Source organism: Pongo pygmaeus, chromosome 8 (assembly GCF_028885625.2).
Source record: "Pongo pygmaeus isolate AG05252 chromosome 8, NHGRI_mPonPyg2-v2.0_pri, whole genome shotgun sequence".
In the NCBI taxonomy this organism is placed as follows: Eukaryota; Metazoa; Chordata; class Mammalia; order Primates; family Hominidae; genus Pongo; species Pongo pygmaeus.
In genome coordinates, this window is record NC_072381.2 from 49,211,912 (window position 1) to 49,282,049 (window position 70,138).

Here is a 70,138-nt window from a genome sequence, read left to right on the forward strand (position 1 = left end):
ACACAGCCACACTCATTCACTTACGTATTGCCTATGGCTGCTTTTGCTTGAGCAGTTGCAAGAGAGATAGTGTGGCCTGCAAATAGGAAAATATTCATCATCTGGCCCTTTACAGAAAATGTTTGCCAATCCCTAAGGTCGACTCATTAGACGAATGGAGTAGCAAAAATTTCTCAAAAATTGCCACAGGTTGCACAGGTAGATGAAATCCCAGGAAAAAGAGGCACCATTACATGCTAAGGAACCTCGGAATGCCCTGGCATCAGGCCATGCTCTGCTACAGAGTCTGTCCTGATAAAACATGAGTATGAGCTGTGGGTCAAACTCTCCACGCTTACTGGTTATGATGGTTAATTCTAAGTGTCCACTTGGTTAGCCTATTGTATGCCTGATCAAACACCAGTCTCGACGTTGCTGTGAAGGTATTTTTTCAGATGACACATACATATAAATCAGCAGACTTTGAGTAATGAAGGCTTCCCTTTGTAATGTGGGTGGGCTTCATCCAATCAACTAAAGGCTTTAAAAGCAAAGATTGAAGTGCCCTGAAAAAGAAGCGATTGTGCCTCAAGACTGCAACATGGAAACCCTGATTCAGTTTCCACCTTGCTGGCCTGCAGATTTCAGACTCAACACTGTAACATCAACTTACCTGAATCTCTAGCCTGCTGGGGTCAGCCTGGCAGATTTTGAACTTGGCAGCCCACAATTACATGAGCCAAATATTCCTTATAATCTAGCTAGCTAGCTATATAGTGAACTACCTAGCTAGCTATACCCATGTCTTTCTTGACCTCAATAGGAGATATATATAAATATATATACTGTTTCTCTGGAATAACCCTGATTAATACAACAATCATTCTAATTCTGTCTCAGCTGTAAGGTCGACAGCTTATTCATTATTTTAAGAGCATTCGTTTTCAAGGTAAAAAGCCAGAGATGGTCCCCAAATGAGACAAAACTTAAGACAATTTGCAATTACATGGCTCTATCCTTTCTTAAACACTAGTCCTTAGTTCACAGTTAGGAAGACTGGGAAGGCAGCTTGGGCATGGGCAGCCCCCATCAAACAGGAGGCTTAACAGAGGTGGCTTTGATGGCAGGCTGGGAGGTGAGGTCAACTCAACTGAAGCATCTTTAAACACAGGGTTAACAGGTCAAGTCTAGCTAGCTGTGGGCCAGCTTGGCCCTTCCCCCTTGGGGAATGTTTTACATTCCTTGGAAGCTGCATACTTAAAAGAGATAGAGAGGACAGAGCTTCCCTCCAGGACATGGGAGCAGCCACACTGTCTGGCTGGTGGGTTTTCTCAGAATGCCCTGAAGATGGTGTGTTTTAAAATGTGCAGTCCAGGAGCTGGACAGATCGCCCTTGTTTGTGCATATGTGCTGTGCCCTCTCAAGGTTCCTTTCCTTTTCCATCTGGGAGGTCTCCACTTCCTTTGGCTGTTTCACATCCTGGCTTGAGGGAAGGTCCTGATCACTTACTAGTTCACAGCTTTGCATCTCAGTCCTATCTCACTATTCATAGGAATTCTGGAGCCCAAGCTGCAACACCAGGCTCTTTGTGGAGGAAAATCCATTTTTAAGACATTCTCCTTTGAGAAGCGCCGTCCTTCTGTAAACCCTCCTACACTGAACTGTTTTGTGCCTACTTTCCTTTTACAGTGTTGCTGTTTGTTAAATGATCAAAATATTGAACAACATAAAGCTGCTTTCTGATGTTGTTAAAATTAGAGTTATATTGAAAATGCAGTTTGTTCAGGAGTCTTGCATCACTGTAATTATTTTTGTCTTATTTTTAAGATGTTATCAACTCACAGCAGTTACAACGTCCATTAACAATAATCAGCTTACCAGCAGCCCCACACTATCTGTGCCCCACAGGAGAATAGCCCCAAGGCAAAGGTAGAAGGGTGGTAAAGTGTGGATGGGTGGGGAGGTGACACAGTCCTGGAGAGGCAGGGGCAGCCTAGGAAAGTGGAGAGATGTCCTTTTCCAGCCTTCCAGTTTGTTCTGTTGCATAAATCTATAGATAGATAGATAGATAGATAGACAGATAGATAGATAGATAGATAGACAGATAATTTCCAGTAGCAGGAAGATAGGGAGGTGAGGATAAAGGGAAAAAGCTATCAACAAACCAGGCCTAGTTATGTTCTTTGCATGTGGGCTTTCAGACCATCCTTGTCCTCACAGATGTGTTCGGAGTAGGCATGTGTTAGATAGCTCACCCTTTTCTCAGAGACCAAGTAAAGAAAGTGCTTGAGCCAAGCACTTATTTTTTCCTCAAAAGCAAGTTTCAGCAGCAATTTTTAACTATACCATCTTTTAAAGCAAGCTCCCCCCATCCTAGGAAACCCTGTGCTCAGGCACTTATTAGTTCTGCAGGGTGGCATGCAAAGGCTTTTCTAAAGCATAATAATAACGGAAAAATAATACATAAAACCTGTGCATTTGTGTGTGTGTGTTTAACAAGAAGGCACTTATGCAGCATATATCATTAAACTTTATGTGCATTTGGAGAATAAATTATCATTTCTAGCCTGCTTCTGGTATGGGTTGAAGAGTAAAATATATTAACCTAAAGTTATTATTTATATGCTAACAAATGGAGTTAATGAAAACTATTTCACGTAGAAAGGAAAGATAAGTGGTATGCAGATTTTTGGAGAATTCACCTGAAAATTGATGGTAAATACAAAGTCTTCTGTATGTTAAGATCATGCAATGGGATGACCTCATTGCTCAAGGATTTCACCAAAGCAAACAGAGCAAGAAACGTTCTGTACGTGGTCTCTTCCTGCCAAGCACGCACAACCATCATCTGTTTTCCAAAGAATACACATTTGGAATCACAGAGACTTTTTGAAAAATTGTTTGAAAAGGTCATTTGTGGTGGGGCATCATGGCTCACACCTGAATTCCCAGCACTTTGGAAGGCCGAAGCAGGAGCATCATTTGAGTCCAGGAGTTAGAGACCAGCTGGGCAACATAGAGAGACCCTGTCTCTACAAAAAATTTAGAAATTAGCTGGGTGTGGTGACACATGGCTATAGCTCCAGCTACTCAAGAGGCTGAGGTGGGAGGATCGCTGGAGCATAGGAGGTCGAGGTTGCAGTGAGCTGTGATTGTCACTGCACTCCACCCTAGGGGACAGAGCAAGCAAGACCTGCCAAAAAAGGAGAGAGAGAGAGAGAGAGAAAGGGGAAAGAAAGAAAGAAAGAAAGAAAGAAAGAAAGAAAGAAAGAAAGAAAGAAAGAAAGAAAGAAAGAAAGAAAGAAAGAAAGGAGGGAGGGAGGGAGGGAGGGAGGGAGGGAGGGAGGGAGGGAGGAAGAAGGGAGGAAGGAAGGAGATGGAAGGAAGGAAGGCAAGCAAGCAGGGAGGGAGGGAAAGAAGGAAGGAAGGAAGGAAGGATGGAGGGAAGGAAGGAGAGAGAAAGAAAGGAAGGAAGGAAGGAAAGAAGGGGGAGGGAGGGAGAGAGAGAGGAGAAAGAAAGAAAGAAAGAAAGAAAAGTAAAAATCATTTGTTTTTAATTTAATGTTGGATACAATGAAGAAGGAAAAAAATCACATAAAGCCATCCATAAAAGGCCTTAAGGAATCAATCAGATTGATCAGAAATTAATTCAAAATCTCATTTACTGTCTTAAGAGAATGGCTTGAAAATGGTTCTCATTATTAATATCATTTACATCAAGATATATAAACCTATTTTTCAGGATTCCAAAATCTAAATTACATCTCAACAACATGCGATTGTACCCAGGCATTTCCCCCTGGGAGCACCAAAGGGAAGAAGGTAATTTTTCGGTCTTTTGGAAGCTGTGCCCTGATGCCAAGATGCCTCAAGCCAAAACCACACAGAGCAGCCTGCCTGACAGACGGGCCCAGTAGGCTTTATCAAGCTTTTAGGCTCTTATGAGCTTCCCTACTTGCGAATCAAACATAAATTTATCCTTTGTGGCTCTTTCATAAAAACATTGGCTCATGAGTGTTTCCATTTGTCTTTTTATGGATCTTACAAGTCAGTCCAAACTGTTTGCAGAATAACAGCATTTCCTAAGTCTTTCTGAGGTAGGAAGGCCAAAAAGAATGCAACTGCCCAAGATGAACAGGATGCCCTGCTCACTTAATGCACTCCCAAAGGCCTCCTTTACTGGGGTGGCACCCTGGAGCAAGGAGTCTTGCAGGAACTTCTGTGTGGCCTGGGCTCCCCTGAGACCCAGTGTGTTCCATTAGAGGTAGATGTTGTTTTTCCCTCACTCCCGGTGGTACAGACACCACCACATTGGGCCACCAGGCACAAACCTGGACTCTACCACTATCTGCACATGTCATTTGGAGGGGGAACTCGGCCTCCCTGAGTCTGTTTTCTTACCTGAATCTGGCAAAAAGAAAAAAGAAATCAATCATACATCAGATATTGATTAAACATTGTGACAATCCAGACAGAATCAGTTTTTAAGGAAACATAGCGTCTCTTCCTCTAGGAGCTCATGATAAAGACTGGAATATACAGCATGCCAGAGTGGTATGCATGGGTCAGGGACGGGCATTTTACAGAGGGCCCAGGGAAGGCCTTAAAAAGGAGGTGATTTGTGATTAAAGACCTGAAGCAGGGGAAGGAGGGAGCGCTGTGGACATCTGGGGAAAGAGCCCTCCAAGGGAAGGAATGACCCTGACAGGAAAAGGCTGCGTGTGTGGGAGAAACAGTGTGATCAGAGCAGGGAGGAGGACAGGCAGTAGGAGGAGATGAGGTCAGAGAGACAATCAGGGGACAAGATCATCTAGGGAAGGGGTTGGCACACTATAGCCCAGCCAACCATTTTTTAAAATAGTTTTATGAGAACCACAACCATGTCCTTTGGTTTTCATATTGTCTATGGCTACTTTCAAACTACCCCAGTAGTGGTGAGTAGTTGTGACATAGACCATTTAGCCCGCAAAGCCTAAAATATTTACTATCCAGCCCTGTACAGAAAAGGTTTACCAACCTCTGCCTTGAAGAAATAGGGGCTAATTTTTCTCCATGGTAGGGAGTCTGGAGTAGGCAGTGCAGGGATGGTGCAGAAGTTCCATGATGTTAAGAAGGATCCAGACACCTTTGATCTTTATGCTCTGCCAGCCTCAGCATGCAGACATGTTGCTTTATGATCTCAACATGGCTGCCAATGCTCCAGATGTTACACATCATGTCCTCATTTGAGACAGGCAGGCAGGAGAGACATCTGCTCTTTCTACCAGAAAAGCAAAAGTTATCTTCACCATCCCTCAGATCTCTCCTCCCCCAGGACACCTTCCCCCGTCTCTGCGTCCAGAAGTAGGTCGTATGGCCACTTCTAGCTTCACTGAAAAAAAGCTATGAAAAGGACTGTCAAGACTTAGACAGCTGTTTTGTTTTTTTTAACTGTAACCCACAGTAAAAAGCACACATAACTGAAACATAAACAATGCAAACAAAAAGTTCCACAAAACACAACTTATATTTACTATTTGTGCTGTACACTGATATTTTCCCTTGCATTTTTGAAGTACTAGTCACATCATCGACTAAATTAATTTCATGACCCACTATTGGGTTGTAAGTAGAGTATGAAAAATACAAGTGGGCAAAAGCCATAACTAGGGGCTGACATGTTGCTACTACAGACAAGTTGGTATTTCTCTCTCCTTTCCCTCCCTCCTTCCCTCCCTCCCTCCCTCCTTCTCTCTTTCCTCTCTTCCCCCTTCCCTCTTTCCTCCCTCCCTCCTTCCTTCCCTCCTTTCCTTCCTTCCTTCCCTCCTTTCCTTCCTTCCTTCTGTCCTTCCTTCCTCCCTCCCTCCTTCTTTCCCTTTCTTCCTTCCTTCCTTCTTGTCCTTTTCTTTCTTTCCTATCTCTCTTTCTTTCTTCCAAAGAAGGAAATGGACATTGGCTGACAACCAACAGTATCCGCAGCCTCCACCATAAGTGAGCTGGAGACCACACCCAGTTCTACTGAACCCTGAAAGAAAAGGTGACCCCTCCTTCTGGGGGAACTGAGGACGCTGACAATGGACACTTGTGTCTGATGTAAAATGCAAGCACTCACAGCCATAAAAGAGAATAAAATCGTGTCCTTTGCAGCAGCATGGATGCGGCTGGATGCCATTATCCTAAGCGAACTAATGCAGAAATAGAAAATCAAACACCACATGTTCTCACTTACAAGCAAGAGCTAAATATCGGGTTCACCTAGACATAAAGATAAAAACAATAGACACTGGGGACTTCAAAAGTGGGAGGGAGACTAGCGGGGCAAGGGGTGAAAAACTTCCAATTGGGTACTATGCTCACCATCTGGGTGACAGGATCAATCCCAAACCTCAGTACCACACAATGTACAATTGTAACAAACCTGCACATGTATCCCCTAAATCTAAAATAAAAATGGAAATTTTAAAAAATGCAAGCAGTAACACTAACTGCCCAGGAATGCTGGGGGAATTGCCTGGGATTCCCAATGTAAAGCACTAGCATAGTGTCTGAGCCCGCAATGGGTGCACAGGACACATGGGGTTGCTGTCCCAAACCCAGTCCTCACTCAGAGCCAGTCATGGCCCTGTGAACAGCATAATTAGGTCAGAGAGAATGATTCACACTCGAGTTCCGGACAGCCCAGGGAAACTGTTATGTCACCCTGGTGCTGTGTTTACTTCTCCTATCAGGAGTGATTAAATTCTTAGGATCTCATGCTCAGAGGCTGACAGTTATATTGAATTTTACCCACTTTTAAAAAACTCTTGGAAGCACCCAATTATTTGTCTCAGCTTTGATGAGGGCTGTGGTCACCAACCACAGAGACCCTCAGAGCTGTCAACGGATGGGCCATTCTCCAAAAATTCAAGCAAACGCAGAAATGGGAGGGCCCCTGGACTGGGTATCTTCAGTCCTGTCACTTTTTGCAGGTGGGGGTTGCAACATAAGTCATACAGCAGCCATACAAGCATTAGCACAGCCCCTCTAAGTCAAAGTTCAGGGACCCATGAGACTCAAATCCCAGGCTGATTTTGGTGCATGTGGCCACCTGCACTTTCTAGAAGATCCATATCAGATTCTAAAATGGCCATGAGACCCTAAAAATATTAGGAAACGCACACTGAATGAAACTAAAATTATTTATGTTTCGGGTGGAGAGAACAGGTCCAGAGGTCAGAGCTGGGAATCGTGAGATAAAGCAGAAATTGCAAATGTTTTCCATCAACCTCATCCCCCGCCTTGCCACCCCCACACCCCAGAAACACTGAACTGTTCCCAGTTCCCCAAATGGCTTGTGGTTTTCTGTCCTCTCTGCCTCCGTGCTGGCAAATATTCGTCCAGGAGGCAGTGACTGGGAGAGAAAGACTAACTTCTTATTCACCAGATCGGATTTCTTAAACGATAAGGAGTTCTAAGAGGCCATGCCAAGCAAACAGCCAGACTGTACAAAGGTGCCCCTTGAGCAATAAATAGCAAATGCTCTGGGCTTTACAGATAAGCCTCCCCAGACTCCAAGCCCCACCAGGCATGCAGACAAGTGCCTGCAGTGATTGCAGCGCCTGCGCAGCGGCCTTCATTGGAAGTCCAGGAGTCCGCGCTACCCCGCAAAGTCCCTGGCCGCCGCCCGCACACCGAACCTCTCGGGGCTGAGTCGGGCTGCTTTCTCCGCGCGTCCCGGGGAGCTCTCGGGAACTCAGGAGCGCGCGGCGAGCTGAACAATGGCCTGGGGACACCTGGCAGGTCGCAGGCCCCAAGCCATCCCCACCGCCCCTCGGGCACCGCCCGGCGCTCGGACCCTACCGGCGTTCCCAGAGCGGGGCAGACGGGGCGGTGCCATTGGTCGGTGCGGAGTGAGGGGCGTGCTCGGGGCGGGACGGAGAGACCGGGGCGGCACCATTGGCCGTGCCGGGCGAGAGGCGGGGAGAGGGGCGGGGCGGATGGCGAGGGGCGGGGCGAGGGGCGGGCCTGGCCCCGAGCAGCTGAAGCCTGGGTTCAGCAGGCGCTGCGGGCGCAGCTCCGGTGCAAGCGAGGACACGACACATGCAGTGGCTTCTGGACTGCGCGATGGCTGGACGGTGAGTGATGAACGAGCAGGAGAGTGCTTGGACGTCCATGGAGCATCCCCTCCGACCCAGGACTGCTACCAGGCAGGGACGCTGAAGCCTGGGCACTTGTGCCCTTCGGCCGCAGCGCGCAGGGTCCCTCCCCCTGCCAGCCTTGCGCATTGCGGTCCTCGGGCTCATTGCTGAGAGTGGGCACTGCGCCTGGCACCTCTGTTAAGCACTTTAGGGGCTACAACCTGAGCACGACAGGTGAGCGCGGCCACTGGCTACACCTTTTTTGTTCACCTTGTCCTTAACCAGTTCCCTAGAAGCACTGATCCTAGAGTTGGGGAGAGAGCCTAGAGGCCTCTGGCACAACTCTGATTTCACTGATGGAAATCGAACGCCAAGATAATAGCAGCAAGGGGGTCTGTCTCACAATCGCTGTCTGTAGAGGGTTTGCCTTGCTCTGGGCCAAATGCTTTAACACGATATGCCTCTTACTCCTCACAGCAAGTAAGAGTCCTACTCTCGTTATCCCGTTTTCAGATGAGAAAACTGAGGCTTAAAGAGTTATAAAATTGTCCACCTTTACCGGATGAGTTGGTGATGGAGCCAGGATTTGAACCCAAGGGCTTGCTGTGCCCCCGAGTCTCTTGCTCTTCACCCCTAGTCTCCGAAGGTCAGCCTGCCTACTGCCCTGCTCTTCTGGGCTCCTGACTCTGGTCCCGTCCTGCACTTCCCACTTCCAAAAGATGCCTCAGTGTTTTCATTAACCTGGCACGGCGGAGGGAGGGAGGCCTCCTCTCACACCAGAATCAGTGCCCAAGCCAGGGCCAGCACTTTCTTAAAACACAGTAAGGACAGCTTCAGGAGCCCCATTTCACATAGGAATTAAATAAGGTCGCACAGCAAATAAGGGCTGGGCTTCTGGAATTTGAACCCAAGCAGGTTAGACTCCAAAGTTATGCTGTGCACTCACAGAGGAGCCCCTCACTGGCTTTGCTGTAGTTTAACTGCCCACAGTACTAAGGTGTCAATCAGGATTTGTTGCCAGAAACCATTTTTTTTTTAAAGTTAGAAGTGAATTGGTGAAGTAACAGGTAAATGTAAACCGTCCTGCCTTCTGTTCCTCTGTGTGGTTCCTTAGCTACTGCTGCCAGGACAGCAGGTTAGGGGAGAAGACAGGAAGGGAGAGGGTCAGAGGAGAAAGAGGAAGCGAGAGAAGAGGAGAGATGAAATTCATTAAACTTAGGTTAAAAAAATGCTGGCCGGAAATTGTCATGGGCTGTTTCAGCACTTTGTCAGTGTATGTGAAGGCTGTTGTCATTAGTTCTAGCCATAATTCTCTCAGTGTGTAGTGCTGGTGATTTGACAATAAAAAGTTTGATGCTACAGATTAAAGTGTCTATCTGAAACTCAGGAGATGAGGCTGTATTTCCACCATGAAGCTCCAGTGGGTAGCCTGGAGGTCGAGAACAGAATCAAGGTCCAGGGTCGCCTTGGGTCAGGACCAAGTGGACCACAACAGATAACAAAAAACATGAACGAAACTTGGGTGTGTGTCAGAGTTCAGATTCTGGAAGTGCAAAGCCTCAAAGGGGAGACCCTAACTAGGGGATCTGCCAGAAAGCCCTCTGCCCTGGGCCCCTGGGGTCTGGGGCCTGGTTTCAGGTGTCAGCTCAGACTCTCTCCTCATTCATGGCCACTCCTGCAGGGAGGCCTCACATTCCCATCTCTGGGGCTCCACTGTCTCTCCAGAGCCCCCGACTCCCAGTGTCAATAAGAATAGTAATGGGAGCCTCTTTTCATTATGAGTGAGCCCCATACAAGGTCCATCTTACAGGTCTCCTCATTCGTCTTCACAGAAGGCATCGAGGATTGTAGTTATTTAATTGATGAGGAGCCCAAGGTTCAGAGAGGGAACTGGACTTGCTTAAGGTAACACAGCCAGGCAGTCACAGAGCAGAGCTTTGAACCCAGAGCCTTGCAAAGGCTAGGTGGTTATTCTCTCATAGAGTATGTTTGGGGAAATTGTTTTAAAATAAAGAAAATCAAATAAGAAGTGGCTGCACTTCCTAAAGCTTCAACAGTTTTCTTATTTTTGTTAAAGAGAAACTTGTAGTTCCCGGGGTCTCCTTTTCTGGCTGTCCCACCTTCTTCCCTAGGATATACTGTTGAGGAAGAGGCCTGGAACCCCCTCCCTTTGTCCTGCCTGACCTTGGGAAGCAGAGGTGGGGTGTCATTGAGCCCCATAGCTGCAGTGCTGGGAAGAGCCCTGAAGACTCTCTATCAGCTGCCACAACAGCTCTGGCTAAACTGAGGCCCAAGAGACGGCGCAACATGCTAGGATCACAGGCCAAGTTAATGCCACAGCAAAACTCACATGCAAGGCTCTATGACGTTCCTCTGCCTCCTCTTTCTTGCTGTGACAGGTTTCAGCAGAGATTCTAAACCTAGGATCTGGGGATCTGGGATTACATGGACAAGAGCTGTCTCATCCCCCTGCAGTGATATGCAAATTGTGTGTGTGTTTGCACATGGATGCAGATTGCAACAACATGCACATACATGCATTTTCTGGGGAGAGTGCACTAAGCTTTCAAGAGACTCCAAGGGATTCTATGACCCAAAAGATTCTGAGACCCTTTTTTCTCACAGGGCCCTTATGTCCCCAGCAGTGACATGTGGCACACAGGCCTGGGGCAGTGGACAGCACAGGAGAGGGCAGCCGTAGAGAGCCTCCAGAGCAGCCCTGCAGCAGCAGGCACCCAGAGGGGTCTGCCCCTCTGCGTTGCACTCCCAGCCCCAGGCAATCAGGATATTGGACAGTGCCCATTTTGAGCACATGTTTGGCCCAAAAACCATAGCTAAGAAGATCTTCGTTTCTGTGGATCTTCTCTTCCATAGGCTGGAGGTGAGCCTGGTTGGTGGGGAAGTTGAGGAGTGGTTCAGGGGGTTCCAGGAGCAGAGAATGTATGTTTAAGGTGCAAGGGGGGAGCAGGAGGACTGGAAATGGTTTTCTTGTCCCAAATTGCTTTGCCTTGAAACAAGGGCAGAAGCCAGAAGTCTTGCCCACTGGGAAGGCTGGTCTGCGATCTACATGGGTGCTCAGGGCCAGGCTCTCAGAGGAAGGGGAGCTGTATCAGGGAAGCCTGGATGCTGGACTGGACTCAAAGAGACCTGTCAGTGAGAGGCCAGAACCGCAGTGGGGAGTAAAGGTGAGCTGGGCCTGTGTGGTCAGTCCAGGGCAAGGCGGGAGTGGAGGTGGAGGGGAGCTCTGTGCCCACCTCTCCTGGACTCCCCTGGTCTCCATCACCCCCACCTGGACAGTGCAGAGTCTTCTGGGGCAGGGAGGAGTGAGTTGAGCCAGAGGGATGATGGTGGGAGTGGAGAGGAGGGGTCTGGTGATTGGAACTGGGCAGTAGGAGGGGACAGCAGTGTGGAAGGAGGTGGGAGCAGCAGCTGCTGAGTCGCTGCCTGCCATCTACAACCAGACAGCCGGCTCTCACCACAAAAATGCTTGGCTGAGGGTACCCCCTCAGAGGCACCTGGTGTCGGCAGACACTGCAACTTCTTCCCTGGCCAGGCTCCTGCCATTTGCTGGCTAACAGGTGCTGGGAGGGGCCTTTTAAAGGTTCATTGTCCTCTGTGCCCTGCTGCCGTTGTGGCTGGCAATTCAAATGTGGTAGCCACAGACTGCAGCCAGGAACTTAGTCCCCCCAGGAATGCTGGCAGCGTGGCCTGCACCTGCTCTGTGGCCTGCACTTGCTGTCCTCCTCCAGCGGGAGCAGCTCAGGCCCCCAGCTGTGCCCCACATACTTGTCCTCCTTTCTTTTGCTTCCCAGGTCACTTTCTTTATGACCTATTTGATTTAAATCATGCTGAAATAAGAAAATAAAAATCACAATTTCAGGAAATGTGAAAACAGAGGTAACCAAGCTCTCAGACTTCACAGACATGCTTAGAACATTTTAATTTGGATGCCTGTACGTTTTCCCTTTTGCCAAGTGAGGACACCACATCTGTGTTGGCCATGTTTTATGTAAGAAGGGACACTGTCAGAAGGAAAAGCAGGCAGCACAGTCTTAAAAGTCTTTCAAGTGTACTCAATTTCATGTCACGAAAGCCTCACTTCACTCGGCATCTTCTGTTCCTTTTGCCACTGGCCTGTAGGAATTGGACCCTGGGGGTGACTGGAAGAATCACAGTCACTTCTTCTGTAATAACTTTCCCCACAAACACAAAAAAGGAAAGACGACCCATGCCTAGCAGCTCTAAAGCCCTCGGTGGCCTTTGTCCCTCAGTAGTGACAGCAGGCTGTCTCTCTCTGCACGGCTGGCAGAGCAGCTGCTGAAGTGGAAAGGGAGAACAACTCACTGCTTGTTCACTGGGACAGGTAGCCGTGGCTGGCATGCCGCCCAGGGAGCCTCCTCTGGGGTACAGACAGCCCTGGCTGCAGCTGATCACTCTGGTTGGGGACAGAGTGTCCTCCAGCCTGGGAAACAGGCGTGGAGGCCTGAGCTGTGTCCTGGGACCTGGGGGAGGGAAACAGGCCCAGACAAAGAAAGCTGTACTTTCCCAGCAGAATGGCACGGCTGGGGGGAGGGGAGGGCCTGCTGGCCGACTTGGCCTGTCCAACTGCATCTGTCACTCTGTGGTTTTGAGCCTGAGCCTGGGTGGCAGGCCAGCCCCAGCCCATCCTCTCCTGACTCCTGCTGCCACCCATGCAGCCTCGCTTTAATCCATTTGTGTATTGGGCTTCTACGTAGGATCTAATTTCAAGATAAGGTTGTGCTGTTTATAAAAGACTGAAAAATACTCCGGCAGAGATTCTCAAAGGCCCCACCCAGTGCACTTGGAGATTCAATGCAAAAGGCTGTTCCAGGAAAATGCTCCAAATAGAGAGATGGCTCCCTTTCCTCTCCTGTTGGGTGTGCGTGTTCCCCCTTGCAGCTTGCTCCTGCCACAGCTGTCTTTTGGACACCCCTTAGGTACTCATGCAGCTTCCTGTAGATGTGATGTCAAAACGAATGAAATTCATCAAAATGAATGAAAGTCTGGTAAAGGGGATAGGGCGCAAGCACAGTGTTGAGATCTGCAGTGGAATTCTGTGAGTGATCCTGGAGCTCAGGGAAAACAGGTCTTCTTGCGGTGTTGGGTCTGAGAACCAGAGAGACCAAGTGACTTTTGTGGGAGCCATAGGCTCTTGGCCCCTTAAAGTTTCACTAAAAATCACAGACATGAGGCAGATTGATTAATAGGAGAAAAGGCATACACATGTACTTAAGGTGCATGCATGGGAGCCTTCAGAATGATGGTCCAGCTTCCCAGTGAGTAACAGAGACTTATACACCATTTTGAGGTTACAGAAAGAATGGGGCTTAGATTCTGGTGAAACAGGCTATGGAAGGAGGAGAGGCTTGGCTAGTGAAAGCGACCTCGTTATGTAGATGAAGCCTCCCTCAAAGAGACTTTTAAAGGTGTGGATTCTCAGTCTCTCTTGGATGTGGGGAAAGACCTGGAAAGGGGAGGGGCCCTGGCTGCATTAATGGAGATTCTCTACAGATGCAAGTTTTCCCACTGAAGACACTCTGCCAGCCACTTCTTTCAGGATGAGCAAGTGGCAGCCATTTAAGAATACGTCAAAGAAATATATGTTGGGGATAAAATATTTTCCTCTCCTTCCCTTACTTAGGGCCATGAAGCTAATGAGTGCTGGAGGACACAGAAATGTGTGCCTCTCTCAAAGGAGAGACTCTCTTTGTGGGGAGCCAAGGTTCCCACCCTGTAAGGCTCAAGACCCAGCCCAGCAAGCTGGAAGAGCCTCCCTTTGCTGCAGTGGGCCCTGAGCCACCTCCCTCAGCCTTGCTCGCTGACCCCCCCACCCTCCCCTGGGATGGCGTGCCCCGTTCTCTGCCCCAGCTGTTTACCCTACAAGCCCACCTTGCCCTTTATCCCTTCACTTTGCCATCTGCAGCCTAGGACTCTCCTTTACTTTCCTCCTGGTCTCTCTCCTCTGAGCAGCCGCCCCCAGCTGGTGCCATTCAGTCACGGCCGGAGACACTCAACATGTTGGTTGTGTCCTATAAATAAGCAGGCGTGCAGGGGAAAAGCACTCCTGAAGGCCAGTGAGGGAGAACCATGCTTTTCAAGTAGTATTACCCAGAGCCCTAGGAGATAAGGCTCTCTGCCACCACCACCTCACTGTCAACCACGGCAATCCCCTTTAATCTGTTTTGCATACATTTTCTATTTGAACAAAGAGTTCCACAGTTAAGAAAATTTCAAACCCATTGGAGGTCAATATTCTTGTTGTACAGATGGGAAAATTAAGGCCCAGAGAGGAGAAGGCATGCAACGAAGCACCCCAGAGCTCTTTAGGAAGCATTTTCTATGAATAAGTAACCACTGCCTGACTTATGGGAAATTCCACTTCTAAGTGTTCCTACTACATATGGCAAAATGAACTTCTTCCCCACACGCTATAGGAGACTGGAAGTAAATGTAAATCATGCCATGTCGTGAATCAGAAGTCACAAACTGGAGCCTCACTGTCCAGTGGACTAGGAGAGGTCCCCAAACCCTGGTGAGACTTCAACCCCAGCTGATGTCCAGGCTCTTGACTCCTTGAATTCCTTCCCATACGAGTCAGAAAATAGTGAGAGTACACAGTCAAGAAGGGAGAGTGTGCAAGGGGGTTGGGAGCTGCTACCTTTATGGGTTTCTTTAACCAAGGGGTGCAATATCCAAGAAGATTCCTGGAAAAAGGTGGAACTTTCTTGAAACTGTGGTGCCACCCATTTTTACATCAAATATGGGTGTTCTGGAACTGTCACGGTGCCTGTGGGTGTGTGATTTAGCATCCCAGAGAGTTGCCTGGTTAATGAGCGTATAGTGAGGTCCTAGAAGCAACCTAGGTCGAATCCAGCACCGTGTTGGTTTCAGCTGGTCTTAGCCAGCTTGGCCCACACTCTGATTTTTTTAAAGTCTTATGACCCCTAGCTTCTTATGACCCCTATTTTAACAGTTTCCTTTTGCTGGTCATGTGAAACGGCTGCCTGGAATTTTCTATTCTCCTGCGAACATCTGTATTATTCCTGTCTCACCACTAGGTGTATCTGTCTTGCAAAGGTGTTTAGTTTATTTATAAACATATTTAAATATAAAATATTACATTAAATATATGTTGTTTTGATTAGATTATGTATTGCATGAGACTTGGTCTGGGTTATGCTGCAGTAACAAATCCCTGATACACCAGTGGCTTGTCACGGCAGAGGTTTATTTCTCCCTCTCAGTCCATATCCAGTGTGGGTTGGCAGACAGTTCTGGTCCACAGTCACTCAGGGACCCAGGCTGACCATCGAGTAGCTGCACGCGGCTTGAAACACATGGCTTTCTGGGTCACCACGGTGGAGGCAGGAGAACTGGAGGGTTGTGCACTGGCTCTTAAAGCTGCTGGCCTAGAAGGGACCCACAACACTTTTGTTCACAGCTCAGTGGTCAGAATGAGGCCCACAGCCCCAGCTAGCTGCAGAGGGCCGGGGTGATGAGTGACCACACGGGCATTCCAGGGACAGTGCATGCCTCTGCCAGCCAGCCACCTTTCAGTAATGAAATATAGCCCCGAAAAATCCAGATTCCTGGCGTCTTATGAAACGCCAAAAGAGTTGCCCCATCGGAGAAGGAATGTGCCCCCCATTCCCCATGGACCCCATGACGAGTGTCCCTCAGCAGAGTCACCTCCGTGGCCGTTGGAGACTTTTATATTATTTATTCCTGCTGTATGTGCACAGCTTTGGAAGAGTAGACTTGGAGGGAATCTAGAAGCTTCTTGTATTTATTCAGCAATTTAACGTGTATGGACTTCCTGCAATGTGCCAGGCTTATGCTTGGGGCTGGAAACTAGTGGTAAAGCACCCCCCGCCCCCACCCCCATCGTGCTCCTGTTCTCTTGGGAGGGAAGTCTAAACAAGAGCTGAGTTCTGCAGGGCCCAGTGGGGAAATGGGAAGAGACGATGGGGCAGAGAGGGGCTGCCCCAACATGGACTGGGGCTTTTCTGGCAAGGGTTTCCAGGAGGAGCTAACATCAGAGGACAGGAGTAGTTCTGGGTTCTGAACAGAGAACAGCACTACAAAAGGGAAAAAAAGCATAGGGCCCCTTAGGGGAGCCGTGAACTGCTCAGTGAGCCCAGGGCTTAGGGCAGGAAGTTGGGGTGGAAGCTGGATACAGAGGAAGGCAAGAGAAAAAAACACCGCCTGTAATTTTGGGGTAAATCCAGCCCTTCCTGTAATGAGTTTGCTGAAAGCAATACTTCGTTATGCTGAAGACCCACAGAAGCAGTGTGGGCTAAGAAACCCAGTTCCATGGCTCACCCTGGGCTGCACTAGGCTTCTGCCTTGCAAGTATATAAGGAACTACCCAGAAAGGGGTGCAGATCACTTTTTTCATGGGCAAGCGGAGGTGCCAAGGAACTGAAACTTTATGTTGAAATCCCTGTTGCCTGGCCAAGAAAAATGCAGCAGTAAGTCCCCGGCTCCAGGCCTTGCTGCTGGGGGCCTGACATCTCTCCAGGCCCTGAGGTGCCTAACTCTGGAGCAAGGCAGAGGGGAGGTATGGATAGGATGATCCTGAGGTCATCAGGAAGCCCACTCCCTCAAATCCTTCCCCTTCTCCAGGCCAACTCTTATTTCCCTGCCTCTTGCATCACAGGCTCATGCAGGGCTGATGCTAGCACAGAGGGCAGGTTTGTCACATTTGTGGGTGTCAAGCAAGGAGGGAGAGAGCAAACTGGACCGGTCCGAGTGAGTGCCTGAGGAGATGGGCATTCTGCAGGGATGGGCTCTGAGGACATTAATAAATACGACAGCAGGTGGAGCTGAGTTTGAGCCCCCCGCCCCCCGTGGCATTTGCACACACTCAGGTCGGGAAGACATGATGGGTTTGTGTGAACAGATGTGGGGGAGTTGTGAATGAGCAGAGCTCTGTCCTGGGAAGGATGTGGTGTGGCCCCAGGCTGTGCCCCCTCCCAGTGTGTCCTAACACGCCCAGCCCTGAGCTGCAACTTGGGAGATGGAAGGTGGAGGCAAGGTCAGCACTGGAGTGTGTGTGTGTGTGGGTGTGTGTGCATGAGATTGTGTGTGTTTGCATGTATGTGTGTGTGTTTGTGTGTGCATGTGTGTGCATGTGAGCGTGTATGTGTTAAGTGTGAGTGTGTGTGTTTCTGTGTGCACGAGTGTGAGTGTATGTGTGTGTGCATGTGATTGCGTATGCATGTGTTTTTGTGTATGTGTGTACGAGTGTATGTGTGAGAGAGAGAGAGAATGTGTGTGTGTGTGTGTGTGTGTGTGTGTGTGTGTGTGTGTGTGTGTGTGTGTGTGTGTGTGTGAAGCTTTACCTCCCTGCCCAGCATGTAGGAGGCCTTGATAAGAGTCCTTGGCCACATTGACACGCGGGAGAGAGAGGAACAGGAAGCTGTGCAGATGCCAACAGGATCAAGAAAGCTCTGGTGGATTTACCGTCCATGAAAGAAACCTGGGGAGGGCAGGAGCGGCTCCTCAAACCAATCAAGGCTGTGCGTGGAAAGAGGGAACAGTATGTGTGTGGAACAGTGTGTGTGAACAGCGTGTGTGTGGATCCACTAATGATCCTGTGGGCTTGAGATTACCTTATTGCATAGACGAGGAAAGGAAAGTTTGGGGGTTTAAGTCACTGCCCATGATCGATATAGAGAAGGTGCTAAGAGACCAGAATCAGGGGTCTGAATGCTTGTGCTGGAACAGTGGCTTTGCTGCTTACTTGCTGGTAATCTTGGGCAAAGTGCTTAAGCTCTTGTCCCTGTCTTCTCATCTGTAAAATGGGAATATGGTGATACTCACCTCACAATATTGTTGTAGGGACTGGAGGAGATAACTCAGAGAAGATGCCAACCATCTACAGCACATAAGGAACACAGTGCTGACTAACCCACTGCCAAGACAGCCAGTGATGGGCCACTGCCTGGCTGAGTGGGAAGGCAGGAGAGAGGCCTGGGGTAGCTCTGGAGGATTGCAGGAGCAACCGAGGCAGAAGCCATTAGTCAGGCTGTCCCTGCCAAGGGAAGGGAGCATGTGGTCTAAAATGCTTAGGAGATGGATCTGGATTCCTGGGGATTATGGAGAGTCTTCTGGGGTGGGCGGCTGAAAGGACCAGTGTCACTGGCTCAGCATGACCTTGCCCAACCAAGGGCAGCTTGACTGACATGTGGCCATGTGGGTCTGGGCCAGACCCTTTCAGCCGCAGCCACCTTGTGCCAAGGCGGTGTGATGCCAAGGCCGATGGTGTCTGTGCCAGGGCTGCGGGTGTTGGGTGCTGCACTGGCCAGCACTCCTCTGGCTCACCTGTCTGTCCACCCTTCCTTGTCTTCCCAGCAAGTAACTCCTAGGTCTGCAGACAAGAGGAAGAGAAGATGAAGGAAGACTGTCTGCCGAGTTCTCACGTGCCCATCAGTGACAGCAAGTCCATTCAGAAGTAAGCCTTGGTGTGCAGGTTGGGTGGGGGAGTCTTCACATTTGCCATCCCCCTCGTCCTGGGCAGCCTTTAGGTGGAGGGGTTCTGAGCACTTGTTCAGAGATCTGATGGGGTGCCCTGGGGGACAGAGATGGGGTGATTCTTTTTGAGCCTGTCCAATAGGGGATCCCTCAGCCACACATGACCATGGCTGGGAGGCATGGGCAATAGAAAAGAGGCTCCAGATGGCAGGCACTTTATACGAAATAAGTGTGTACAGGGCCTCATTATAACTTTTACATTGATTGCATGTTGACAAATAGTAATTTAGATATATTGAGTTCAATAAAATGTGTTATTAATGCTAATTTCACCTGTTTCATTTTCCCCTCTGTATTAGGCCATTCTTGTGTTGCTATAAAGAAATACCTGAAGCTGGGTAATTTACAAAGAAAAGAGGTTTAGTTGGCTCATGGTTCTGGAGGCTTTACAGGAAGTGTGGTGCTGGCATCTGCTCGGCTTCCAGGGAGGCCTCAAGGAGCCTCCAGTCATGTTGGAAGGCGAACGGGGAGCAGGCACTTCACGTGGCGAAAGCAGGAGCAAGAGAGAGGGAGTGGAGGGCGGTGCCACACACTTATAAACGACCAGACCTCGTGTGAACTCAGAGCAAGAGCTCACTCATCACCACGGGGATGGCCCAAGCCACTCATGAGGGATCTTCTCCCATGATCCAAACACCTCCCAGCTGGCCCCACCTCCAACACTGGGAATTACAATTCCACATGAGATTTGGGTGGGGACACACATCCAAACCGTATCACCTCCTAACATGTACTAGAAGACTGAAATTATCAGTGTGGCTCACATCCCATGTCTGTTGGCCCTGCTGCCCCCCAGAGCCCAGCTTGGGTTCAGGCAGCTGTCCAGGCCTCCCCTTCCTCCAACATTAGCCAGGGCTGTGGCTTTCCCTTCGGAAAGGGAGACAGCATTGAGGGAAAGTGGCTTACTGCAGACTTCAGGGCCTTACTCACAGGACCATCACCTTCCACTGCGCCTTCGGAAAGTCAGGGTGGGGAAGAAGCAGGCACCCCTCAGGGTGGCCTGCAGCAGCCACAGCAGGCCTTGTAGGAGGTGATATGGGGAAAAGCAAGAGGCTGTACAATGCTGAAAGCAAGTCCAGGGCATTTACTGTGAGGAAGCAACACAGGTGGAGGTCAGGGAGGCTGCCAGGGCCTTACCTGTGATAGTGAAAGTCTTGGCACCCTGGACATCCTGGACCAGACGCAGGCCTGTCCCGTGAGTCTCGCCTCCTCCTCAGCCCCACCCCTATGTCCCCCACCAGGGCCATGTGCAAAACCATCCGGGTGCATTGCGATGGCACAGTCTGGTCTCCTCCGGTTATGCCTGGCCAACGAGAAGGGTGCTGTCAGACTCCTGTTACAAATGAGGAAACAGAGGCCAGGGAAGCCAAAGGCCAGAAGCTGAGGCCCTGCCACACCCCAGGAGTACACGTGTGTCTTTCCCTTTCTAGGTCAGAGCTCTTAGGCCTGCTGAAAACCTACAACTGCTACCATGAGGGCAAGAGCTTCCAGCTGAGACACCGCGAGGTGAGCCTGTTGCTCTTGTTCATGGGGTCACCATGTACCCTGGGAGGCCCTGCCTGATACCTGTTGTTTCAGGGTAATGATGAAGACCATCCCCTTCACTCTCAGCAGTGACCTAGTTTGGACAATAAATTATATGGTCACTCTCATCACTCACCTCTGACCCTGAGCCAGGGACCAGGTTACCAGCAGCCAGGTCATCTCCCTTGCAGAGGGTCAGCACATCCCTTCCAGAGTTCCCAGTGGCAGAAATCACCTCGGGAGTCTTCCCCCTTCCCCCTTCCCCCGAGACCTTTGTCCATGTGAACTGCTGCTGAGAACAGGTCCTTCGTCCGCCCACCACACCACTCAGCGGACGAGAGGAGTCACTCCCTCTCTGTTCCCTGCTGGTCCCGCCACATATCTGCAGGGTCTCACCTGTGGCCCCTGGTCCCCAGTGCTCTCATTTGTAAAGTGGGGTGTGGGGCTACACAGGGGCTTATAGGCTCAGATGCTCACGCAGGCAGTGCAGGTGTGGGGAGTGGGTCTCCACTCAAGGAGTCAGCCGCCCATCAGATCAAACCATCCCTACTGTGCAGGACCGTGGGCCTGGTGCAGCCAGACCCTTTCTGATTTTTCAGAAGACGATAGATTATCTGGAATTTCATGAGGAATTTCCCAAATCTTGAAACATCATGTGGGCTAAATACATGTCTGATGCCAAACACAGCCCTTGGGCACTGGCTGGACTCTGCAGGGCCTAGGCTTGGGGGACCACCCACTGGGCAGGGCAAGTGGAGCCCTAGTCTTGCGGTCATTCACATCCTCTGATGTTTCATGTGGGAATCTTGGTTGGGCTTTGTGGCCCTGTCTTGGTCTAATTCAACATATTTGTACTGCCTAATGGCAAGTCTTATCGTGGTAAGGCTGTTTTTTGGGGGGTTCTGCAGTTGAGACTGGGTTGGCTCCCGGACTTTCTCCCACCCATCAGCGTCTGACCAGGGCCGATGGATTCCCAGTGCTCCTCTGTTGTTGAACACAGGAATGGGCAGGGCAGCCCCAGGAAACCCAAGACCTCACTAGTCCTGGCTCACTAGTCCTAGTCCTCCCTCTTTAGTAACTCAGACACCCTTCTACAGCTCCCAGGCCAGAGCTAGCCCAGGCATCCAGGCAGCTCTGGGCAGCCAGGGGTTGCCAGACAGTGGCAGATCAGAGGGCTGGCCAGAACCTGCTGCCAGACGGCCTCAGCCAGCCCCTGAGGTGTCCCCTTGGCCGGCCAGGCCAGATGTCACACCCTTCAGGAGCTTCTGGCTCCTGGTCCAAGCCGTGCTGGGCTGCCTGTGACCACTAGGCACGGTACAAACCTCACACTCTGCCTCCTTGACCTGTCCAGGCCGCGAGGCCCCACAGCTTGCTCTCCTGCCATCCCACCTCCTCACGCTCGCTTCTGTGACACCTGTCTCACCCTGCCTGCCCCCATCCTGCACTCCCCAGGCCAGGCACCCTGTGGGTCCCTGTGCAGAGTTGGTGGGTGACTTAAGCAGCAGGTGTAGACCTGGAGAGAGTTGGGGTGAGTCCTCACTCCTGAGCTCCAGTGTGCTGGGCAGAGGGAGGCACTAGGGAGAGAGTGATGGTGCCACAGGGATTTCCACCTATGCTGTTAACACAGCCGCTTCATATCTTCTGGTGGAGGCCTGGGGTGTGGTCACTGCTGTTCTTCAGCTCTGGCTGTTCAGGGATTGATCTAAATCCCAGGTGGCTCTCCACAGGTGGTCCAAGCACCAGCTGCCCTGGAAACTGGTTAGATATGCAAATTCCTACCACACCCCTCTCCCAGCCTGCTGAACCGAAAACACTTAGTCCTCCTGTCCAAGTTTTAACGAGCCCTCCAGGGCATTCTGGTGGAAGGTCAAGTTTGAAAACCACTAGTAAGAGCTTAGTTTTGGCACTCGGGATTCCCCAAGATAATCCCCTCTGTAGGAACAGTTGTCGGGGGCAGGGGCGCGGGAGCGGGAAGCCCCAAGAGCCTCCACCCTGCGTTTGTGGTTTGTGTGTGTTGGTGTGTGCTGCGGGACAGCCCACATAGAGAAGTAGGGGACTCTCAGGCTGGGAAGAGGTGTTCTTGACAGCTCTTAATGATAGAAAGTTAACCCACCAGGGGGATTTTCCTGTCCCTAACGGTGAAGAAAGTGTAAGGGTTTGACCTGGTCTCCATGGAGCCAGAAAGTACCTTTCAGGAAACTTCTGTAGCCTTAACAGCCCAGAGGGTACCGGCCTGAAGAAGTGTGTGTTTTTGCTGGGTCACAATTACCACATAAGACGAGGCTTTAGGCTGTGATGCTGATAGGCACAACTGGTCCCTGGGGCACCAAGCCCTCCAGGTCTCACTGCCACCCTGTGATGCACCCACCACGACCTCCTGGGCCACGGGGCACTTGCTGCAGGGGCAGGGCCATCCCAGGCCAGTCTCTCCTCAGGCACCACAGGCCCCAAGGGCTGGGCAGACAAGAGGAACAGACACTTCCCCGGGGAACCTCCAATGCACCAGGCACTTTGCCTCTCCTTTGTTAATATAAGGTGATATAGGAATGATTATTTTCCAGGCAAAGAGATGGAGGCTCCCAGAGTTTAAGTCTCTACTCCAAGGTCACACTGCAGTAAATGAAAGGTGCTGGCCATGGCCCCAAGCTCACAGCCACTTACAAAACAGCAACACCATTTCCAGCATTAGGCTTTGGAGGTCTCCACCCAGTATCAGTGAACAGGTCTCAGGCACACAGGGAGCTGTTTGTTGCCCTTGAGCTCCAAGTTAAGGGGCTCTCAGGCTGGCGAAGGGCTCACCACCTGGGGCGCACTCCCAGAACCGCCTGAAAGAGACCCCCCCGTGTTGTCACTGCCCCTCACCCGCAGCACCGGCAGCCTTAGCAGTACGGTTTGGGGTGCCTTCTCCTCCACTGTCTCATCCCACTTCTCAGAAGGTGGGCAGGGCCACGCCCTGGGGCCAGCGTCACGCCCTGGGGCCAGCGTCTCCTTGTGAGCCTTCTCCCCGCTTCCGAGGGGCTAGAGGAGGGACGCCTTCTCTGGAGGCTGAGGCGCCGACTTCCTGTATCATGAACCTCGCGTTTGAGATAATTTTGCTTGTATTACAACAAAAAGCCTGAGCAATGGGGAACAGTCTGTGGCTTTTGAAGATGGCAAAGGGCTTTAGCCAGGCTGGCTGGTATCTCAAAAGAAAAAAGGACCGCCGGGAAATGTCCTTCTGTAAACCCATGGCTCTGGACAAGCAAGTAAGCCCCAGGCGGCAGGACCCTTTCTGGGGACTGTGTGCCGGCCCCGCCTGCCTGGGGCGCGGCGCCGAGGCTCCGGGGCGCCCCCTGGTGACCGCGGGCGCGTTCCACATCCAGTCTCGCTCCTCGGCCCTGGGACCCCTCAGCAATGCGAGAAACGGAAGGGGCTTCACCTGGTCCGGGGGCTCTGTCTCTCCCAGGGGTGCGGAAAACCAGCATCCCGCCTTGAGATAGTTGCACCGTCCCCTCTCCGAAGGCCTGGCAGACCACTGGCCCCTGGAGTGACTGGCCAGCCCCACGAACATCTGTTTTCTGGGAGCTGCAAAGCGCTTCCCAGCCTGCCCGCTCTGTGCAGGGCCTTGTGTCCCACTCGCTCCCCTCTTCGCCTCCCATCCCCACCTTCCACCCCCCGCCCCCACTCCCCTCTCCACCTCCCACCCCCACCTCCACTTCCCTTTCCATTCCCTTCTCCAGTCCCCTCTCCACCCCCAGCCCCACTCCCCTCTCCATTCCCACCCCCACCTCCACTCCCCTCTCTACTCCCCTTTCCACTCTCCCCACCCCCACCCCAGTGGCAAGTAGGAAGGAGAATGTAACTGCTCTACAAGGGCCCCACCAGGAGGCTTAGCTTGAAGGGAAAGGAATTCCCCTGGGCCTCTCTGCAGGAGCTTGGGACACTGCCAGAAGCCCCGACCACAAACCTGTATTCGACTGGGAGGGAGCGCCTTCCAAAGGTGCCATTTACCTCTTTCACACAGCTGGGTATTAGTGAGGAAGCCCGGGGATGGTCTCCTCAAACTGCCAGACCTCCCTAGATGCAGCGAGGTGGCTTCTGAGCATAGGGGAGTCTGCTGACCTCATCCTAGTTGCCGGACTCTCCCTCTGACCCAGTTTCATGATGCTTTGCAGAAGGGGCTGTAGTGAGGCTGGGCCCAGCAAGCCTGGACCTCGCCCCCTCTGCCTTGGTGAGTGGGCCCTCTGGATCTCTCCTGCGGATGATGGTTGGCTAAAGGCTGCCCCACACGTTTGCCCAAAGTCAGGGACCTGCAGGTTTGAGACCAACACAGAGACACAGTGGGCTGTGACAGATACAAACATTTGTCTACAGTGCCCATAAATGCAGCTCCAAGTTCATATGCGCAGATTCCCAGCCCTTGCAGGGTGTGAAGAACATTGTTGATGTCCCCATTTTATAGATAAGGAAACTGGGTAACTGCTTGTCTGAAACTTTTTCCTTTTAATACGGTTTACATTCTATCTCTCCAGAAAACACACTTAACAGAAGACAGATAAACATTTAACAAATCCAGAGCAATTAAAAATAGCCACAAAAAAGAGAATACCTAGATTGACAGCTCACAGAGCAAGGAGGTGGCAGAGACCTGCCCAGGTGAGCTTGGCTGTTGCCCCCAGCTCAATCTTCCTCCTCTCCTCTTTCTGTCCCTTCACCTCTGATCAGTCCCAGCCTCATTCCCATTCCCTGATGCCTCACTTTCTTGCTGCCAGATGCCTCTAGGAACTAGGGTCCTTCAGACTCCAGATGCCCTGGCCTGGGCCTTAGGACATCTGGACTTCCCCGGTGGAGGACAGCTGGACAGTGCCCTGCTTCTCACCCACAGCTGGGACCCTAACCATGCCATGAGGCCCCTGTGTGGAGGCGGTGTGGGGGTGGGGATGGTAGGACGAGTGGTACAGATTCTATCTCGGCCCTCTTCATGGGGGAACTCTCCCAATGCCACCGCAGGATGTATGAGTTGTAGCCTGCCCCAGTGGTGCCAGGTGACAGTCCCCCTGGAATACATCAGTGCATTTGCTAAGATTCCATGTGTTCTCTTGGGCCTCACGGAACATGGCTTTGAGGGTGGGAGCCAAGAGGCGGACTTGGGAGTGCCCGAGGCCTAGTTCTTAAACACCTGGGGGGCTGACACCCCACTACCCTCACACCCCTACCACCAGTTTCCCCACCAGCGATGACGGTAGCTACTCAGCCAATGGGTTCCTACATGGGGTTATGCGTCAGAATGGCCTGGGAGGCAGGTGCCAGTAATTATCCCCATATTACCCATGAGAAACTGAGGAACACAGATGTTAAGTTGCTCAAGGTGATCAGCCAGCAAGGATCAGAGCAAACAGGATCAGTAACATCTCATGTGAGAAAGGCTGTTATCATATTCAGAGGGGGTCGGTCTCACTGTGAACTGCCCAAGCAGGGGCCTCTGCAGAAGAGCATTTCCCTTCCAGAGACCTGCCAGGGGCAGTGACCACCATGGAGGAGACGGGAGGAGATGCAGACCCAGCGTGCTCTTTACAGAAGCCTTTACTGGGGAGGGGTCAGAGTTCATGGATCACTGGGAGGTGCGAGTAGAGAGTTCTGAGGACACTGCCGGGGCGGGGGCGGTGCGGGAAGGCCATGGCTTGGGCAGGCTGCCCAAAAGTCCAGCTTCTTAGGTCAGAGCTTTGCTGCCCATCCCGCGGTGGTCTTGCCAGGGAGTGCCCAGGCATCCTGGCTTCACAGAGCCTCCCTCTGGGGGCCCCCCTGGGCTTGCTGCTGTCCATCTGTCTGTGTGGATCCCAGAGGCCAACAGAGGGGCCAGTCCTCCTTGGCAGGTCCCTCTGGCTTGGCTGCTTTTCCTGGGACTCCCCAAAAAGCCAGTCCAGGGGGTCCACAGCATCAGCCGTGGGTAGTGTGGGCTGCTGGCCACTGAAACATGCGGTGATGTCTCGCAGGGACACAGCAGGGCGGCCCTTCCGGCAGGCCTGGGCTGGCCTGTGGGGTGGCCTGGGTTGGCCCTGGGCCGTGGCCTTGTCCAGCACAGAGGTGGGCTGTGCCAGTCGAGATATGGACCTCACGTAGTCATCCAGGCTAGGAGAGGGCGGGGGCTCCTGCCCAGGACCCCCAAGCAGCATCTCCTCTGTGGTCTCCCGAATTGTGGGCAGATGGGTCACGGAGAGCAGAAGCCGGGACCTCATCACTCTGGCGAGAGGAGGTGGCAACCTGTTGGGAAACAGAGGCCAGGTGCTGAGGGGCCTGCCATGCGTCCCACCACCCCTCAGTGTCCCCACACTCCTCTGGGGCTGCCTGTAGGAATCCGGTGCCCTGAGAGCAGTTCGAAGTCTGCAGAGCCCAGACGAGAGCTCAGACTCCTGGGCTCTTTCTTCCTGTTTAGGTTAAAAACCCCAAAGGCTTAAGATTTTATCATTATCATTTCAGAATGTGCACAGATAAGAGAACCCAACCTAACAAACACTGGTCAGAGGAAGTCTGGGTTTAAAACCAGGATCGGCCACGCACTGACCTTGGGACCTTTGGCAAGGCCACCTCTCCAGGCTTCCACTTACCCATCCATAAAACAGGGTTATAAACACCCCTGGCAGGGATGTTGTAGGAAATGCATGAAATAACCCCTGAATCCCTTTGTAAATGCAAAGCCCTCTACAGGCAGCCCTGGTCTCTAACCCATAGGGAGGCTGTGCAAGTTCAGGCTGAGAATTGCCCTTTAAGATAAACAAAGCCCTTGTGTTTTGTCTCAAACCCAAGGGCAGCTGCTCCCTCTTACCTGGAGCTGAGGAGGTCTGGGGGTGGCAGGAGAATGGATGAGCAGGGACAGGCCAGTCCAAAGGAAGCCCCTGGGAAGCTTGGGGGCCGAAGGGTGGAGGGTCCAGCAGGGGGTCCAGCGTGGGGTCGCTGGGAGGAGGACAGTGCACTGAGTCTCACAGTCCACCATAGCAGGCTCTTCCCTGGGCAGTGTGAAGAACCTTGGCAGGCAAGCTGCTTTTATACCTTCCCAGCAGCTATCAATCACTGTCACGAGGGCCAAAAATAGCCTGCTCAGGAAGGCTCTCTTAGGAAAACAGCTTGGTGGGTGGGGCCTGGCCCAGCTGCCAGCTTGGAGGTGTTTTTCTGCCTGTAGGAGGCTGGGGAATGTTTACGCTGTAGGGCAGGAAAGGGGTGGGTTCACTGCTGGTCAAGTAGGGGCACTGGAAGAGGGAGGGGTTCCACTGGGAGAGGGAGGGGTTCCACTGGGCCCTCACAGGTAGCCCCAGGGCCACCCCTGCCCCAAAGCTTGTTTCCCACTCTGTATTACACCACGCCATCATGACTTCGGTGAAGTAGGGCCAGGTCCTTGGCAACTTTGATGAAAAATCAGTAGCACAGGACCCCAGTCTGGAGGCAGCTGAGGCTGGGTCCCTAGGCCTGCTCCTAGGAGAGACACACCCTGCTCCCAAGGGACCAGGGAGCAGGCGGTCTGCGGGATCTGACCCTGGTCTTGTTACACTCCAGATGGGGTGCTTTCTGAGGATTTGTTTGTTTACTTGTTCACCAGATGTGAGGTGCTAGTGTATGCTGTGACTGCGCTAAGCACAGCAAATGTAGCAGCGACAAAGGTGTGGCCCCCTGGAGCTCATATTCTAGTAAGGGAGGAGATCAAGCCAGAGATGAGTGGGTGCTGTGATTCAGGCAACAGCAAGAGCTGCCTAAAGGAAAGCAGCACAGTGGCATGCTGTGGTGGGCTGCCGCCGCAGGTGCAGTGGTCAGGGATGTCTTCCCTAAGAGCAGATATCGGAGCAGAAACCTGAAAAAAATGGGAAAATGCACATTCCAGGTGGCGGGGGCAGCACGTGCAAAGCCCCTGTGGTGAGGGCGCGCTGGATGGACGTGCTCAGGGCACAGCAAGGGGCCTGCACACTGGCCCATGTAGGAGGGGGTCAGTGGACCTTGGGGTGGATGCTGTGTTTCCCTCTAGGAGGGAGGGAAAGACACTGCAGGGTTTGAACAAGGGCACTGCAGTCTGGTTTCTGCTTCAAAGGATCACTGCAGCTGCTGGGCCTGGGCTGGGGCTGGGGCTGGGGAGCTGCTGCCAAGGAGCACCTGGGCAGCATTAGAAAGCCACTGCATCTGTCCAGGAGTGACCATGCCAGCAAAGGAGGCTGCCAAGGATGAGAGAGGCAGCCCCTGGGAAGCTCCTGCACTCCCCAGACAGGCCACAGATCCTCTGCCCCAGCCACAGCCCCACCTGGAACACGCCTGCCTGTGCTGCAGGTGGGGGAGAAAGAGGAGTCTCGAGAGTTAGCCCAAGCCTGAGCTCTGAGTAATGGGCAGACCCCAGACTCCCTAGGCAAGCAAGAGGGACCGGCAGTCCCAAGGTCTTGAATTCTAGGTGGGAACTCCATGTGCACAAAGGCATCAGGGCAGGGAGTGCCTGAGACAGTGACCAGGATTTCAGTGGCACATGGCACTTCTCACCTTGCCCAAGCTCTTATATCTTTTGTAGACCCTTTGTCTAGTTTACTGGCTCTTCTTTGAATTTATTAGCAATGAGCAGATTAGTCAAGAGACTAAAAGGAGGAGGGAGGCGGCGAATTCGCTGCTGGCTGACAGGGCTTTCCCTCCATTCAGATGCAGCCAAGCTGGGGGAGGGTGAACAGCGGTGGGCGGCTATGTTGGGGGCACACACGTCACCTGTGTAGGGATGTCTGGCCTGAGTCATGGCGAGCCAACCTGTCCCCAGTACAGCCAAGCCCCCGACCTTGTCCAGGCAGGTCCTGAGGTCAGGGCCACCTGCTCAGCTTTCCTCCCTGTGCCCCTTCACTCGTCTTCCAGGATGCAGTACACAAGCACCTCCTCCAGGAAGCTCCATTGCATCTTCTTCTGCGTCCAAGCCTGAGCCCCTCGTGGCCGGGGCTGTGTCTGCTCCATCTCCCTCTGCCTGGGGTCCAGGGTGGGGCTGGAGGGCAGTGAGTCTCCATGAGTGAGCCATCCCCACAAGCTCTCTCCACTGAGAGGCACCCGAGACCAAGAGGCAAGAACAGAAGCCCCCATAGACCTTTGAACTCCATAGATCCATGCTGGCCTCTCCTTCATAGGAAGCTCAGTGACACATCTGTGCTTGTAGAGTGCCAGTGAGTATCAAAAACAGCTCTGGTTTCTGCTTGTTTGTTTTCCTTTTTAGCAGATAGTTCAAGGTCATATCTGGAAGCTGTGTGCATATTTGATAACCTTTGGATACACTATTTTCTCTGTGGATGGCAGGATGTTTGAACCTAGAAACCCCATTTCTAACTTACCATGAAATCCACATTATGCAGGGTCTTCCTGAGTGCTGCCAGGGATACAAAGAAGTTTCCATGGCGTCCCTGTTCTCACAGGGCTTTTAGTGCCAACGAGGGGAGAGAAATGGGATTTGTGAATCTAAAATATGGGTCAGAAATACTGCATGATTCCCTTATATAAGGAATCTAAGATAGGCTCATAGAGGCAGAGAGTGAAAATGGTGGTTGCAGGGACTGGGGCAGGGGAGGAGGAAGTGGGGAGTTGCTGTGCAGCTGATATAATGTTTCAGCTATGCAAGATGAGTAAGTCCTGGATATTGGCTGGACAACATTGTGCCTACAGTGAACAATACAGTATTGTGCACTTAACAGTTTGTTTAGAGGGTAGTTCTTATGTTAAATATCCTTACCACAATAAAACATAAATAAATAATAAAATTAAATGTTAGTTGAGATGGCAATGAGAGAATGATATTCAAAGTTAATTGTGGAAAGACTAGTGTCAGAGCACATTAGGAGTGTGTAGCTTCGAGACTGCGGCTCTGGGTAGAGGGCAGCCGAGGTTGCTGGCAAGTATTCTGGCAAATGACTCAGCTTGGCCAGGCTTACACACAGAGTGACTGGGATTGGCACAGAGGCCTGGGGTGGTCTCGCAGAGACAGAGGCCTGGAATATGTCAGAGGCACTGAATCAAGGGCCCAAGGGGTGCCAACCAGCACTAGCAAGGTGCCTGCAGAGGACTCTGTTGATTAGGGCCCCAGGTTGGCAGCAGGAGAGGAGCCGTGTAACCTGCAGACCTAGGGAAACCGATGCAGGTTGGGGACATGGGATGAAGGCTGTTGTAGAAATTCTGGTATGGGATATAGGGCTAGTGATGTCTAAGCAGTGGTGAGAAAAGCAAGACCCTTTGTCAGCCCTGGCAAGTGGACACTGCTGCTGTTGGAAGGCACCAGGAGAAGGGTGAGGCTGAGACACAGCTAGGACAGAGAGTGCCCACTTCTGCTCTGGTGGGCGTGGGACTCTGCCGGGCCTGATGGCCACAGGACCTGGTGGCGCAGGACCCCCTCCCAGGTGCAGTGTGGGCAGAGAGGTCCCCTGCTTGGCACGAGCAGACAGGCTGTGTATCCCTGGAACCACTTCCTCACCACGGTGTGGACGTGCCTGCCGGCCAGCAGCTGGGTTCCTGTGAGACACCTGACTCAGCCACTGCATTCTGCGCTGTGCCCCTGGCCAGGCATGAGCTGAGCACATCTCAGGCTTCCTCCCACAGGGCCTGGTCACGCGCCCCAGGGCACGTAGTGGCTGATGGTCCTTCCTGAGGGGATGGGGCCACTCAGGAGGAGGGACGTGCAAGGCCTGAGTGTTCAGAGCAACCCATCCCTAGGGGGCACGGGGAAGGTGGGCAGCTGCTCTGGGGGAAGGGCTGATGTGTGGACCCCCACAGGAAGAAGGGACTCTGATCATCGAGGGGCTCCTCAACATTGCCTGGGGGCTGAGGCGGCCCATCCGGCTGCAGATGCAGGATGACCGGGAGCAGGTGCACCTCCCCTCCACCTCATGGATGCCCGGACGGCCCAGCTGCCCTCCGTGAGTACCCGGTGGCTTCTGTGACACCTGCTCAGCCTGAGCTCCCTGTCTGGGGTGCAGGTTGGGGATATCCCGAGCCTCATGGTGGGAGCCCTGTTCCCTTATGGGACACTGGCACAGGAGGGTGACCCAGCCTCATCCCCATGCCCCGTGACTGCCTCAGTCCACAGCCTCGCCCAAGGTGGCCTCTCCCTCCTTCCTGCAGAACGTTCCAGGCTCCCATGACCTCCCTTTCTGTTTCTCAAACCTTCCTGCAAGCCACCTTGCTGGCAAGAAGGGACAACTACAGGCAGGGGGGCTCCCAACACCTATGCAAGCCGAACATGTCTCGCCATCTCTTGTTCTATCTTTAAAATTCACACGAATTTAGCCTCTTACTACTCTGTTTTCATTTTAATGTCAAAATTTTTAAAATAAATTTATCAGAATTTCACATTACATTTGTTTAATATCAGAATAATGTTTCCATCAGGAGGAAATGGTCTCCTGCCTGCCTTACCGTTCAATGCACATTTATCTCCTCCTCAGCCCACTCCCAAAAGACGCAGTTAGTGGCTGGGCCTTGCCTGCTTCTGCAGTAGTAACTCCTGTAGAGGGCACACATTCAGAGCTTTGCCCCCTTCAGATTTCACATAAAACTCACGCTGTGACAGCACCCGCCACCCTGAGAGCCCCGGCACATCTCTAGGTGTCCCTAGTCACTCAGTGAATTCTGAGCCACACAGAATTAGAGCATAAAGTCAGACTCCTTAGGAAGGCTGCAAGTGTGACTCATATGTTGCCCCTCTTCGAGGTAAAGCACTCACAGACAGCAGTCGTGGCTGTGCCTATGTATTCTCCAGGATCCCATCTGTCTTCTCCTCCCCAGGTCCCCTCCGCTGCAGGGCTGTGTCCCATCATACCCACTCCTTCTCCAGCCCAGCACTAGCTACCCTGGCCTGGGGCTCATCCTGCCAAGAGGCCTGGAGGCTGGGCCCTTCTAGGTGGCCCCTGCCTGACACCCCACTAGGCCTTCAGGAAGCCCAGCGAGCCTGTTTGGCACACAGCTGCTGGCCTGGCTAAGCCTGGTGTCTAGGAATGTGCAGGCCCTAACTACAAGCATGCGTCGGTGTGTCTGTGTGATGCGGCCCAGCACAGGCCCTCAGGTCTGCAGGGCCAGGCTCACTCTCTGTCCAGCAGATGCTGGGGGAGGCCTCTACTTTTCTTTTATTGTTTCAAGCTGACTCTCTCGGTTTGAAATCCAGGCCTCACCTCAGCCTGCCTTGCTTCCCGCTTGTGTCCTACCCCAGGGGCTGCTGGTCTCTTCGCCTTGGCGTGAGCTCCCTTTCTCTGCCAGCAGCCATCTCAGCACTGCAGTTGTCTCTTTTCAGAAAGGAGCCATCGCCCCAGGACGGGAACATGACAGCCCAGGGGCCAAGCATTCAGCCAGTGCACAAGGCTGAGAGTTCCACAGACAGCTCGGGTAAGCGGAGCCCGCAAGCTGCCCGGACCCCTGCCTCATCCAGGGTAGGAGCAGAGGGGCTTGGCTCACAACCACAATCTCCGAAGGACAGCTTTGTGCCCCAGCAAAAGAGGGGCTTCACCTGCTGGACCCCTACCCAGGTGCCTGCCTGTGAGGTGCTCTGCCCTCATTCTCGCTCCTCTTTATGGAAAAGTGAGCAGAGGCTTGGGAGGTGACAGTGACAGTATGGGGGTGGCCTGAGTCCCCCGCCCTGTGTGTGCTATGGGAAAGAGGAGCATCCACAGAAGGCAATGCGCTCTCCTGGCCCCTTGCCTCCCTCTGGGACCTCGTCCTCACCCTCTGTACCTGCTCATTCATCCTCTTTGTTCCCCTTCCCTTAGCACTCAGTGAAGGGCCTGTTTCAGAGCAGGGGCTCAGAAGACAGGGCTGGGGCCACCAAAGACCTCTGTGGGCACCCTAAGACAGAGACCAAGAGGGGTATGGCCATGTGACATTGTGACCCAGGTTACCCTGTCCAGGTCTCACCTTCCTATCTGCAAGCTGGGAATATCCAGCCTCCAGTCCAGGAATGGCCCTCATGTCCCCATCTGCCCCAATGCACGTGACCACAGGGCTCTAGGGAGCCAGACCTCCCAACAGCAGGCAGTTGCTCTGTCAGCATCACCCACCCTGCCATTCTCTCACCCATTTCTCATGCAGGGCCCCTGGAGGAGGCAGAGGAGGCCCCCCAGCTGATGCGGACCAAGAGCGATGCCAGTTGCATGAGCCAGAGGAGGCCCAAGTGCCGCGCCCCCGGTGAGGCCCAGCGCATCCGGCGACACCGGTTCTCTATCAACGGCCACTTCTACAATCATAAGGTGATGCCCCAGCCTGGCATCTCCCCTGGGCGCATGGGAAGCCAGGCCTGCGCACAGGCACAGCAAGCACCATGACCTGTGTGGGGGCTGCTGGCATTCCTCTGCCCTCAGGAGGAAAAACCAGGTTGCATCCACATAACAGCCCCGTTTATGACCTAAGCATTTTCCAGCACATGCTCACTGTCAGTGCATCCTCACAAGTCACACAGATTTCTGGCAAGTAAGCTGGGGATGACCTGGGCAGACAGTAACACTGACCGTGTCTTCAACGAGGGCGCTTTCTAGGAGGCTTCCCCCCGAACTCAATCGGTTGATCCCTGGGAACACTGTATCCAGCCATCACTCTCACCGAATAATTAAGCAGGGGTGTGCCCAGGTCACGTGTGTCTGTGCCCCAGAGAACCTGGACAACCCCAGATTCCCAGCACACAGCCTTTTGTCCAAGGATGCATTGTACTGACCTCAGGAAAAGCTTTCTTTCCCCAAATTACATCATTCTATAAACAAACTGAACTGTAGCAGGATAAGTTGATTGTTACTGTAAATAGAATGATTGGCTGTCTGGGCAAGGCCCTGGATAGAGCGTCCTGTGACAGGCCGTATCTTGCCCGCAGCACTGGGAAATGCAAGCCGAGATTTCCAGTTGAAGCAGATGCCCTTCTTGATAGAGGATGACTTATGGCAGGGAGGGGGCTCAGGAGGAGGGACTCAGGGTCTGATCTGAAGGAGCAGGTGTCCCAGGTTAGGCTATCCAGGGACCATTCAAGCCACACTTGGGGTGCCCTGGACTTTGGAATGTCTACTTTGGAATTCTGCTGGGCAAGCTGAAGGGACCCTGCTTTAATCTCAGGATCTCCCTTCCATCCCCTGCTAGGCTTGTGGTGAGTGAATGAATGACAATAGGGTTGCCTTTGCTAAATCTGGAAAAATCCAGGACTATTCCAAAGTAGAGTCTCCTGAGAGAGTAAAGGGGACCCAGGATTGAAGTTAGGCAGAGATGAACAGTGGTGTAGATTAGTCCAAGGACACATAACATGACTTGAGTATTATTTAAATCTTGTTCCAAAAGGGGTTTAGTGTGTAATGTGTTGAGTACCCATTGTTAGCATTCAAATAAATGTTGATATGCTAGTTTAAGGAATTATTCAAAAATTTTCCAAAATATGTGCATGGGTTTAGGTATTTTCCAGTTCTATGTTCCTTACCTAAAAAAGGTGGGGGTGGGGATGTTTTGCTCCATGATTCAAAGTACTGAATGGTGGAGTTTAGCATTGGTACATTCGCTTCTCCTCGAAAGGTCTCATCACTAAGAGGTGTGTCTGGTACGTTAAACCTTATTGTAGTGATTGCCAGTGTCATAGGAACACCATGTCCCGAGCACTCTGCAGCCTTTGAAATGAACAGTGAGGGTTTTCATCACAGCCTCTCATTTCCGACTGAACCACACTATCAAGAAGAGCTACTCAGCCAGCCGACACGGGGTCTCAGCCTGTCACCCAGTGAGGGCAGCTTTTCCTCCTAGTGACAGATTTGCCTGTGGAATGTGAATCCATTCTTCCAGAAAAAAGTACTGCTTTCAAGGGCACGGAATAGTGTCTTAAGCATTTGGGACAGTAGCTCCCCCACCTCCTGGGTAAGGGAAGTCCCAAAGAAAAGCACTATGCAAAAAGCCCTTTCTTACCACGCTCAACATCCATACAGAACTAATGTCCTTAGAAATGAGGGCACAGATTCCTTGAGTCAGAGGCAACAATTGAAAAAATAAATAATTCCTAGCATTGAATTTCTGAGATAGTTCCAGGTTTTGTTTCTTAGAACTGTGCACGATTACTTCACTCAGTCATTTTCCAAAACTGTTCTGATTCCCAGAAATGTTGGTTTTATTTCCAGACTGGGTGAAACTTTGTAGCTGTTTCTACTGCCTGACCTATTGGATTCAAATGCGTTCTGTTAGAGAAAAACCATTTGTGGTTAGAGATAAGAAAGTAGCCAGGGGGCCTTTGTTCCTACTTGGAGTTGGTTGGTATCATCTTGAGAAAAGGCTTCATGCAGAAGAAACACAGTGTCTTGTTAACAAGACTTTTTGTCTCTTTGAAATAGCCTAACTCCTCTGTTTCATATTTCTTTTTTTTTTTTTTTTTTTTTTTGAGATGGAGTCTCACTCTGTAGCCCAGGCTGGAGTGCAGTGGCACGATCTGGGCTCACTGCAACCTCAACCTCCTAGGTTCAAGCGATTCTTCTGCTTCCTGAGTAGCTGGGACTACAGGTGCACACCACCATGCCTGGCTAATTTTTGTATTTTTTGTAGAGATGGGGTTTCACCATATTGGCCAGACTGGTCTTGAACTCCTGACCTCGTGATCCGCCCGCCTTTGCCTACCAAAGTGCTGGGATTACAGGCATAAGCCACTGCACCTGGCCCTCTCTTCCATATTTCTTTGGACAAGAAAGCCTAATCCTAATCCTGGCTTTCTGTATAACTCAGTCATTCTGCACCTCGACTAGAATCGAGCTGGGGGAAGCAGGTTGAGGTTGAGTCTGATTCTGGCACAGCATGCTTCATTTTATTGTGCTTCTTGTTACTATACCTTGCAGATTTTTACAAATGGAAGGTTGCTGAACAGCAACCTTCCATTTGTAAAAATCTGCAATTTTTTTTTGCTGCACCTGCGTTTTCTGCAAATTGAAGGTGTGTGGCAACCTTGTGTTGAACAAGTCTATCGGTGCCATTTTCCAACACTGTGTGCTCACTTTGTGTCTCTGTGTCAGACCTTTTAGCAATAAAATAGTTTTAATTAAGGCATGCATATTTTTTAGATGTAATACTGTCTCACCCTTAAGAAACTACAGTATAGTATAAACATATCTTATCTACGCCCTGGGAAACCAAAACATTTGTGTGACTCACTTTATTGAGATATTCGCTTCATTGTGATGGTCTGGACCTGAACTCACAATGGCTGCCAGGTGTGCCTGGACTTATCAGAGCAGGGATACTGAATAGGTCCTTGAGCTCTCGGATCCTCAGCTACCTCCTTGGGAAAACAGAGCTAGGATCTCAGAGGAGGGATATGCGAATCTAAACTTGAGTTTGAAAAGCAAGGAGAGGTTCACCTGCAGAGGAGTCACATTCGCTGGGAGGCACTAGCACCAAGGGGTAACATGTAGGTTTTCAGGAATCATGGAATCCTTTGAGTCAGGGTTCTGTCTTTTCTAGATGGGTGACTCTGAACAAGCTGGTTAACCTACTAAAGCCTCTGATTCCTTTCTAAGAAAAGGGGACTAGTTATAGCTGCCTCAAAGGGTTGTTATGAATATTAAATCAATGATTGTATGTAAAATCTTAGCGGGTTCAATACATAGCTAGGGTTTATTGAGGACAGACCTATTATGTGTCAGGCAGAGTCCTGGTTGATTTCATATATGGTGTCTCTTAGGAAAAGGCAAGATACCTGCAAAAATATAATGTGTCCCCCCGCCCCCCAGCCGAATTGTGAAGAAGCTCTGTGACTGGAGCACATGGTGCTTGTTAGGCAACCATAGTGTCATATGTGCGAGACAATGAGAAGAACTACAGATGTTATTGCACAGTCCCCAGGAAGCCTTCAGATACTTTTAGACCCACGCTTTCAAACAGTGCTTCTCACATTGAACTGCACAGATCGCTTTGCCTTGTGTTCTACAAACACAGACTCTGATTCAGATGGTATGGAGCAGGGTAGGGAAGGGAGCCGAGACTGTATGGATGCAGCTGGGCTAGACGTCACTTGGAGGTGCAAGGGTTTTAGAAGTCTGTTCCTGTAGGCAGCGGTGCAGACAACGGATTAGAGGGACTGAGACCAGAAGGGAACAAGCTGGGAAGCTGATATGGTGTGACCAGTGCCTCTACTAGGCACTGCTGGGAGAATGAAGAGGAGGAGACAGTTTGGGTAACTTTCCGCCTTAGAATCAACAGACAACTGGTGACTTAATCAATAGAAAGAGTGAAGGAGAGACTGGTTCCCCCACCCTTGTGAATGACTTCCATGGCCCTGGTTCCTCGGGTCCAGAGAGCTGGCCCTTCTGGGTGTGTAGACATCTTCCTTAGGCCTCTGGAAGGCGTGCACTACTACAGCTTCCCAGAGTGTCTCCCAGGTCTGGAAACAGCTTGTGTGTGCATCAGCGTGAATGGACAGGTGCAGGTGTTCCCAGATCTCAGCGTCACCTGCTGCCTGGGTCTGTTCACCATCGTGATATCAGTCCCTTGTCCCCTCTGGGCCTGCCCTGAACTTCTCTCCCTTCCTGGTACAGACCTCTGTGTTTACTCCGGCCTATGGATCCGTGACCAATGTGAGGGTCAACAGCACCATGACAACCCTGCAGGTGCTCACCCTGCTGCTGAACAAATTTAGGGTAAGCCTGGTCAGGAGCAGCCTTGCCCCAGGATGCCAGTGGTCTGCTATTCTGTTGGGGGTGGGGTTCTGGGGAAAGCTGCCCGTGGCTCCTCGGCAGAAGGTCTAGCAAGGGTCCCTCTGCTAAGCTTTTGTCTCTCAGATTTCAAATAAGAGGAGGTTGGGAGAGGGCAGGTTCCTTGTGACTTGCGTGTGTGTTACTGGGGGTGTAGTTACTGTCAGGGGACCCTCTCAGTTCTCTCCCATCTCCAAGCACCGTAATCTGACTTCCTGTGACTGCCTGTGCAGGTGGAAGATGGCCCCAGTGAGTTCGCACTCTACATCGTTCACGAGTCTGGGGGTAAGTACCTGCCCCACTTCTGGATCGTAAATGCAAAAGGTCTCTACCTGTTCAGCAAGCCCCCTCCCCACCAACCACTGACTGTACTCCCTCCCATATGGGCTCTGTGCTGGCTTGCCTAGTGGGCTGGGGCACACTGTGCCTCCCAGCATGAACATTTCTCCCCCACCCAAACCCAGGCACACTATGGAAGCCTTGAGGAAAAGAAAACATACTTTTGGCTTCGAATTTAAAGCACATTAAAATGTTCTTGGATTTTCTAGGTCACTCAGTACATTAAGTTTAATTCTTTCAGATTCTGAAAGAGAATCCCACCAAGCTACAGGAAGCCTCCCTCTCCGCCTCTTCCAGAGAAATGGATGGGTCCCTAGCTCATTGGCGCTGAGTCAGGAAGGGTGGGGTGCGTGTCACAGTGCATCAGGCCCTGGCCCTCCCATCTCAGCTTTCCTTTCTCCCACCCCCTCAGATCTTGTTTCTCTTCAAGCTGCACCTTTGCTGAATGACACTGTAGGGGAGGAAAAATATCTTTTCCTTCTACCCATTTGAGTTCATTGGCTGGGGCCCTGTATTTAGATTAACAAAAGACGGATTAAGGAGAAGAACAAACAGAAGTTTGTTAACACTTGCATCATGCATGCCCTTTGGAATATCCAGGGATGAGTGGTTAGAATTTGGGCTTAAATAGCATATTCACAAAAGAGCAGTAAGTTTTTAGAGAAGTGACAAGACAGAGGAGAAGGGCCTGAGTTTCTGGGGAGGCAAAGTGTGGGAAGGTCACTGCATGGGGAGCTGCGGGAAGGGAAGGGCTTCAGCGGGACGTGCTGTGCAGGTTCCTCTGGTGCCCTCTCCAGGCTGAGGAGGGGCTCGGGTTGTCTCTGGTGATTAACTCCATCATTGCCTAGAGAGGGACGGGGGCACACCTTGACAAATTTATGTCCTGCTTTTTGGCAAATGGGGGAGGGCGGAGAGTTTCTCTTGTATCTTCTTCTTCTCAATTGCCAGCCGCTCCACTTAATCCTTATGCCAAAGTGGCAGATCTGGGGGCCCTGTTCTGCCTCCCTTCTGCATAAGCAGGAATCTCTCAGGGCAGCACTGTTAGCGAGGTCTGTGTTCTAGGGTTCCCTGCGCCCCTAGATGCGCATTTTCTATCTATCAGTTCCTAATCTGGAACAGACAGAGGTGATCCTAATCTCCCGTGACTTTTGTAAACCACCTTCTTTTTCAGAGCGGACAAAATTAAAAGACTGTGAGTACCCGCTGATTTCCAGAATCCTGCATGGGCCATGTGAGAAGATCGCCAGGATGTTCCTGATGGAAGCTGACTTGGGTGTGGAAGTCCCCCATGACGTGAGTGGGGGCCAAGGCTGGGGAGGCCTGCTCTAGGGCGAGGGGTTCTTGGGTGACGGGGCCTCCCAAGGACTCCTGGCCAGAGCCCTCTCAGTTGATGTCTCCAGGAGCTCCACGCTCTCCCAAAGGGCTCCCAGCCTAGCACAGGGAGGCGCCAGCCCTCCCTCTCCCATCAGTGACCGCCAGCACCAGCAGCTTAGGGGAAAGAAGAATTTGAGTCCTATAAAACCATGGCCCTGTCCTTTTCCTCTTAGGGGAGTAAAGTCTTTTCCTTCATTGGAATGTATTTTGCTGTCATTATGTGAGAGACCTATGCAAAGGCTTTTTAACTAGGCCCTACCTCGCACCTGTGGAAGACAGGGAGATATTTAAGTCTTACCAACAGCCTGAGTTATGACCAGACAGTGAGTGCATTTCCAAACTCCTCTGCATAGAAGATGCTTACAGGGTTTGAATCTCAAGTAGGAGGCCTAGCGACCCATATCCCTCAGGCTGCTGCAGTTGCATTCCATTGTTAGAAACAATGGTGCTCCCACCTCCCTACCCCCTAGCCCAGAGGGTACCCAATGTGACAATGCTGCTGTACTGAATGCTCTTCCTAATATTCAGTTTAATATTTCCTCCCAGGAATAACAGTTGCCTTTGAGATAATAATAGGCTCCCATCCTGGCATCTGTACACAACACACAGTGTGGGGGTGGGGTGGGAAAAGCGGCAGCTCCTTCCGTGGATACAAGATGTTGGCTGGATGGGCCACTATGGAAGCCTTGAGGAAAAGAAAACATATTTTTGGCTTCAAATTTAAAGCACATTAAAATGTTCTTGGATTTTCTAGGTCGCTCAGTACATTAAGTTTGAAATGCCGGTGCTGGACAGTTTTGTTGAAAAATTAAAAGAAGAGGAAGAAAGAGAAATAATCAAACTGACCATGAAGTAAGCAGCACTTAAACAGCCAGTCATGGGTCCTGAACATCAGGGCAGGTCTGCAAGGCACAGCACCAGTGCCGGCTGGGAGGTCTCTCTCCTCCATGGGCACCAGTACCCTGGCATGGGAAGGCTTGCTAACCCTAGCTCCCCAGCATCACCCTCTGGCCCCCTGCTCAGTATTGCCACCATGCTGGGGTGACAGCTTGCCAAAACAGTGGGACACAGCCCGGATCACCCATCCAGTCTTGGCATCCTCACCAGCGCAGGCATGAGCTGCAGAATACCTGGCAGGAAAGTCAGGCAGGAACCCAAGTGGGTGCTGGGTCAAGCTTCTGAGTTCTGCTGGTGATGTGGCTCCAAGGAGCAGGCATGCTGAGGCAGACTTGGCCTGGTTAGGGCCTTTCATCCTGGTGGGAATTCTGAGCCTTCCCCAAAGTGGCAGATGCTGGAACTCCCAGCCTCAGCTGATGTTTTCAGGTGCAGAGGGCTAGTTCAATGAAAAGGTGAGCAGGTCTCACCTGCCAGCTCCTGGGGACACCACGCCAGGGCCCGGCTGCATGAGCTTAGCCAGGCTGTAGTCCCAATGGTGTCTCCCCCTCAGCAAAGTGAAGTGTGGTCCAGGACTTGTGGAGGGCACCCCACCAGGGCTGGTGGGGAGGCAGCTAGGAAGGAAAGGGCAGGAGCTCACTGAGAGGGCCTGGGGTGGGTGGGGAAAGGATGGATGTTAGCCTCTGGTTGAATGACCCGTGGAAAGCCACATCCTCCACAGGCTCCTGTCTGTCCAGCCAGACCCCACACAGACAAAGGAGACCAAAGTCAGAGGGAATCTTCCATTCTGCAGTCAGTCCTGACCCCGTAGGATTTGAGAGCTGAAAGGGATCTGGGGGTCAACTAGTGGGTCCACTCAACGTACAGAGTGGACGCTGAGGCCCAGCACAAGGAAGGTTGCCGCACAGGTTATGGCAGAATCTGGGCTGAAACATGGGCTTCCCGATATCTGCCCTACCGCCCTGTCCACTCCAGTGTGCTGTTGTCTGTATTAGAGTCTGCAATAGACATGACAACACTCTGCTTTGATGCTCTGTGCAGTCCGCAGCCCGGTTTGACTGCACCTCATGAGGCACAGGCCACAGCCTTCCCTCTCCTTGGCAGAGGAGAGATGAGGCTGCTGCAGGGATCTCCTGAGCCAGCCATCTGCAGGTCCCTCGCTCTGCTGCCCACCTCCCTGCCCTGTCCGGCCTCAGTGAGTCCTCTTGGCGATGTCTCCCTCCAGGTTCCAAGCCCTGCGTCTGACGATGCTGCAGCGCCTGGAGCAGCTGGTGGAGGCCAAGTAACTGGCCAACACCTGCCTCTTCCAAAGTCCCCAGCAGTGGCAGGTGCACACTGAGCCCTGGTGGCTGGCCCCGGCCGGTCACAGTGACTGATGGCCAACGCCTGACAAATCGAGTGCCTGTGCATCTACCGGTCTGAAGCCTGAGCACCATGATTCCCACAACCAGCTCTTGGCTCCAAGATAAGCACCAAGGAAGCCGACCCAGGCCTGAGGGACCAGGAACTTGCTGGGTCAGATCTGTGTGGCCTGCCCTGTCCACACCATGCCTCTCCTGCACTGGAGAGCTGTGCTGGCCCAGCCCCTGTGGCTTAGGCTTCATCTGCTTCCTCAGTGCCTGTTCTGGAGCCCGTGTGGGTCCACAAGCCTCTGTCCTCTTCCTTCATATGAGATTCTTGTCTGCCCTCATATCATGCTGCCCCGCAGGAATGCTGCTGGGAAAAGCAGGGCCTGCCAGCAGGTATGAGATCTAGCCTGCTTTCAGCCATCACCTTGCCACAGTGTCCCCGGCTTCTAAGCCTCCAGTGTTACCCTGTGAGCCTCACACATGTCAGCCCCAGCACAGAGGTGAGACCAGGAATAAGGCCACAAGTATCTCACTTTCTCTGCAGAAATCAGTCTTTACTTTATCAGAGAGACCTAAAGCGATTCTTACAAGGAGCTTGCTGCAAGAAACACGGTCGATCACATTGAGGAGGGTCCACATGGCATTGAGAGGGTGCGGCCCTCTCAATGCCCAGCAGCAGCTCCGGAAGGCAGTGCTCAGCCCCATCACCACTGTCCCGTGGATGCCTGTGTACCTCTTGCCTTTTCTGAGCTTGCGTTTCTCTCCTCTAGTGGGTGGGGATGACTTTCAGTGACTTTCAATGCTTCCCCTGAAGGAAGAATGATAAGGAGAAATGTCTGTTTTGAGGAAAGGGCTTTGAATTCCCCAGATACTGAACAATTTGTGTTTGTGACTGATGGAGAATTTCAGGAATGAATGAGAAAGCCTTTGCGAAACTATGCAACAGTTTACATCAGTCATATGAAGTATTTGTCTACAAACAGAGCAAACTGAAGACCAAATTATTCTCCTGTTGAGGTCCGTGGATGGCAGATTTAAAGGGAAGAACCACAAAGGCTTGCAAAGATAGGAGAGGCTCCATCTCTAATGCATGTATAAGCTTCTTATAGGTGCCCATCAAGAGAATAGCTTGGAAGCCACCATGCTGGGCGGAACTGCTCGTCAGGGCAAATGTCACAGCAGGATTTCCCCAACCCAGCTCCATCATCACAGACACAGAGAGCTGCAGGGGAGGCCTGCCCACTGTTTTGTCGACTCTGCCCTCCTCTGACAGCATAGATCCTTAGGTGCTCAATAAAGGTGTGCTGTATTGAACTGAAGAAGTGAGAACCAAGCTCTTTGTTTGTTTGTTTGTTTTGTTTTTTTGTTTTTTTTTTTGCTTTCTATGCGTCCACCCTGATCCCCGGCTCTAACTTCTGAAACTCTTATCCTAAAGGATGTGTGGCCATGTTTGGCAGAAGAGCCACAACTCGCTGCTCTAGGAGCCGACATGACTCCTTCATTTCTGTGCATGCCCTGGGGACCAGGGTGGAGCCTGAGGAGAGGCTGCCATGGAACACGCAGGCATCACTGGTGGGAGCCTAGAGGTGACCTGGATGATGAGCAATAGAGTCACCCCAAGTCACAGAATCTTAGCATCAGGAGGGCCCCAAGAATCTTCCAGGCCAGGGGCTCAGGTGGGATGGAAGCAGGGCCTAGGAGAGGGTACAAAACAAATCAAACAGGAGCTCCCAGGTAATTGTACTCCCAAGCTATTATTTACAACCTCAGGTGGAGGACAGCTCCTGTCCCATTGTTCAGCTGTAACTGAGTGACTGCCTTGTGCCAGGCCTGTGCTCAGCCCTGGAGGCACAAAGATGGAGCCAGTCTGTCCTGTGTCTAAGGGTCTTCTCCTCAGGAGAAGAAGGCCAGACACTGGGAGGGTCAGGAGATCAGCTGAGCAGCGAACCGGCAAAGGTCCTGGGAGTGAGGTGGAGGCCGAGGCAGAGTTGGCTAAGAAGTGCATGTGGTGTCACAGAAAAGATGCACCTGCCAGCTAGGAGCAGGCCAGGTCCTGGCACACAGGAAGCCAGTGGAGCAGGAGACCCTCTCTGAGCACCAGCCTGTTTGGTTGGTTGGTTGGCTTTTGCAAGTTATTACAATATTATTTAAGGCCTTTTTGGATAAGTGTCACTTTTAAAGTAGGTGTTATCAATCTAATTTCTGAACGTTACGGGTCAGAAAAATCACTAGCAAGTGGCTTAGAAAAAGGGAAAAGGTACACTTCTGCAATCAGCTGAGGAGTTCACACCTTTTTTTTTTTTTAATCAACATCATATTTGCTGTTCAGAGGCAATCTGAAAAGCTGCAAATTCAGCTCACCTCAACCCCATAATTTCAAACGTTAGAGGCTGGTCTCTGTGGTTTCCTACTGGTTCCTGTGGGGAGCTCCCGCTTTCTTTCTCCATAGAGCTTAGGGTATTTCTCATATGCCCCATTGGCTACCTAGTGTCTCAGGTAATAAACGTATCCGAAGATAAAGCAAAGATTGCTACGGGAGAATGTTGTCTCCTAAAATAGGACTGTCTTGCCAGGCCAGGCCTCAAGAACCAGAGAGAATAATAAACAGCACAGGATGAAATCAGCATGATTGCAAAAGGACTGGACTCAGGAAAAACAAGTTTGTTTGCCCAGAACAAATTACCAGAAGGGACCGAAAACATCTTGTTTTTCCTCGGTGATAACCATATGCTACCTGATTGGAATGTTTACAAGAAAATGGAATAAAGACCTTCCCACTGGCAAAACAGAGCCAGGGTTCACCCAGGATACATCTGGCCCCTTAGTCCCATGGAAACAAGGCCCAAAGCTTATCCAGTCCGACCAGATGATTTGTGGAGGAACCAGCAGTGCAAAATGTGTCCTGGGTGTGTAGGACGCAGGTGCCTTGCAGCTGCGGAGGGGCAGCGGGATATCCTTGCCAGGTGCAGTGGTGGGCAGCAGCCCCCTGCCCTCAGTTCCCCAGTGGTGATCAGACAGGAAGCTTGGTTGATCAGAGCCAAGCAACTGAGTATAAAAACAGCCAGATGCATGGGCTATATTTAGGCCCTGAGAGCTGTGATTGTTTGGGATCAGGCTAGCTGCTCACGTGCCCTGCCTGAGACTCACGTTGTGCAGGGTAGGGCCCTGTGCCCTCCTGGTCAACTTTTAACAGAGATGTTTTCTCAGACCTAGGAATGGGAACTCCCAGGGTTTTCTTTCCCAGACAGTCCAAAGGAAACAGAAAGCCAAGTCTCAGGTTTGGTGGAAAGAACCATTGTTCAGGATCCCTGGGCTGAGTTCTTGGTGGGAGACGGACCACTGTTGTTACTGCACATGAGCCACACCTATAACTGCCTTTCTGGCACTTGGGTTGGGGATCCATGTTGCCAAACACAGACCCAAGGCAGCAGTGCTCCCTGCTGAGACAGCGTGCGTGTGTGTGCGTGCGTGCGTGCGTGCGTGCAAGCCAGTGGGGTGCAGGGGACAAAGACACAGGAAAATGAAACTGTCTTGCCAGGATTTTTCTCACCCCAGAAGACTCTTCTTCCTAGAATGAACCCTTCAAATACCACTGGGCTCAGGGGCACACTGGTCCCTGCTGGGTAGTTTCCCAGAGACGCCCCAGCCACTAAGGGATCTGGCCTCTTTTGGGCCAGAATCCCCAGAAATATGTGCAGAAAGATGCCCAGACTGTGTCCACCCCCTGCCTCCCACGCCCTTGTTCCCTTTCTCTATTGTGTTTTGTAAATATCATGCGTGACCATTTTCAATAATTTAATTTGCATAAAAATTGCCTAGAATCCCATTTGGGAGATAGACTGTTATAGAGAGGTTAATAGGCTCTGGAGCCAGACTTTCTGATTTCAAAGTCTGGCTTTGCCACTTACAAATGTGCATGACCTTGGGCAAGTTTCTTGCCTCAGTTTTCTCATCTGTGAAATGGGGATTCTGTGTGGAAGAAAACAAACTCAAAGTGCTTTCTACTATTCTCTCACTCAGCAGCAATAATCACAAAAGACTTCTGTGACCAAATGGGGTGGGGGATTCTCCCCACACACCAACCAAGCAATCATTTCTGCAGGGACACCAGCTGGGTGTCCTCTAATTCAGTTTTGACACTATCTACTTGGAGATGGCATCACCTCCCATAGGTTGAGGGCTCAGTCCCATAAGATGGTCTCCACCCTTCCCATTAGTTACAAGCCCTGGCCTCTGGAACTTGTGAACCACCCACTTCAAGTTGGGATTCTCGTGACCCCCTCCCTTGGGTTAATTTGCAAGAGCGGTTCACAGAACTCAGCGAAACACATTTCCTGGTTTATTACAAATAATATTCCAAAGGATATAGAAAAAGAAATGCATATAGTGAGGCATGAAGGAAAGGGTGCGGAGCTTCCATGCTCCTTCCCCTTTGCGCCCCCCGACCCCAGGTGCCACCCTCCAGTAACATCCATGTGTTCAGGTATCCAGAAGCTCTCTGAACCCAGTCCTTTGGGAGCTTTTTATGGAGACTTTGTAACACTGGCATGATTAATCCATCAGCCACTGGTGATCCACTTCACCTTCAGTTGCCCTCCTCCCCAGATGTTGATAGGCTGGAGCTGAAATTGCCATCCTTCTAATCCTGCCGTGGTCTTTCCAGTGACCAGCCCCATCCTGAAGCTACCCAGGGGCTACCAGGCATCAGTCAACTCATTAGCATATAAAAAGACGTCACTTTGGAGATTCTAAGGATTTTAGAAGTTGTATGTCAGGAAACGGGGAGAAGATCAACTGTGTATTTCACAATATCACAGGATAATAACAATTCCTATCTCTTACGGTTGGTGGGAGGTACATTAGTCAACTTTAATGCAGTAATACCACCAAGAATCTCAGTGTTATAAGAGCATTTGTTTCTCTAACATTACGTGGGACTGTTGTAGTTACATGCGAGCTTCTGTGGCTCTGCTCCATGTGTCTTATCATCCTGGGTCCTAGACTAAAGGGGCAGCCCCTACTTGGGACATGCTATTCTCAAGGCAGAGGGAAAGAGCAGAGTCCTGGCAGAAACACAATGACTCGAAGCTTCTTCTGGGATGTGGTGTACCCCTTGCATCCAGTCACATGCAGTCAGCCAATTCAAATCAGTGGTCAAGTCAACATCAGTGGGACAGGCATGTGGTTCACCAGGAGGCACCAGAGTCACACCACAAAGTGCAGGGACCAAAACCAGAGAAGGTGGAGCAAACCCTCAGGAACAATCATGCCTCAGGAATCTCACGTGAGATCCTCAAATGCTGCAAACAGTGCCCGGCACACAATAAGCACTCAATAAGTGTTAACTATTATTATACTAACAGCTAAGCTGAAGGCATAAAACCCTACCTGCTTTCTCTCCTTGTCTTTTTTCCCATTCTCCTTTACCCTCCTCTCCCTCATCTCTTTTTCTGGCTCTCCCTCCTCTCCATCCTTACTGCCTAGGACTCTGTCCACACTTAGGGACACACACTCCTTTATTTCCTGACTTTCGTCTCTCTCTTTTTAAAAAATCCATCCTCGTTTACCCAATGTTTTAGTTGACATACCTCTGGGCCTTCTATGGCTGGCCCAGTTGTTTTCAGGTATAGGAAAAAGGGATAATCCATCTTTATGTAGACATTAAAGGAGGTAGTTTTAATTAGTAACTACCTTACTAACAAAATGGTTTTTTAAAATTATCTTTTTATTTTAGTGTACATAGAGCAGACAGTCCCAACGGGTCATGTTTGCTCCTGACACTTTTCCTAAACCATTTCTAGATCTCTGGCCATTGCCCTTTACCCCAAACTCTCCAACCACCAGCATCAACCAACTTATAACAATTTAATAATAAAAGTATCAACAATGACTCTCATTTCTTCTGTGTTATACATTGTGCTAAGTGCCTTACATTACCTCATTTAATCACTGCAATAGTCCAGATACTCTCTAGATTGCGAGTGGAGCTTCTTTGTCCAGACCTCATTCAGCTTTGTGCTTTGCCATATGCAGAGACATCTCCCTACAGAGCAGAAAGCCCCAACTTAAGAGAATGAACCTATGACTTAGTTTAGCCTCCACCAACAACCCACTGTATCACTTCAGGCAGGTCGGCCTCTCTTGCTTCAGTTTACTGATTTTCAAGACAGATATGATAATCTGTGCTTCATGAGACTATGGTGAAGATGAATAACCAGAAGACAAGATGTAAAAGTACTTTGTAAACAATAAGGCATCTTATAAATTCATTCATTCAACAGCTATTTACTGAGTGCCTGTTCCCTGCTGAGCACTGTTTTCAGCACTGCAGACACAATAAAGAACTAAAGAGACAGATCATGAGAGGCATCGAGTGCCACTGCGAGGTCCTTGACTTTGCTCTAATAAGTTGGGAAGCCTTTGAAGGTTTTGAACAAATGAATGACATGATCTGACTTAGGTTTAAGAGGATTACTCTGGGGCCATGAATAGACTGTAGGGCAACCAGTCTGGAAGTCAATATAATAATACAGAAGGTGGATGAAGGTGGCTTGGGGGTTATAGCAGTCGAAGTGTTGAAAGTTGCTTGATAATGAATATATTTTAACGATGAAGCCAACAGAATTTGTGGATAAGTCACAGGTGAGTTTTGGATGAAAAAAAGAAGAGACAACAGTGACATCAAGGTTTTTGGCTTGAGCAACTGGAAAGATGATGGGATCTTCATCCATCCCTGGGAAGAAGACTGTTGCAAGAACAGGTTAGGTAGATATCAGGAATTCATTTTAGGGGTATGTTAGGTTTGGGATGTCCATTACACATGCAAATGCAGCTCTTGAGTAATCAGTTCGATATACAAGTCTAAAGTTCAATAACATTTACGTCCCACGGTCAGACTGGAGTTATCAATGCGGGAGTCTTCAGCTGCAGCAATAGCATTGGAAGCCAAGAGGCGGAGGAGTTCCCCAGGGAGTGGGGGAACACGAAGGTCAGCTGGTCAGATGACTGAGCACCGCCAGGATGGCTGAGGAGGAGCCTGGAAGGAATAAGAACAAAGAGAGATCCTTACTAATGAGCAACAAAAAGAGTGTGTTGAAATCAGACTTTGGAGCCACAAAGAACCACTCCAATTCTGGGTCGTCCGCTTACACACCGTGAACAGAGCAAATTTCTTCTCCGAGCCTTAGTTCCTTTCCTGTAAATGGAGTATAACCACTCCCATCTTGCAGGAGCTTTTTGGTGATAATTAAATAAGGTGACTTCGTGAAAAGTACCAGGGTCTCAAAAATCTCAATATTTGTAGAAAGTATGCAGTTTCTAGGTTGGAGAGGCTAGTTTGGTTTCAAAAGCCTCGACCACACACAGGGGCGGTTACAGCTCTTGAGGTCCCGGGGGTCACAGGACGCCTTCCGAGTTGGGGGGAGGAGAAAACAAAACCACAGGAAGAAACGAACAACGCTTTCGGGTGGGCCCGGGACCATAGAGGGTCGCTCCGCCACGTTCCTAGAGCGACCGCGGCGGCGCCAGAGCGCGGCGAGGCCCTCACTTCCGGCGGCGCGGGAGGCGCCCAGCGAGCCAGGGTGGTGGCTGGTCCTTCGCGGTGAGTGGGTTTGGGGCACTTGGGGCGCTCGGTGCCCGCGTCGGATACTCGGGTCCGCTCGGGAGCGCGCTGGCCGCAACGAGGGCGGGGCGGGCCCGGGCGATGGCGTGGCTGGCGTCTCCCGTCTTCGGGCAGGGCCTGGCCGCCGGGCGGGGGCGGAAGGGCCACGCGGGCCCAGGGTGGGGCCGCGGGCTGCGCCGCGGGCGGGCCGGGTCAATGAGGAGCGGCCGGCGGAGTGCTGGGAACAGGGGAGGCTTGGACTGGGGGCCCCGGCGAGGCGCGGCCCGCGGCGGGTGGAACTGGGCGGGTGAGCAGCAGCCCCGGCCCCTTCCGTCGCTCGGAGCGTTCGAGGACTAGATATATGGAACAAATGCTTAGGCAGCACAGGGCTGCTCTGAGCGGTTTTCAGATTCAGACTCATTGCAACTTCTAACATCTTGATGGTGTTGCCACTTTATCATTACCCTCCCCATTTTACGAGGAAACTGAGGCTGGGTTCCAGTTAGCTGGGTGTGCAGGAACAGCAGCTTCTGTCACTCGGGTTTAACTTCGTGCTTTCCCTGCTGGGGAGCTATGCAAAGCACGGGTCGCTGCGCTGGACTGAGCAATGGAAGATGTGGCTGCCACTAAGAGTACAGGCTCTGGAGTCAAACTGCTAGGGTCTGGGAACCCGGCCAGTGCCTTCTAGCATTGTGCCCTCGTTTCCTTAACTTAAAACGGAAATAACTGCATAAAGGTGTCAGGAGAATTAAAGAGCTAGCACAGAATCAAGTTACACAGTGTCTGGCACATACTAGTATGATTGCCTCATCCGTAGGTGGATTTGACAGTCTGAGTTTCTGACTAGATCTGACTTCCATTGTATTAAATGCATGTGCTTTTATGTATAATGACCATTATAGTTATTAAAAAGAAAAACAACTCAGCATCACCAACACCATGTACCTAACACAATGTCTCTGTGTGGTAGATGTTCTGTAAATATTTGCTTAAGTTAAGGAGTGGGTAGTCCTAACTGTAATCTTGTGTTATGTGCAGCTTGCTCTTATGCTGACCATAATTACAGCTGATGTAATTATTAAATATCCAGATAAAGTCCTGGGCCTAAAGTCTCAATTATACAATAAGATGAAAGGAAGGCAAGAAAAATTATGTTTTTGTTTTCATTTATTTGCTTTATATGTTTGTATGCATAGAAACCCAGAGTAATTGTTTCTATTTTAAATTCCACATACTGACACAAGATAATGAAAAATAGTTCCAATAATTTTATTGCTTTTGAAGTTCTAGATTTTCCGACATTGCCACCTATGTGGGGTTTGTGGGGGTTTTTGTTGGTTTGTTTTGGCTGTTATTTTAAATAGCCACAAGTCAGCCTTATAAATAAATAAAATTATTTGAAATTTTGAATTTTGCAGCATTTGGGTATTCTAAAAATTCCATCCTAGTTTTACCTGTAAACTCATTTTCTCCCCCATCTCCTTTTCTTGTGTCCTACCTACTCAGTTTCATTCCACTTTCTGGTAAAAGTTCTTTTGCAGTTTTTCTGTCTCTGAAAACAATACTTTCATTTTGGGTTTTCAACAAATTGCTTTCTTGGATCATTAGGATCTATAAAAACCAATAATAAAGCGTGTCTTCATAGACTAAGTAAACCTACCACTCCCTGTAGAGAAGTTTCAATTTTCAAAACACTTTATGCTACAGAATTAGAACTAAGCTGTCATCTAGAGCTATGGAAATCGAATGCTAAATACAGATAAACAGGAATATATCATAAAGTAGTGTAATTTGTCATTTCTTATTCATTTGGATACCGTAGGAAGTTACTAGTGAGTAGAAGTTTAACACGGAACTAAATATTAAAACATAGTAATGTTCTATTACACAAATTTTGATAGTCTTTTGGAGTTACTCCATTCCCATTAAGATTTACCTTATCTCCACTTTTTAGTTCTTCAAAATTATGTACTCATTTGGTAATGCTTGGAAGATTTATATTTCACCTGATCACTTTTTTTTGTCCTGTCCCAGTAGACAGAAACTCCAGTGGTAAACTCAATCAAAATTTGGTGATATTTGTTAAGCTTAAACTCTAGAATTGTTAGAATTACTTTGCAAGTATTTCCCCCAAATTTCCCCCCATATTATCTGTTTGCATTTATACTTTTTAAATTTAAACATGAATGCAATTTTGATGGGTTGAAGAGATATTAAAACTGGTTAACAGATATCTATAATTTTTTTTCTGATCATCTCTAATTTTTTTTTCCTTCTACACACAGAAAATTCTGAGCTGTGCACCTCTAGGAAATGAAACACTAGTTCAGAAGAAGCCTGTAAACTCTCTTACAAATACATTTGGTTATTCACCATGAGGTTAGCCAAGCCTAAAGCGGGTATTTCTCGGAGCTCAAGCCAAGGAAAGGCCTATGAGAACAAGCGCAAAACAGGCCGGCAGCGGCAGAAGTGGGGCATGACTATTCGATTTGACTCAAGCTTCAGTAGACTCAGAAGAAGCTTGGATGACAAACCCTATAAATGTACTGAATGTGAAAAGAGTTTCAGTCAGAGTTCAACTCTTTTTCAACACCAGAAGATCCATACTGGAAAGAAATCCCATAAATGTGCTGATTGTGGGAAAAGTTTCTTTCAGAGTTCTAATCTCATTCAGCATCGACGGATCCATACTGGGGAAAAGCCCTACAAATGTGATGAGTGTGGAGAAAGCTTTAAACAGAGCTCAAATCTCATTCAGCACCAGAGAATTCATACTGGAGAAAAACCCTATCAGTGTGATGAGTGTGGCCGGTGTTTCAGCCAGAGCTCCCACCTTATTCAACATCAGAGAACCCACACTGGGGAGAAACCCTACCAGTGCAGTGAATGTGGCAAATGTTTCAGTCAGAGCTCTCATCTGAGGCAGCACATGAAGGTGCATAAAGAAGAGAAGCCTCGTAAAACCCGGGGCAAAAATATCAGGGTGAAGACTCACTTACCCTCTTGGAAAGCTGGTACAGGAAGGAAGTCTGTGGCTGGTCTCCGTTAAGTATAGAGCTTTTTGACAGCTTTTTGAGACCTCTTAAGAAAAAATAAGTAAAAAATGAAAGGAATCTTTTTTAGAAATAGAGATGCTTTATAGTAGATCACTTAAATACTGGATCTTTTGCTAGTGTGAAAACATTGGGAATTTAATGACATTGAACTGAAAGAAATTACATGAGTCCAGCTACCCTCATTTTTTTTTATGTGACATGGAGCACAAAGAACTGAAAATATGTTTTGAGGGAGCATGACATCCTTGACCTCGTTTGAAATTAACTTCCATTTTCAAAAACCATCATGTTTTGCAGATAAATTTTGAGAAAAACCATCATGTTTTGAGGATACATTTGTGAAAGTGCAGGCATGCCAATGACTACTCAGTTTTAGGACTTTCTGTGGAAGGAAAAATTAAAAGGGAGAAGAAATTAATTCCACTACTTTTGAAGTTCTGCAACAGATGAGATTTTGTTTGTAAAGTTTTGTAGTATATTAACCATTGATTTATGACTCTAGATTCAACATATTAAAATGTATTCAAGCTCACAGATTTTTAATCAGTAAGGCCTATCTATATTAGTTGTCTTTTATTTCTTCTCCTTGTGGACAGTTGTTACTGAAAGGAGTAAGGATTTCCCTGTTTTTGTTTTGTTTGTTTTGTTTTTTTTAACCAAATTCTTAGAGATACTATAGAATCCAAATGAGAACTGAATTGGACCTCAAGTCTTCTATTCCTACTAATAGAGTTCTTTGTGATGGTAATTGCTGTGTCATTTGTTTTCCACAAGTTGGGATGGATTCATGTCAATCCATCCCCATGCCCTTGACCTCTTCTGGCATTCTCTTGTGCTCTGACAAACTGAGCCAGCCTTTTAGATCTACATGAATAAACAAACTATTTTACCAAGAAAAATCTCAGCTTGCTTACTGCTTAATTAAAAACCTACAATTTACACACCTCCCTGCCTTCAAGACTGTGAGCTTTGGATAGCCCTGCTTAAATGTTTGTCAACAACAAGAGTCATGTAATGTGTCATTGCATTGTAGCTCCTTTGAAATTTAACTCTTTCTGTGTTACATGAATTGTTTTAAGGAGTCTGGCAAACATGTTTCTTCACTTCCATCAGAATGGTGCCAAGTGTCAGACTCTAATGAGCCCTCAGCTCAGGTTTTAATTTCTATTGAATGCTAACATTCTTCTGATTTTTCGGTATCTTTTATAATCATATCGGTTTCTGCTGTATTAATGACAATTATTCATGAAAATAAAAAATGAAATATTTTGTATACTACTACCTTCTGTTTATTTTTCTCCTGGGGAATTGTTTTAATTATTTAGACAATAGATCTAAAGTCACAGCTTTTGGATGGATCACTTGTTTTGCCTGTTTTTGATTTCCTCAAACTTGAACTTTGCCTTCCTCCTGGCCTTGCATTTGAGTGCAGGGCCATAGAAGTTGGCCTTGTTATGGCCTTGTTGACAAGTGTCATTCAACAAGATATTCACAAGGTGTTTTGTAAACATGAGGTGATCACAGTTTTTTACAAAAGAAATGATCTTTGGCCGCCGTATTATATCCAAGTCACTCCTTGGCAGGATTGTGGCTATGGGGCCCTTTTGAGGATCTATCAATGCTATTCACATTAGTTTTGTGTATGCAATAGCTTCTGGCTAGGACCAACACTTCTTTCTTACCTTTCAGGAATTTGCCCATTTTGACAGCAAACAGGGCTGTGCACATAGTGATACTCAAAATAATTTAACGAGCAGTATGCCCTTCAGGACAGCAGAGAAATTGTCACAGACTAAGGTCTCCTGTGCGCTTTGAGCATGGGAATGCATTACTCTCTTCCTCTACTGTGTTGGGGAACATGGAGAGGAGCACAGATGAGGGATGTTTTTGGTTAATACAGCTCTGGACCAGTGGGAGATAGATGGAGCCAGACTTGATCTAGAGATGTCCCAGGGTTTTTAAGAGTGTAGTGACCATGGGATTTGGGGTTGTCTTCCTTGGGTAGAAGGTATGTTGTGTGTGGAAGGAGGAAAGATATTTGGTGAGTAAATACCCAAATACTCACCCCACGTTTCCTGGCACCCTTACAGTGCTGTGAGAAACAACACTAGGTCTGGCCATTTGAGTTAGTGATGTTTTTAAAAGCTGTTGCGTGATTCTCTGTGCTCCTATTTCCCAGGCCAAAGTGGAGCTGACATTTAGGTAGTTCCTGAGTCTCTTGCCAACCTGCTTTGGGTATCCCATGAGTGAGAAATAAACTGTTGAGATAGGCCACAGATTTCAGTGTAGATTTGGTACCTGTCCTGATTGATGGCACCCATCCTGCTGTTTTTGTGCATCTCTGGACCCAATCATCAGTCTTAAAAGTTCTATCCTTTTAGTGGCCTGATGAGAAAAGACAGCTTTTTGAGGTTCATAGTTGAGAAACACTGCCTCCCCTCCCCCACATTCTCTTTCTGTTTCTAGCTGATACTCTGTAATACTTCCATACTTCCTTTTTTTTTTTTGGCCTGGGACCCTTCTCTGTTCCTTACTGAGACTTAAAGGCAGCATTAAAGCTTGTTTGTGTGTTTTATTTGTATCCCATGACTCTGTGGACTGGGTTGAAAGTCCCCACACACAGAGTTGCCAGAATGTCCTGTGATATCAGCCCTGGAAGTTGAAAATCTGTCCTGAGACTGATATGCTGTCTTCAAACGTGGGAGAAAGGGATGACTGTCCCTCCACCATGCAGAGTGTGAGTGTGACAGGACCCATGAGAGGATGCTGAGTGGGTGCCAGGAGGACTCACCTCCAAGAGCAAGAGCCTCCGGTCCCTGTTGCACATTGATTTCAAACAGACCAACCAGCTTGGACAATTGAACTTCCCAATTGCAGTCATGATGAACTGAAGACCAGAGGACCTTCCTCTAATTTCCTGGTCCACATGAAGCGCTAGATTGTAATGTAACCCTAGATATGTTGAGGGGACTCCAAAGTAGGATTTCTCACCACACTGGTAAAATAGGGGGACTGCCTATTTTAGTCTCATTTAGGGATAGGCATAACGGCTGTTTCCTAAGTTCAGAGTTCTGTAGTAAACTGATAACCAAGAGATTCTTTCCTGTCATTTTTCAAATAAAGCATTGTGACGTCTGGTAAAAGAATTACTTTTTTCTTGTTTTATTGTTCAGAAGAAGTGCAAAATAATCCAGAACAGTTTGAAATGGATAAATTTTACTGCTGAGTGATGGAAAGAGACAAAAATGACAGAAACATAATTCATAGCTGCATTCCTTGCAGTAAAGCCAAGCACAAATAGCTCTATTGCTTAGAATCATTGCATTTAAATATAGCAAGATCAAATCTTTCATAGTCTTTTTATGGATGATAATTTTTTTCCTTTGATCCACATGGTTGGTAATGTATCAGAATAGATTCAGCAATTTAGTCCTACTAAGTAATGGCATTTTATAATTCTGGTGTTATAATATCTGACAGTATTTTATTTAGAACGTTTACATCAATATACATCAACTGACGTAAGTTTCTTTGTATGTTATCTTTGTCATAAATGTCGATTACATCGTAGAGCATTTCAGGAACTGTGCCAAGTTCATAACACCAGGTTACTAATGTGTTATGCTACCTCCCAATTTGTCAAGAGACAACTCAGGCACAGATTTTTTGAATTCAGGAATTCAGGATGGGTATGCCAATTTAAATGAAGCTTCTGAGATGAATAACCTTAAATCCCAGAGAGACCCTGGTTATATCTCTGTGTTCAGGGCAATCTAAATGGGTCCCGTAGGATACAAGAAGCCTCTCTATTCAGGGGATTAAAAGGCTAAACATCAGAATTTAGGCAGGTGAGTCAAAGAGGGGACAATATGATGATTCAGGGGCAAACAGTCATGAAGAGAAGTTTCAGGTTCAGTGAGAAAACTGAGGCCATGCTGTGTATTCCACAGTTTAATATAGCTAGTTAGACTTTCTGTTATGTCCATGTTTCTTCTTTGCCTGATAAGTTCACCAATTCAGTTTAACCCAGCACCTGTATTCCATTTTCTCTATTAGAATAATTGGTCTGGTTTCTCTTTTTCTGGCTAGACTTTGGCTGAAAGGACAATAATAAGAGAAATAAAACTACAAGGAGCTACTATTTCTTATGTATCAAAAGTGATCAAAAGTGTAAAACCTACCCTGTTGGTAAGGCTGTGGAGAGCCAGCCAAACTCAGGCACAGATGGTGGTATACAAAATGTTACAACCCATACTGAGGAGGGATTTGGCAATATCTAGCAGAAGTATATATGCATTTACTCTCTGATCCAGAAATTATATTTCCAGAGATTGTTTCCAAAGATACAGTACCAACAATATGAAACAACGTATACACATGGCTGCACATTTTTATAGAAAAGACTCATTTCCCACTAAGGCATCTGGCTCCAATGTAGTGTCATGTATTTGTTCGATAATAGGCTTTTCATGATGCTCTCATGACCTTTGCTTGTGCTGTAGTTGTACCATATGTCATTTTCAGAGGTCAGCTTGCCTCACTCTGTGCAGGACCCAGAGTGTAGTTTAGTAAGTGCTCTTGAGGAGATTACGTGTCATGGCTGATGCAAACCAGCAAATTAAATTCCCAGGCTCAGTTGGAAATACTTCAGTCCAGTGAGGGCGCTGCATAAGTAGAGGAAACAGCCACATCAAGACTTCATTGTTAGAAGACATTTTCTATTTGACGTTACACAAAACTGTCACTAGATGGCAGCAAAGGAGAGATCACGGAAAACAGCCTGTCCTGTAGTTTCTCCACATTCAACTTGCACAGATTGAGTGTCCCTTATCTGAAATGCTGCAGACCGGAAGTGTGTCAGAATTCAGATTTTTTATTATTATTTGGGAATATTTGTATATACATGATGAGATATCTTGGGGATGGGACTCAAGTCTAAACATGAAGTTCATGTGTTTATTGTATCCCTTGTATACATAGCCTGAAGGTAATATTTTTAATAATTCTGCACATGAAACAAAGTTTTGACTGTGACCTATCACATGAGGTCAGGTGAGGAATTTTCCACTTGTGGCGTCACACTGACATTCAAAAAGTTTCAAATACTAGATTTTCATATTAGGGATGCTCAACCTGTGTTTTCCTTTGAAAATACCATGCTCAAAATGTAGAGACTACTCTTTACAATCAACTAGGGTTCAGTTAAATGTCTGAAAATACAAGCATAATTTTAAAAGTTGAGGATATTTTAGTCAAATTACTTGAATGCCATTTCTATTTCCACTGTAACTTAGATGTTAAATAACTTACAAGACACAGGAGGATAGGCAAGTCCCTTTCTTATCCTGGTAGAAAAAGAAATTATCCAAAGTGTTTGCTAAATAAATAATAGCTGTTTTCTCAGTTTCTCTCTTTTGCTCTTTTCTACAGCCAGCTCCATGAAAAATTTGTCTACATTTATCTTCCCTGTTTCCTTACCTGGCAGTCTCCCCTTAGTCTATTTCCATCAAGTTTTAATCCATCACTCTGCTTAAAAGCACTCTCTCCAAGGAGTCTCCACGAAAATCTGTGCAGAACAGGTGCCCAGACTTTGAGAGGATGGCTAGAATGCAAGGCCAGACCCTTTGGGAATGAAATGCAGCTGTAGAGACTGATGCAGCAGCTGCAGAGTTGGGAGAACAGCTTACTTTTCATAGATAAGCTGTTTGAACTTCTTATCATGTGCAGACATTCTATTTACAGTTGAAATGTAAATTAAAAGTAAATTACATTCCAGTAGCAAAACAGAGATTGGGAACAGCCTAGGGAAACAGGAAAGGGGGTCCCAGAATAACACTTAGGTCCTTTCTCACCTTTGCCTGGTAGATGAGAAGTCACCACTGAGAAGTCAGTTGTGAACACTGAATTTCATAAAGTGACCATCTCATCTAGTACTTATTCTAATCTTCCTGGTGCTTTTCTTCTCCCCTCTTCCAAAAGGCTGAGCACCACAGAGCCTACGCATGTGAACCTCTTCGTGGTCAGCAGTTGAGTGCGTCTCTGGTGGGATGTAGAATCTGAAAGCAGTGTGATGTAAGAGAATAATCTCTGAATTGGAGTCATTAGTCCTGAGTTTTAGATCCAGTTCTGCTATGGAAAATCTATGTGCCTTTAGGCAAGTCATTTTTTCTTTCTGGTCTTAATACCAGATGAAGCCAAAGTTGGCAATTAAACTTGTTTCAGTCATGATCCTATGGCTTCAAGGTGCTGAAACCAACATTCATTAACTAAAGCAAAATAAAGAGAAGTAAAGAAAGATGACTGAAGAAAGAGTTGAACCACCAGGACTTAGGAAGGGTAGCCAGGGCAGCCCCAGGTATCTCGAGGTTATGAATGGGCCTTCAGGGGACTACCATTAGAAGTTCTCAGCTCTAGCTACAACCTGCCCATAGCTGTAATGACAGAGCTCCTTCCTGTCTTTAATGTGTGTGTTTTGTAGGGGGAGGAGTAATGTTATTTCTAATGATAAGAAAGAAAGTAGAAAAGCAAGGAAAGAAAGGAGGGAGGAAGAAGAGAAAAGAGAAAACAGAAAAGAGATAGAACTTATATTCTTGAAACTTATTAGCTCTGGAGGCAATTTCTAAATTTACAAATTAGTATTCTAACAATATTTTAAGCAATTGCAGCATTGCAATGAACATATAACTTTCACATATGACTACTTTGAAAAAACAATAATTTGTCAAATATGTAAGTCTTGGTAGTATGTTTTGTTATGTAAGTCTTGGTAGTATGTTTTATATCCATTCTTGCAACAAATACTAATACATTTTTATATTATTGAGTCAGGTCGTCTAAGGACTTCCAGTAAGTGAATCCTATCGACTTAGAAGCAATAAAACACAAAATTATAGGCATACCTCAGAGATACTGCAAATTTGGTTCCGGACTACAGCAAAAAAGTGAAAATCTCAATAAAGTGAGTCAGACAAATTGTTTTATTTCCCAGTGCATATAAAAGTTACGTTTACACTATACTGTAGTCAAGTGTGCAAAGGGCAAGATGTCTAAAAAACAATGTGTATACTTTAATTAAAATTACTTTATGGCTAAAAAAATGCTGAAGATGATCTGAGCCTTCACAGACTCAATCTTTTTTTTTTTTTTTTTTGAGAGGGAGTCTCGCTGTTGCCCAGGCTGGAGTGCGGTGGCGCGATCTGGGCTCACTGCAGGCTCCGTCCCCCGGGGTTCATGCTATTCTCCTGCCTCCGCCTCCCGAGTAGCTGGGACTACAGGCGCCCGCCACCTCGCCCGGCTAATTTTTTGTATTTTTAGTAGAGACGGGGTTTCACCGTGTTAGCCAGGATGGTCTCGATCTCCTGACCTCGTGATCCGCCCACCTCGGCCTCCCAAAGTGCTGGGATTACAGGCGTGAGCCACCGCGCCCGGCCCTCAATCTTTTTGTTAAAGGACGGTTGCCTTGATGTCGATGGCTACTGACTGATCAGGATAGTGATTGCTTAAGGTTGGGGTGGCTATGGCAAATTCTTAGTGAAGTTTGCCACATGAATTGACTCTTTCATGAAAGATTTCTCTGTAGCATACGGTGCTGTTTGATAGCATTTTACCCGCAATATAACTGTTTTCAAAATTGGAGTCAGTCTTCTCAAACCTTGATGCTGCTTTACCGACTAAGTTTATGGAATATTCTAAATCCTTTGTGGTAATTTCAACAATGTTCACAGCATCTTCACTAGGAGATTTCATCTCAAGAAACCACTTTCTTTGCTCATCTATAAAACACAACTCCTCATGCATTCAAGTCTTACCATGAGATTGCAGCAATTTAGTCACATGTTCAGGCTCCACTTCTCATTCTAGTTCTCTCACAATTTCCACCACATCTGCAGTGCCATCCTCCACTGAAATCTTGAACCTCTCAAAGTCACCCATGAGGATAGGAATCAACTTCTTCCAAAGTTGATATTTTGATCTTCTCTCATGAATAATAAATGTTTTTAATGGCATCTAGAATGGCAAATACCTTCCAGAAGGTTTTCACTTTATATTGCCCTGATCTGTCAGAGGAATCAATATGGAAACTACAGACAAAATATATTTCTTAAATAATAAGACTAGCAAGTCAAAATTACTCCTTGATCCATGAGCTACAGAGTGGATGTTGTATTAGCCGCTGTGAAAACAACATTAATCTCCTTGTACATCTCCATTAGAGCTTTTGGGTGACCAGGTACATTGTCAATGAATAGTAATATTTTAAAAGGAATCTTTTCTGAGCATTAGGTTTCAACAGTTGGCTTAAAATATTGAGTAAACCATACTTTAAAAAGATGAACTGTCATCCAGATTTTGTTCAATTTACAGAACAGAGTCAGTAGAATTAGTATAATTCATAACAGCTTTGGGATTTTCAGAGTGGTAAATGAGCACTGGCTTTAACTTAAAGTCACCAGCTGCATTAGCCCCTAACAAGAGAGTCAGCCTGTCCTTTGATGCTTTGAAGCCAGGCATTGACTTCTCCTCTCTAGTTATGAAAGTCCTAGCTAGATGGTATCTTCTTCCAATAGAAGACTGTTTCATCTACATTGAAAATCTGTTGTTTAGTGTGGCCACCTTCATCAGTGATCTTAGCTAGATCTTCTGGATAACTTGCTGCATCTTCTTCATCAGCACTTGCTGCTTCACCTTGTACTTTTATGTTATAGAGATGGCCCATTCCTTTAAACTTCATGAACCAACCTCTGCTGGCTTCCAACTTTTCTTCTGCAGCTTCTTCACCTCTCTCAGCCTTCATGGAATTGAAGAGAGTTAGGCCCTTGCTCTGGATTAGGCTTTGGTTTAAGGAATGTTGTGGCTGTTTTGACCTTCTATTCAGACCACTAAAACTTTCTTCATATCAGCCATAAGGTTGTTTCAGTTTCCTGTCATTTATATGTTCACTGAATCCATGAATGATGATTTTTTTAAAAAACATTAATTTCCAGCTGGATGCGGTGGCTCAAGCCTGTAATCCCAGCACTTTGGGAGGCTGAGGCAGGTGGATCACCCAAAATCAGGAATTCGAGACCAGCCTGACCAATATGGTGAAACCCCGTCTCTACTAAAAACACAAAAATTAGCCAGGTGTGGTGGCGGGCACCTGCAGTCCCAGCTACTCAGGAGGCTGAGACAGGAGAATTGCTTGAACCCAGGAGGCGGAGGTTGCAGTGAACTGAGATTGCACCACTGCACTCTAGCCTGGGCAACAAAGTGAGACTCCTTCTCAAAAAAAAAAAAAAAAGAAAAAGAAAAAAATTAATTTCCTCAAGAACATTTTCTTTGCATTTACAACTTGGCTCACTGTTTGCATAGATTTTGACATGCCTTCCTCACTAAGCTTAACCATTTATAGCTTTTGATTTAAGATGAGAGACATGCAACTCTTCCTTTCACTTGAACACTTAGAGGCCATTGTAGGATTATTGACTGGCCTAATTTCAGTATTGTTGTGTTTGAGATATTGTGAGAATTACCAAAATGCGAATGAAGTGAGCACGTGCTGTTAGAAAAATGGTGCCAATAGACTTGCTGCATACAGGATTGCCACAAACCTTCCATTTGTAAGCAATGCAATATCTGCAATGTGCAATAAAGGGAGGCAGTAAAATGAGGTCTGCCTGCATTTAAATTGCTTTTTACTTCACACTTACTTGAGAAAAGTTCCTCACAGGCAATTTTACCTTTAAAAAAATCTTGATTTAACTCAAGTACTGGTTTTAAACTTTATACTTCGTAGCAGAATTATTAAGCCATATTTTCTAACTTAGCTTTTCAGATTGCATATATCTACTATGACCACATTATTTCGTTCTCTTTCCTGTGCTCCAATAAAAAGTGTGTATTCTTACCTAGATGTGTATAAACTTTTAATTAACATGTAATTAGGAGAAAAAGTTCTCATATTAATATTCTGATATTTATTGACATATATATAAATTTCTTTTAATCCTATTATACTCATCTTTTTAAATATTATTACTGTTTTATTATATAATATTAACTCTCCTCTTTTAAGTACTTTATGAACTCATGAACTTTCACTGGCTTAAGCTCTTCTAATTAAACATAATTATGATTCTGGTCTTTGATTCTCACTAGTAGGAGCCCATCGCCCTGACATCTTGAGAGCATCCCCATTTTCTGTTACTAGTAAGTTCAGACCCATGGTGATTTTTCCTGATCCGTGGAATCAGTTGTCCTCGAAGAGGTGATGGTTCCTTTTCTTGGAAAATAATCTTGGAGATACAAATCTGATTACTGTGCATGGGCATGAGAGGCACAAAGTGGGAACAGTCATGCTTTTTAAGTTTATGTGTTTGCACTGGCTTGTCTTTTCTTTTTCATTTCAAAAAGTTATGTAGCCATGTCCCACTTGACTCCAGGTTTTGTCTATCTCCACAACTTTATACTATGCAGACACCAGGCTGCTACTCAGCTCTGATGTGACTCTGGATGGGTGGCCAGCACTCCACTTTTTGTCTTTAATCAGCAAACTCTGATGGGCTCCATGCCAGTAGTGCCAGTGGGGGACTCATTGGGCCCCAGCTACGGCAAAAAGTGAGCCACAAAACCAAATCATGCCTAAGATGGGGATACATGCAGAATGGAGACATGAACTGGCCCCAGCACAGCACCAAGGATGAGAGAACCTCCTCTGGTTGGGTGGGCCAGGAAGGATTTGCCAGTTCAGCCCGAGATGGTTGGAGGAAGAGAAGCCACGCCAGTGTAGGAACACATGCTCAAAGTCACAATGCATAAAGGAGCACGGAATATTCAGGGGACTGTGCACAGCCCCGTGTGGCTGTTACTTAGAGTGTGTGCTGGGAGTGGAGGAGATGAGGATGAGGAGGTAGAGAGGGCACCAATCATGGAGGGTGTGAATGACCAGCTAAGAAGTGTGACCAAAGTTCTTGAAGTCATTCTGGTATTACCAGAGGCTTTAAGTAGGGGCAATATAGAGTCAGATTTTTATTTTTATTTTTATTTTATTTTATTTTAAATTTGAGATGGAGCCTCACTCTGTCACCCTGACTGGAGTGCAGGGGCACCATCTCAGCTCAATGCAACCTCTGCCTCCCCGGTTCAAGCAACTCTCCTGCCTCAATCTCCCAAGTAACTGGGGTAACAGGTGCCTGCCACCACACCCAGCTCATTTTGTATTTTTAGTAGAGATGGGGTTTCGCCCTGTGGGCCAGGCTGGTCTCAAACTCCAGACCTCAAGTGATCCACCCGCCTTGGGCCTCCCAAAGTGCTGGGATTACAGACCTGAGCCACTGCGCCCAGCCAGATTTGCATTTTTAATGGATCTTTCTGGCAGCCGTGTAGAAGAATGTCTCAAGTATATACACTATTGCATGTTACACAGATTCTTTTCAGTTTCCTTGTCTCCATTTTCTGATGCTGAGGGTATGTTATTCCAAATAATACCACTTGACAATCATATATTCTTTTATTTCCTTTCTGAAATTCAAGGGAAATTGACTGGCTTAGGCCTTTCCTTTCTGGAGCTGGCCTTTTAAACCTCCAGAGCTCCAAAACCAAGGCAAAGTTTATGTAGTGGATTGAAGGACTTACTTATCTTCTATCAACATTTATTATTTTGATAATTAATTAATGCCTCACATGGTCCTAGAAAAAAATTATAGTAAGTTTCCAAAATGTGCAACAACAACACTCAGAATGGTCATGCTTCATAGTGGTTGCGATGGTTAATTGTACTTGTTGACTTGAATGGGTTAAATAATATGCACGTAGCTGATAAATCATCATTTCTGGATGTGTATGTGGGGAAGAGATTGGCATTTGCATCTGTAGACAGAATAAAGAAGATATGCCCTCACCAATGTAGATGAGCATCATCCAGTCCCTTGAGGGTTGGGATAAAACAAAAAGGCAGAGGAAAGGTGAATTCACTCCCTTCTGGAGCTGGGAAATCCATTTTCTCCTGCCCTTAGGCTCTGATACTGTTGGTTCTTGAGCCTTCATATTTGGAGGCTAACACCAGCAGCCCCCTAGGTTCTCAGACCTTTGGACTCAAATGGAATTATACCACCTGCTTTTCTGGTTCTTGAGCTTGCAAATGGCAGATCGTGGGACTTTTTGGCCTCCATATCATGTAAGCCAATTTCCATGATAATTCTGCTTTTATAGGCTGGGCGTGTTGGCTCACTCTTGAAATCCCAGCACTTTGGGAGGCCAAGGCAGATGAATCACCTGAGGTCAGGAGTTTGAGACCAGCCTGACCAACATGGTGAAACCCCCATCTCTACTAAAAATACAAAAATTAGCCAGGCATGGTGGCGCATGCCTGTAATCCCAGCTTCTAGGGTGGCTGAGGCAGGAGAATTGCTTGAACCCAGGAGACGGAGGTTGCAGCGAGCTGAGATTGAACCACTGCACTCCAGCCTGGGTGACAGAGGGAGACTCTGTCTCAAAAAATAAAATAAAATAAATCTCCTTTTATGTATCTATATATATCTGACTAATTCTGCTTCTCTGGAGAGCCTGACTACTAGAGCAGTCTCTAAAAGAGCTTATTTCAACCGCCCACTGATATCTTCCTGAACACACAGGTGAGAATACAAACCCATGTTCTCACTAAAACCTCAGAATGATAGACAACCTATTAACAAATAAGCCTAGATTAAGGAATACAGTCCAGACTTTGTTACATGGAAGGCTCAGGCTTTGATTGATGAAACAAAGACGACATAAAAAGAGCAGAAAAACACTTAGGTCCTGTATTAGTTTTCTAGCCTTGCTGTAGCAAAGTAACACAAACTGGGTGGCTTCCAATAACAGAAATTTGTCTCCTTACAGTTCTGGGTGCTAGAAGTCTGAAATCAAAGTGTACACTGGGCTATGTACTCCTTGTGGGGTCTGGAGGAGAATAATCTGTTCCATGCCTTTCTCTTAGGTTTTGTTGCTGCTGGCTATCTTTAACATTCTTTGGCTTATAGACACATTGTTCCAATCTCTGCCTCCATCTTCGCAAAGCCTTCTCCGTGGTGTGTCTCAGTGTCTGTGCCTCTTCTCTTCTTATAACAATACCAGTTAGAATGGATTAAGGGCCCACTTATTCCAATAAGACCTCATTTTAACCGTAAGTGCATTTTCAATGGTCCTATTTCCAGATAAGGTCACATTCTAAAATTCAGGAAGGACATGAATATTGGGGAGACACTATCTAACCCAGTACAGGTTCTATCTCTTGGCCTGCTCTTGTGATTCAAGATCAGTGAGAAAACAAGGTACCACCAACTAAGTAGCTTAAAACAACATAGGTCTATTGGTCAAAAGTCCGGATGGGCTCAACAGAGTTTTCTGCTTAGGGTCTCACAAGACCAAAATCAAGGTTTAGGCTGGGCCCTCATCAGGAGGCTCTGGGCAAGAAGGTGCTTCCAGGTCATCTAGGTTGCTGGCAAATACTACAGAGTAGTAAAAAGGAATTATCCTGGCATTAGAAAGGAAGAATATACTTGGCTTGGCTTGGATGCTACCAAAAACAGTGACTAAGCAGGAATATATATATAGGATAATTTATTTGGGACAAAATCTGAGAGAATGGAAGGGAGGCCCCTGGGAAAGTGATAAAAGGAAGAAAGGCTGAGAGAAACTGGAACTTAATTCCATCAGGACATTCAAAGGAGCCTATAGAGTGTCTCTCCCATTTGTCTATCCAAGGACCCACAGGGAGCAGTCTTTATCCACTGGCTCTGATAGGGCTGCTGCCCAGGACACTAAATCCCCCACATACTTCCAGATCGTGATGGTTCTTGTGTGCTGGAGAGAGGGCTGCACTCTATTATGACAAAGACATCCAAAAATAGAAAGTAAAGGATGTGCAGGGCATATTTGGAGCAAGACACTCATGGTGTGAGGTGAGTCGAAGCCCATGCTAAGTTGTTTGCCTCAGTCACTGCTGGAATCAGAAGCAAGACTGAGAGGATGGGAGTTTGGTACCAGACCTGGTACAATACTTCTGAAAACTATCTACTGAAATGCAGCAAAATGCTTCTCATCCTCACAAATATGAGAGAAGCCAAGTTCAGAAAGCAAAAAGACAAAATAAGAAAACAGTCAGATTAGGAAAGATTGCAAGAAATCTAAAATTGAAATCCAGGCCATTGAAATCCACACTGAAAGCAGCAGAGACCAATGCAGATATTTTAGACAACAAAATGATGTAAAAGAGTGCTCAGGAGACACATCCAGAGTGTAGAGGAAGAAGAACATAGAAATAAAAATGAGGCTGGGCACAGTGGCTCACACCTGTAAACCCAACATTTTGGGAGGCCGAGGAGGGTGGATACCTTGAGGTAAGGAGTTCCAGATCAGCCTGGCCAACATGATGAAACCCTGCCTCTACTAAAAATACAAAAAATTAGCCGGGCGTGGTGGCATGCACCTGTAATCCCAGCTACTCGGGAGGCTGATGCCAGGAGAATTGCTTGAATCCAGAAGGTGGAGGTTGCAGTGAGCTGAGTTGGCACTACTGCACTCCAGCCTGTGCAACAGAGCGAGACTCCATCTCAAAAAAAAAAAAAAAAAGAAAGAAAGAAAGAAAAATGAGAATTACAATGGACAGAGTTCAGCTCTTCAGTCTCTGGCTAACATGATGGGGAATGCACTTGGTGTATTGGAATCAAGAGGAAGGAGCATCCCAGCCTCTGATGACCAAGAGTTTTCTGAATTCAGAGGCTGTATTAGTTATCTACTGCTGCATAACAAATAACTACAAACTTAGCAGCTTAGAACAACACACGTTCATTATCTTATGGTTTCTATGAGTCAAGAGTTCAGGCATAGCTTCTTGGGGTCCTATGCTTCCTGGCTTCCCACCAGACTGCAATCAAGATGTTGGCTGGCATTGTTTCTCAAAAAACTAAAACTACCAAACAATCTAACAATCTCACTGCTGAGTGTTTTCCAAAGGAAATGAAATCAGTATATCAAAGGCATACTTGCACCCCAATAGCACTATTCACAATAACTAAGATGTGGAATAAACATAAATGTCTATCAACAGATGAATGGATTAAAAAAATTTGGTATGTATACACAATAGAATACTACTCAGCCATAAAAAATGAAATCCTGTGTTGGGCACGGTGGCTCATGCCTATAAGCCCAGCACTTTGGGAAGCTGAGGTTAGAGGATTGCTTGAGAGTTCAAGACCAGCCTGGGCAACATAGTGAGACCCTGTCTCTAGGAAAAATACAAAAAAGCAACTGGGCATGGTGGCACATGCCCGTAATTCCAGCTACTCAAGGAGGCTGAGACAGGAGGATCACTTGAGCCCAGTAGTTTGAGGCTGCAGTGAGCTATGATCATGCCCCCATACTCCAGCCTGGGTGACAGAGACCTTGTCTCAAAAAAAAATATGAAATAAAATCTTGTCATTCATGGCAACATGGATGGAGCTGGAGGATGTTATGTTAAGCAAAATAAGTCAGGCACAGAAAGATAAATACTGAATGTTTTCATTCATATGTAGGAGCTAAATAAAAACCAAACTCATGGAAGTAGAGAGTAGCATTGTGGGTATTAGAAGCTGGAAAGGGTAGAAGAGAGGGGAGATAAGGAGAGGGCTAACTGACACAAAGTTTCAGCTAAATAGAAAGAACAAGTTCTAGTGTTCTGTAGCACTGTAGCATGAATATGGTTAACTATAATTAATTGTGTATTTTCAGAAAACTAGAAGAGTGAATTTTGAATGTTCACAACACAAAGAAATGATAAGTGTTTGAGGTAATGGATATGCCAATTACCCTGATTTTGTAATTACACATTGTATACATACATCAAAATATTATTCTGCATTCTATAAATATGTATGGTTTCTATGTGTCAACTAAAAAGAAAAAGAAAACAATTGGGGAGAAAAAAAGATGGTGACTGGGGCTGCAATTTCATCTCAAGGCTTGACTGGGGAAGGATGTTCTTCCACAATTATGTGGTTATTGGCAGAATTCAGTTTCTTGTGTTCTGTTGACTGAGGGCCTTTATTTCCTTCTGGCTGTTGCCTAGAAGCTTCTCATAGTTCTTTGCTATGTGGGCCTGCCTCCTCATATAGCAGCTCATAGGATAGCAATTTGTTTCATCAAAGCCAGCAAGAGACAGTCTGCTAGCAAGGTAGAAGTTACAATCATATGTAACATAATCATAGAGGTGATATTCCATTACGCCTGCTATGTTCTATTGGTTAGAATTAACTTAGAGCCCCCCCTCCATTAACACTCAAGGGAGGGAACCACACAGGATGTGAACATTAGGAGGCAGAGATGACTAGGGACCGTCTTGAAGCCCACACAGCACAGGAGCAGAGGAAGGGTATTCCAGAAATAGAGCAGTTTGTACAAAGATATGAAAGCTTAGGATAGAATGTCGCATTTAGGGACTTGCCAGGGGTTAGCATAGCTGGAGAACAGAATACAAAGTAGAGATTAGTAAAATCTGAACTAAGCAGGGACCACATCTTTGTGGGCTTTTTATGCCAAGCAAGGCTCTAGGCTCTAGATTATGTTACTAGATCATGTGTTGGCTGGATTATATTGGTGGTCAGAACATTACATGGGTTGTAGGTTGCTAAATTCAGGACCACCACTAGTTTCATTGTTTTTGTATGAATAAGAAAGGAATCCTTTCCTCCAAGTTAACAGGACCCTGTTGCAGGACATATAACATGTAATGTAGAGGAGAAGTGAGGTTTCAGCCCCCTTCATCCTTCCACTGATGAGCACACAAGTAGAGGGCAGAACAGACAAACTTGCAGGTGCCAATTGAAAGAATGCAGCATTTTTTTTTTTTTCAGAGAGAAAAGATATGGGCCTGATTAATGAGGCCAGTGGTTGTGACAATAGAAGAGGGGAGCAACAAAAGTGATTTTTTTTTTTTAAAAAAGCAAGAGTCACACAGACTCAGCAATGGCTAGGTATAAGGGATGAGAGAAGGGAAGGGCACTAGGATGATTTTTTTACATCTCTGGCTTGGACAACCCATTGAAATGTGACATTGCTAATTAAGATAAAGTAATATGTTAGGAGAAGGACAAAGGAGCTGTATCAGTGAAAGTCACAGCAGGAAACAGATGGTATGTTCCAATTAGGATTGTCTGTAGAGGGTTTATTAAAGAAACTATCTCTTACAGAGAAAATTATTAAAAGTATGGGCAAAATGTGGGAAAAATCACAAGAAACAGTGCAGCACCCTGGGGCTAGTAGCAGTGGGGCTGGAACCACCCTTTGGCTTAAAGAGGGGAAAAGAGGGGAAGGAATGATTGTCATAGTGGGAAGGATAATTGTATGGTGAGGGTGAACATTGAGAGGAGCTGGGGCACTTGATGGAGGCATCCAGCCTCCATTCCTCTGAAATGACACAGTAGGGAGGAAGCTGTTAGAATAAATACCCTGACTTCACTCTCCTTCCAACCTCCAATCTGTCAGGGTACCCCCAAATGGAAGAACAGAGAACAAAGAACTCCTATTGGTATAGTCCTTCCAGGGAAGAGCCCAGAGAATGATATATATGAATTAAGCAAAAAACTGCCAAAATATCATTTTATTATTTTAAAAATATCTGTAGTATTTGGAATGATGTCCCTTTTTTCATTCCTGTTAGTTGTAATTTTTGTGTTTTTTTCTTTTCTTTATCAGTCTTGCTATCATTATCAATTCTATTAAC

General features: G+C 48.0%; 3 protein-coding genes and 1 long non-coding RNA gene across 9 annotated transcripts; 2 read left to right on the forward strand and 2 right to left on the reverse strand.

Moving 5' to 3' along the window:
* Window positions 1-7,946: 7,946 nt before the first annotated feature.
* RASSF4 (Ras association domain family member 4) lies at window positions 7,947-43,076 on the forward strand. 6 transcript variants are annotated; one of them, XM_054435148.2, is made up of 12 exons: window positions 7,962-8,309; window positions 10,208-10,427; window positions 18,453-18,552; window positions 20,063-20,138; window positions 30,897-31,039; window positions 32,329-32,501; window positions 33,201-33,358; window positions 37,649-37,750; window positions 38,038-38,089; window positions 39,315-39,436; window positions 40,272-40,369; window positions 41,637-43,076. In XM_054435148.2, the coding sequence occupies exons 3-12, from the start codon at window positions 18,491-18,493 to the stop codon at window positions 41,695-41,697; spliced, it is 1,047 nt and encodes a 348-aa protein (XP_054291123.1). In that variant the 5' UTR covers window positions 7,962-8,309; window positions 10,208-10,427; window positions 18,453-18,490; the 3' UTR covers window positions 41,698-43,076. The 6 variants fall into 6 exon arrangements, with proteins under 6 accessions (XP_054291124.1, XP_054291123.1, XP_054291121.1 ...); XM_054435149.2 differs by lacking the exon at window positions 10,208-10,427 and having other exon boundaries at window positions 7,947-8,072; window positions 32,410-32,501; XM_054435146.2 differs by lacking the exon at window positions 10,208-10,427.
* On the reverse strand, window positions 24,619-27,261 carry DEPP1 (DEPP autophagy regulator 1). Its single transcript, XM_054435151.1, has 2 exons — window positions 26,959-27,261; window positions 24,619-26,396 (listed from the first exon to the last, which is right to left on the reverse strand). Exon 2 carries the CDS (start codon window positions 26,369-26,371, stop codon window positions 25,733-25,735), a length of 639 nt encoding a protein of 212 aa, XP_054291126.1. The 5' UTR covers window positions 26,372-26,396; window positions 26,959-27,261; the 3' UTR covers window positions 24,619-25,732.
* A 3,003-nt stretch (window positions 43,077-46,079) lies between the features above and the next one.
* LOC134740153 (uncharacterized) lies at window positions 46,080-49,556 on the reverse strand. Its single transcript, XR_010127415.1, has 2 exons — window positions 48,914-49,556; window positions 46,080-48,796 (listed from the first exon to the last, which is right to left on the reverse strand). It is a non-coding gene; the product is annotated as an uncharacterized LOC134740153 (long non-coding RNA).
* On the forward strand, window positions 48,917-53,694 carry ZNF22 (zinc finger protein 22). The gene is made up of 2 exons (XM_054435824.2): window positions 48,917-49,360; window positions 51,646-53,694. The coding sequence occupies exon 2, from the start codon at window positions 51,735-51,737 to the stop codon at window positions 52,407-52,409; it is 675 nt and encodes a 224-aa protein (XP_054291799.1). The 5' UTR covers window positions 48,917-49,360; window positions 51,646-51,734; the 3' UTR covers window positions 52,410-53,694.
* Window positions 53,695-70,138: the final 16,444 nt, after the last annotated feature.

Bases quoted from the DNA above. Each gene is read 5' to 3' on its own strand.
- RASSF4 (XM_054435148.2), top strand. From the start codon at position 18,491: ATGAAGGAAGACTGTCTGCCGAGTTCTCACGTGCCCATCAGTGACAGC. The intron at 20,139-30,896 runs GTGAGCCTGTTG...GGACCCCCACAG, and splicing joins TCCAGCTGAGACACCGCGAG to GAAGAAGGGACTCTGATCAT. The intron at 31,040-32,328 runs GTGAGTACCCGG...GTCCTACCCCAG, and splicing joins GGACGGCCCAGCTGCCCTCC to GGGCTGCTGGTCTCTTCGCC.
- DEPP1 (XM_054435151.1), bottom strand. From the start codon at position 26,371: ATGAGGTCCCGGCTTCTGCTCTCCGTGACCCATCTGCCCACAATTCGG.
- ZNF22 (XM_054435824.2), top strand. From the start codon at position 51,735: ATGAGGTTAGCCAAGCCTAAAGCGGGTATTTCTCGGAGCTCAAGCCAA.